The sequence below is a fragment of the Herpailurus yagouaroundi genome, unplaced genomic scaffold (genome assembly GCF_014898765.1).
Source record: "Herpailurus yagouaroundi ecotype Mexico unplaced genomic scaffold, PumYag 483, whole genome shotgun sequence".
NCBI lineage: Eukaryota > Metazoa > Chordata > Mammalia > Carnivora > Felidae > Herpailurus > Herpailurus yagouaroundi.
Window position 1 is genome coordinate 1,996,648 of NW_024412700.1, and position 71,903 is coordinate 2,068,550.

Genomic DNA, 71,903 nt, shown 5'->3' on the forward strand with positions numbered 1-71,903 from the left:
GGGAAACTGTGAAGCAGGGCAAGTTTGGTGCCAGGGCCCCTGTTTCCATTTTCATGTTTCTTTCACCCTTGCTGGAAACCATCTTTCCACCCAGTACTCACAGCCCCAGGCTGCTCTGTGACTGTGTGGGTCACACACACACACACACACACACACACACACACCCCACCTCTCTTGCTGTGTTCCAGACTCTAGTTACTTCCTTCTCTTTCAAAAGCACAACTTGGGAGTGAAGTAGAAAGCACTCCATCAAATGTCTTCACTTAAGGCTATTCCTGTATTTTACAAGGATATTTATAAGCTTAAGTGATTGATAAATGCAAATTTGAGGGGCAGCAGGTGGGACGCTGGTGGTCTGAGAAGTCCCAGGTCTCTGGCAAGACTTGGAGACCCACAGTGGGGTGGGTGTGGCTGTGTTCTCAGGGTTTGTGTTATTTCTGGACTGAATTGGGATCACAAGGCATCAACCTCACTGCAAAGTGTACCATGGCAGAAAGATCTGGGGGCTCTTAGAAACCTGAAGATAGAAGTTATTTTAAGAGCTTGCAGGACAGATACTTTGATGGGACATACCTGGCATCAGAGGGATCTGTCTCGCTGAATTCCAAGGCTTCCACTCTGCGTGCTATTAGTCCTGGATTGGAGGGAAGAGCAGGATACCACTGGATTCAGACTTGTGGCTCTGTATAATACCGATTCTTTGGTGTTTACTAAGGTTTGCTTCTTTGTATTTTAGTACATGATCAATTAAACATTTTTTTAAATTTTTTTTTTCAAACGTTTATTTATTTTTGGGACAGAGAGAGACAGAGCATGAACGGGGGAGGGGCAGAGAGAGAGGGAGACACAGAATCGGAAACAGGCTCCAGGCTCTGAGCCATCAGCCCAGAGCCTGACGCGGGGCTCGAATTCACGGACCGCAAGATCGTGACCTGGCTGAAGTCGGACGCTTAACCGACTGCGCCACCCAGGCGCCCCAAACATTTTTTAATATTTATTTATTTTTGAGACAGAGAGAGAGAGAGGCAGACAGAGCGTGAGCAGGGGAGGGACAGAGAGAGAGAGAGACACAGAATCCGAAGCAGGCTCCAGGCTCCGAGGTGTCAGCACAGAGCCCAATGTGGGGCTCGAACCCATGGACTGCGAGATCATGGCCTGAGCCAAAGTCAGATGCTTAACTGACTGAGGCCCCCTGCCCCTGGCACCCCTCAGTACGTGATCAATTTTATAGCTGTTCAATGGGTGCCCAGAAAGAAATTTTAGGATGCTGCATTCTCTGCATGGCCTTTAGAACAAGCTGGCAATTTTGTCGTTCAGGTTGTCTGTGTCCTCAATATGTTAAACTTTCTTGGCTGCTTAGTCATTGAAAGAGGTAGGAAAATCACTATTATTTTAGATGCATCACATTTTCCATGTTACTCATTCCATTTGTAATGTATTCAGCTTGAAGCTAGATTAGGTTCCTACCAGTTCCCAGTTGTTCTGGTGTCCTGGGGATCGGTCTCTGTTTCTGCTCTGTAGTTTGTATGCGCTATGTCAAGGACACTGCCTGGTACTAGTCAGGAGCCCTCAACTTTCTCTTGGTTACTGTTTGTCTTACACTATTTTTTTTTCGATCTCACATTTTAGAAATGTCTCTTGGCAGCTTCACATAGCTCAGTGTTATTTGTTTCATATCAGATGAAAACGTATCTTTTACCTGGGAGTTTTAATCTAATTGTATTACTTGTGTATGTTTGTTTATATGGGCCTGAATCTATAACCTTATTTTGTGCCTTCTGTTTACTCGACTTTTGCTTGTTTTGTTCTCTGTGCCTCTTCACTATCTTGAAAATCAATTGGGTTTTTGTAGGTCCTATTTTCCCTCTACTGGTTTTTGGTTTGGTTTTTTGTTTTTTTTTTTTTTGCTTTTGTTTATGTTTTCGTTTTGTTTTTTGAGAGAGAGAGAGTACACGTGGGTATGTGTGCACTCATGTGCCCAAGTGGAAGAAGGGCAGAGGGGAAGAAGAGAGAGAGAATCTTAAGCAGACTTCTCACTCAGCACAGAGCCTGACGTGGGGTTCGATCTCACAAACCACGAAATCATGATCTGAGCTGAAATCAAGAGTCTGATGCTCAACCGGCTGAGCCACCCAAGTCCCGTCCTCCCCACCCAATGGTTTAGACGTTAGCCATTTCATTCCTGTCCTTTGTAGTGGTTAAGCTTAATTTTGAATTAAAACATTTTCTTAATCTCACACTTTCTGAAAAGTCGCAGTTACAGTAGAAAAAACACTGTTGCAACATCACTATCTAATAATGTGTGTTTCCTACAAAGACAGCCTCTCCATGATGGCAATACAGTCATGAAAATCTCGAAGGCACTATTGCTGCATTGCTGCCGTCCGATGCAAAGACCTCATTCTGATTTCACTCAATGTTCCGGTGATGTCCTTTATAGCAAAAGGATCCAATTCAGAATCACATGTTACTTAAGTTGTCATATTCCTTTAATTTGGAAGAGTTCTTCATTCTTTCCTTGACTTTTATATCTTTGGTACTTGTGAAGATTTTAGGCCAGTTATCTCATAGAATACTCCTGACTTTGGGTCTGTCCAATATTTCCTAATTCCTGTCAAAGATGCATGCCCTGAATGTAATCATATCTCAGTAATGCCATATGTTCCTTTCATTGTATTCCAGCAGGTGATGCAGAATTCTAACTTGTACTTTTGTGAATTATGTCCACTCTGATCATTTAAGATGGTACTTAATGCCAGGTTTCTCCACTGTGATGTTGTTCTTTTTCTTTTCTTTTTTTTCTTTTTTCTTTTTTAAAATTTACATCCAAATTAGTTAGCATATAGTGAAACAATGATTTCAGGAGTAGATTCCTTAGTGCCCCTTACCCATTTAGCCCGTCCCCCCTCCCATACCCCCTCCAGTAACCCTCTGTTCTCCATATTTATGAGTCTCTTCTGTTTTGTGCCCCTCCCTGTTTTTATATTATTTTTGTTTCCCTTCCCTTATGTTCTCTGTTTTGTATCTTAAATTCCACATATGAGTGAAGTCATACGATATTTGTCTTTCTCTAATTTTGCTTAGCATAATATACCCTAGTTCCATCCACATAGTTGCAAATGGCAAGATTTCATTCTTTTTGATTGCCGAGTGATACTCCATTGTATATATATACCACATCTTCTTTATTCATTCATCCATTGATGGACATTTGAGCTCTTTCCATACTTTGGCTCTTGTCGATAGTGCTGCTATAATCATGGGGGTGCATGTGTCCCTTCGAAACAGCACACCTGTATCCCGTGGATAAATGCCTAGTAGTGCAATTGCTGGGTCGTAGGGTAGTTCTACTTTTAATTTTTTGAGGAACCTCCCTACTGTTTTCCAGAGTGGCTGCACCAGCTGCATTGCCACCAACAATGCAAAAGAGATCCTTTTTCTCTGCATCCTCGCCAGCATCAGTTGTTGCCTGAGTTGTTAACATTAGTCATTCTGACAGGTGTGAGGCAGTATCTCATCGTGGTTTTGATTTGTCTTTCCCTGATGGTGAGTGGTGTTGAGCATTTTTTCATGTGTCGGTTGGCCATCTGGATGTCTTCCTTGGAGAGGTGTCTATTCATGTCTTTCGCTCTTTTTTTCACTGGATTATTTGTTTTTTAGGTGTTGAGTTTGATAAGTTCTTTATAGATTTTGGATACTAACCCTTTATCTGATATGCCATTTGCAAATATCTTCTCCCATTCTGTCAGTTGCCTTTTAGTTTTGCTGATGGTTTCCTCTGCTGTGCAGAAGCTTTTTATTTTGATGAGGTCCCAGTAGTTCATTTTGCTTTTGTTTCCCTTGCCTCCAGAGATGTGTTGTTTTTTAAATGTTTATTTATTTTTGAAAGAGAGAGAGAGAGACAGCGTGAGTGGTGGAGGGACAGAGAGAGAGGGAGACACAGAATCCAAAGCAGGCTCCAGGCTCAGAGCTGTTAGCACAGAGCCTGACATGGGGCTTGAACCCACGAAATGTGAGATCATGACCTGCGCCAAAGTCAGACATTTAACTGACTGAGCCACCCAGGCACCCCAGAATTTTGAGATTTTAAAAAAGACAAACATAAAACATATATGGGAGGGAATACAATTTTTGAAAAGTATTTTAGAATTGCAGAATTTTAGCAAATAGAGACGTCTGAAATAAGTTGTGATTCGCACAAGGTCCACACAAATAACTAGCTATTGAGTGGAGGTATGTGCTGGGTGTCCTGACCCCACCCAGGGCCCAAGCCAGCACCGTGGTCTCCAGCCTTGTCATCCTGGGCCCCTCCTAGGACCCCCACAGGGTCCCCCCATCAGACACCCCTTTTCCTCACACTGGTGGATGCCTCTGTTGTGAATACCCTCTTCATAACCACCTTTCTTGCTGGCTCTGATGACTTCTGTTTCTGTTTTTTTATCTGTCAGTTCCCTACATCAAATACCATATTCCTGATGATGCAGGTATGATGACACAATGCCAAGTGAGGGCCCCCATCAGAAGGGACAGCTGCCTCACTGACCGGGACAGAGGCCTACGCTCGGAGACCCCGTCTTCGTGTACATCAGGCCGTGTGGCTCGGGCTGCCTTTGCCTGGTCTTGGGTCACAGGTCAAAGTAGCATACAAAATATACACACTTCAGTGCAGACCAGGCAGGGCTTGAGCAAGGGGGTGGTGACAGTATCCTAAAGGCAGGAAGAGTGGGGTTTGGCCATGTCTCGGTCCACTTGGCTGCTGTCACAGAGAACCACAATTGGGGGGTTGGAACCACAGACGTGTACTCCTCACGGTTCTGGGGCCGCAAGTCCGACACGGAGGTCCTGGCCGACTCGGTGCCTGGTGAGGACCTGCTCCCGGGTTTGCCATGTCCTCACATAGTGGAGAAAGTGCTTGTCTTGTGTCTCTCCTTAGGAGGAGAATTTTTTAAAGTTCCGACTGAGCTGCTATCTGGTGGCCTTCAGAAACAGGAGAAGATCTCTCTCAGGACCACCGTCGTGTTTCACAGGAATGCAGGGCGTCAGCCCAACTAAATCTCACAAGCTACTTGAACATCATATAACCCAGGCTATTTTCAATCCTATAATCCCTATAATACGTATGCAGCCCCCCAACAGCAGTGTAGCATTTTACACGTCATAACCAGCCATGAGGACTCTTACCCGGAAAGGCCGAAGAGGGAAGCTTTTAATTTTTCCCTTTGGACTTTGATTTGAAACAAGCAACCTCTTCTCATGGTGTTGATCCCTTGGGACGCCAGCACGTCTCAGTTGACTCCATGAAGTCTCAAGATGGTGGCTCGTAGAGAAGCAGACGCCTGTCTAACGACACAATCCTCCTGGACACCGCACAGCCACGCAAGCTTCCAAGGACCACAGTGAGGCCCGGGTTACTTGGGGGTGGAGGTGGAGGAAGTCTCTTGAGGTCTATCTAGGTGCTTAGAAAAACCCAAGGGTAACTTTAGGAACAGTGAACAGAAAGCTGTACTTGTACTGGGGCTGTTTCTAACGAAACCCTAATTAGCCTGCACGGCATTCACACCATTCAGGAAAGTGGAACACGTCACCTGGGGACTGTGATAACTGTAGAGTGTGGGCATCAGGACATCTAACGGTGGGAGGTGCGATTGTTCTGGAAGATGGTTGGGACACACTTGTTAGTACCCCAGGACCATAAGCATTTAGCAACGGGAAGAGAAGCAGCCCCCAGATGGCTGGTGAGACTCAAGGCAAGGACTTTTTCCTCAAGGGGAAGCGGTGGGAGGAAGGCAGACCGCAGGAAGGCATGGGGTCTTGGGATCCTTAAGAAAAGAACTCAGTTAGGGAATGGGATGCAGCCCGGGCCCAGTTACCAGAGGTGGGATACTGTAGAGGGATGAGCTAGTGAGAAAGGCACACCAAGGTTCTGCCTAGGCTTTGGATTCCTTCCCTTGAATCCTGGCTCCACCTCCAAGGTCTCTCACTCTGACCTTGGGCAGATGGCTTGACTTCTTGTGCCTTGATTATCTCCTCCGTAAAACAGGGCTGTGAAACAACCATCCCGTAGGGTCACTGGGTGGATTATAGGAGATAACACATGCCGAGTGTCTAGAGCACGGACAAGCATTAACTGAGCCATAGATGTTTGCTATTTTTACTTAAGAACAAAGCACAAACCCAGTAGTTAGACTCGAGACCCAAGGTCAGGCCAATTTAGAGGCCAGTTTGACTTGCTCTTGTTACTTGAATATTCAACTTGCTTTCCATGAAATTGTCACCGACTTTGGATAAAGTTAGCCCAAGGTTGTGGGGAGAGGCTGGCAGGAAACAAGCAGAAGGGGGTGTCGATGCAGGGAGAAAATCTCGAGTCCAGAGTGTGCTTTAGACGAAGCCTTCTCTTGGGAGCAACATTGCTGGTGTGACGGGGTCTGCGGTGTGCAAGCTGCCTGGCAGGTGTCGGCCACCCCCTCGCCCCCACCGTGTGCAGCTTAAGGGCCTGATGCTTTCTGTCCGCAGAGTAGTGAAAGCAGCACAGATGTGGCCACTCAGAGCCACTTGCCAGAGCATCTCTCCCCGCCTCCCCTTCCAGAAGGCACTGGAGTGAAGGGAGAGAGAGTAAATTGAAAAGCAAACTCGTCTTTCTAGTCCATAAAAAAGATCAAATGGGAGGGGAGAAGGGGGAGGTGCGGTGTGGACCAGACATCCGTGCGGTAGAGAGACTGAAGTGGAATAACAAGATTGAGCCATAAAATGTTTATGGCGTCCTAGGAATAATTGAATATTTCCTGGTTTGTTGTGCCGAGGTTTTATGAGCCAAACAGGGGACCTTTAAAGCTTATTTTCTTTTGCTCTTCAATAGGTTTAATTAAGGTTGGACTTGGGGCTTTAAGTTGTTTGGAAACTTGAGATTTAAAACAAAACAACCCAAGAAATCTACATAACCACTGAAGCAGGTAAGGACTGGATCGGTTTATGTGGGCATCCCAAGTGGGCTAATAATTTGGCACCTTCTGAACGCAAATCCCTGAGAGCATGCCAAAATGAAAATCTGTATTAATGCGACTTGCATACCTCTTTCTTTATGTTCGTAACCCAGGCTGGCTGTGTGGTCCCCTCTCTTTCCTCTGAGGGGAGTTTCTGAGTGACCTGGTGGGTCCTTCTAAACCTCCCTTTGCCCCACTAGAAGCTTCTAGTCTGTTTAACTGAGCTAGAGGTTTAAAAGTGAACAGCTAGGATAAAAGCAGACACAGGGAGATTCTCATTTCCCCAAAGCAGGAATCAGCACCAGGAGACCCCATCTCTGGTTGATGGAGAGACACTCGGACTCAGTGAGCCGTGCGGCGGCCTCTGCCACGAGGATTTTTGTCTTTCTTCGTGGAATTTCCCCAAGAGGCCATGAAAAGTCAGGAACTGCACCACGGTTTACTGCCTTTTCTTCTCCACATCCGCTGCGTTTTATTGGTCCTCAGCTGTCCATCCGGATCCGATCTTGCCGCAGCATCTGTGGGTTGATTAACCTCCAGCGATCTTGTAGCCGCGTTACTTAGAGACGCTCGGGACACCATCCGTAAGAGTCATTCGGCATCGCTTCTTAGGAAAACCAACCAAAAGGTGTGAGAATTTTCCAGCGCGGTTCCTCATTTTACAGATGGGAAAAGTGAGGTCCCAGGGATCCAGTGACTCACGTAAAGCTACTCGGTTTCCCAGGACCAGGGATGGTCTGCAGTTCATTCCCGTCTGTGTCACATGCTTTTGTGTGTTTCATTGGACAGATACTTACAGCCCTGAGATCTGTGCGAGGTACCACTGCAGCCACTGTGAGCGCGGGTGAAGTCAGTCACCCCCATTTCACAGAGGAAGAGACCGAGAGAGGGTAGTAACTTGCCCACGGTCAGAGTTCGCAGGCGGCAGGTCTGACACCGGCTCTGTTGCAAATCCCAAATGAGAGAGAATGTCTCCGTCTGGAAATACCCGCATCAAATCAAGGTTGAACTATGTATCGGCTTGAAAGTTACTTCTAAGGAATAACTCTCTTCCAAAGTTTAAGATCCTTTGTGGGTCTCAAAAAACAGTCATTTCTCCGTACTCATCGGTGCCTAGTGGCCTCAAGAAATGTTAATGTATTTGTATCTCCCACGTCTTGATTACTCAAAGGGTTGTGGGAAGAGAGAACCAGGCTGCTTTCCCACGCAAATCTCAGCAAGGAGAGTTCTTTTTTCCCCTTTAATACAAAAAGCGAAGCAAGAAACATAATTCTTTAAAGATGACTTTTATCTCACCACACCTGCTAAGACTCCTGTGTTATGGGCAAGTAGTAGAGCCGCCAGGTGCTTGGGCTGTTTTTAGCTTTCTCGGTGATTTTGCGACAGAAGGGAGGGAAATGATACGAAGGGTCATCTTATTTGATGCTGGGGTGAAGGCAAGCGTCTCTCTTAAATCAGTAGGAAAAACCCTGTGCACACAGCCCAGATTCTAGGAAACGGGCTTGTTCTACATGCACGTGATTATGTTGCAGGGCTGAGGTAGGGTCCTCTGTGAGAGAGAGCAGTGGGGGTTGGGGGGTTGGGGAGAGGGTTGTAAGTGAGGAGGCGGGCTGGAATGGGGGGAGGCGGACTAGGTGGGGGGGGGAGGCAGACTGGGTGGGGAGCCGGGCTGGGGGGAGCACCCACGTGGCCAGCTAGGGGGGGTAGGGGGATGGTGGGCCTGGTGGTCTGGCATCAGCAGAGAGCTGGAGGGGGGAACAGGCCGTCATCTCAGCCCAGCGTCAGCCCCCGAGTCTGGGAGAGGAGAGTGCAAGTTGTTCATGGCTGGGACTTCGACCCTGAGAGTGGTTACTGACAGCAGTGAACAAAGCCAGTTAGCGATGTCCACTAGCCCATGAGAGAGGGCCCCTTATGAGAGGCTAGAGACCCACAGTGTGTGAGAAACTCCTCCAATTAGCTTAGTTTCGTTTAGTTTACCTTAATTTAATTGTATTCTATTTTATATTTATTTATTTATCTATTTTTGAGAGAGAGACAGAGAGAGAGAGCGGGTGTGCCCATAAGCAGGGGAGGGGCAGAGAGAGAGAGAGGGAGGGAGGGAGGGAGGGAGAGAGGGGATCCCAAGCAGGCTCCACGCTGTCAGCACAGAGCCTGACACGGGGCTCAGTCTCCCCAACGGTGAGATCATGACCTGAGCTGAAATCAAGAATTAGACGCATAACCGACTGAGCCACCCAGGCGCCCCTCCAATTATTTTAGGCAAGTATGGTGACGATTTGAAGTGTCCCATCACAACCGAACTAAACATCTCAGCCACAAACAGAGGGCCATGAGAGAGGCAAGTGGGAAGGGGCAGAAGAGCCTAGAGATGGAGACAGGAGTGGGGGAGGCAGGGAAAGGACGCTGGCAGAGGGAAGGTACGTGACGGGGAAGTTGTGTCCTCGGTGCACTGGACTCTTGACATGACTCCAGGGAAGGAAGCTCCCCCTCCCTGGGACAAGTCAGGAGGAGTTTACTGAGCAGGTCAAAGTGGAAATCGGGGCTTATTCTCTCCGGGAATGAACCCCCATCACTAGTCTGCTGGGGCTTGGACAACAGAATGGACTGTCTGGACTTCTGGAGGCCAGAGTCCTAGAAGGTGTCAGCATGCTGGTTCCTTCTGGGCCCCTCTCTCCTGGGCCTGCTCGTGGCCATCCCTGCTTGGTCTGCCCTCTGGGCACCCATCCCTGGGGTGTCTTCTGTGCGTCCAAATCCCTTCTCTCCGGACGCCCGTCAGATTGGATAAGGACCATCATTGAACCCAGCACCTTTTCCAAACCCAGTCACGTTCTGAGGTTCTGGGGTTAGGACTTCACCCTATGAATTTTGGGGAGGGGGACACAACTGAGTTCACAACACCTGGAAACAAGGGAGAACATGACCTGGTCACAAGACACTGTGACACAGCTCCAGTAAAGGGGGCAGGCTTCAGCCCCGTGCCGGGGGTGTGCAAATACAGTATCTGCGAGATACACGACACCGAACACGGAAGGGGCGGGGCAACCCTGCTCCCCGGTTGTGGCTAGACTCCCCACCGTGAAAACTCAGAAATACGCCAAATACTGACCACTCCCACCCCTCACTTCCCACTTAGCGTCAGCGGATGAAGCGTCCTTCCTCTGCGTGGCAGGTGGCCGTCTCATCCTCAAAGACTCGTGCCGTGACTACGTGTTGCCATCAGTGGGAGCCAGACCCGAATGACTGCATCTTGACTTAGCGCCGTGATGATATCTCAGTAGGCTGAGCCAGAAGTTCAACTGCCAGTGTTCTACAGAGAAAATATTCCTAACAGTCCCCCGCTGTCCGAGGACGTTCACGAGGGCACTGTCTGACCCCGGCCGCTGGGCCCCTGGCTTCCGCCAAGAGCCCCCACTGGGCACAGGCTTTCGCTGAGAAATGTGTGCCAACAGGCTCTCATTCGGGAAACTCGTCTGTCCATCTTGGGGACTGTGGGCTATGTCTGGAGAGACGGGGTGGAGGCTCGTCATGAGAAGCTCCCCTCTCCTCCCTTCAGCAGGACTCACCCGCTACAGGCAACTTGACCGTCTTACCCGAACCTGCCGTCCGGCTCTGTGCCTTGGACGGTCCTCAGCTGTCCCCAGTCTCCGTGACGCATGGCGGTTTGTTAGAAGGAGGCACAGCAGCGAGGGGCCTCGCCACACAGGGCTCCTGTGCATCTCTCTTCCTCAAACTTAGCTAAGGTAAATGCAGGTCCCTGGGCAGAAACAAGAGTTCCTGGCAACGGGTGTTTTGCAAATAATTGGAGCGTGGCAGTGACTGTCGGGAGAGAGATTGTCGGTGGAACCAAACTGCTCAACGTGTTACCGAGAAGGGGGTCCTTAATGATGAAAATCTCTGTTAACTGATAATTGGTAACTGACGATCTCTTAACTGATAATTGAGCCTCACACCCCAAGAAGACTTTGCGTCTTTCTAGACGTCCACGTTCTGCAACTCCACAAGTTAGAAGAATTATAATTAGCTCACAGCTCCTTGTTTCAGCCTCTCTGAAGCGCTCGGAGCCGTCAGCCACGGAATTATCTGTTACAAATAAGGCTGCTGCACCCCCACGAGCTTGTCTACGTCAGGGACAAAAAGAACCGCTTACTACTTTGGAACCCAGGTATTTGCACAAAACACGGCTCCTTGGCTCCGACACAAATCCTTGGCACCTCTTGAACAATGACCGGAGGTATCTGCCCTCCCATCCCTCGTACGCTTCACATCCCAGAATTGAGGGTCTACTGGCTCTCCAATGATTTCCCTTGTATTTGTTAGCCCCCCGCCCAGTTGGATGGAGTATATCTGGACAGCAGGCAGTTTCTCCTCCCGGCCAGTGTTAGAGGTATGTTGATTAGACCCCCGCTTGGTCCTGTTTCTAACATGGGTCGCTCTCTCGGTCCTCCATTTGACAAGACTCGTCAGCTCATGTGCTCAGGAAAGGAAGAAGCTGGGATCTCTCAAAAGTGCCCTTTGCTTTGGGAGACAGAGGTCAACGCATGAGCAGGATGGGCTCTGCCGCTTTTTCAAGACAGAGACTTATTTGCGAAGGGCAGCCAGCTTGCTGCTGGGATGGATCAGAGGGATGAGCCTCGGTGACACAGACACAGATCCGTGGCGTCTTTGTTATAATTGGACATTTATTTTAGAGGAGGGCGGAACCCACAGCTGCACCTGTCTCTGTGGCCGGCACAGAACACGGAGCTGAGCTGCAGGGTCATCCTGGTGGGGCAGAGCCCCCCGAAGCCCACCCTCGCATCAGAGCCTGGGGTCAGGGGGCCCTTCCTAGAGGCTCACTTCTTCCAACTCAGGCCCCTTCTTAATTTCAACTCCCTCGTTTCTGGGCCAGCTGAGAGCTCTCCTGTGTAATTTCAAAATCTCCTAGTTCTGTCTCCTTTATATTCTGTTCTCCCCCAACCACATCTGTCCCCCACATCCCAGTGTAGGGGGGGCTGGAGCCCACAGGGGCGAAGTGGTCCCTAGCTCAGGCTCACGGTGAAGCCGGCGGATGGCTCACTTTGGAGATGTGGATGGGAGAACTAAGTTCACGGAGGACACGGGAGCCCCATGTCCCACTGTCAGGAAGGTAGATGGGGGACTTGTGGCACTGAAGGTGTTGGTGTGACCCCTGAGAAGGCAGGGAAGCCATAAAGCCATGCCAGCAAGGAGTCCACCCAGTGCTAGAAGGAACCAGGCTCCTTGGGCAGGTGGCAGAGTCCGGGGCTGGGGCAGAAGAGGAGACCCAAGCATGTCACTGTGCCAGAAGACAAGAGCCTGCCCAGAGAGGGTGGTGAGGACTTGATGAACCACACAGAAGCCAGCCTGGAGGGGCCCCACCGGCCAAACCTGGGACAATATAATGAGGAAAATAAACATACACTGTAACAGATATAGCTCCACATATAAAGTGGGAAGAAACCCATACAGACACAAGTGAATAAGCGAATAAGTAAATGTGGAGAGAAGACGGTTGTCAGGGCAGAATGCCTCCTAATAGATGTAAACAGAACGAGGAGGTGGACAGCTATCAGGTATCGAACGGGGAAATGCGGGAAGGAGACCTGGGGCAGGGGAGCTCACCAGATGAGTAGGGGGGTGGCGGAGAGAGGCGGACCCTCCAAGGGGACAGAGAGGTGCGGGTGGAAGACGGATGGGGACATCCAGAGGCGGGGGAGAGGGAGGTACGGGGCGGGGGTCACTAAGCTGTACCCCGGAAGCTGAGCAGGGCTGGGGGAAGCATCGTTTCCCCACAGTAGAGCTGCAGTGGGGGAGCAGAGGGTCTGGGGTGTGGGGAGCAAGGGGCCAGATCAGAAAGGGCATCTACGAGACACTTTATATAAGGGCAGTGGTCAGTCATTCAAGGTTTTAAAGCTGGTGTCCACGCTTTTGAATTTCTGCATGGTTAAGAGACTTTCATCTTAAACATGTAGATTCTATGGTTTTCACTGAAGAATAACAATATATTTTGAATAATGCAATCAAGAGGCTTTAAAATATTTTCCTTTAATTGTTCTGGAAATAACACAGATATATTTGTATGTAGGCGTGTGTCCATGTACACATGTCACGGATGGCCGGCTTGCTGGGCTTGCACACGTGGAATACAGCCACATGTATCACCAGCGACCCCCCTCACGCAGCCTTGCGGAAACTACGTTCTCCAAAGATAACTGTCTTACTTCTAATAGGATAGGTTGTTTTATCCTTCTTTGTAATTTATATCGATGGTACCATATTTACGCCCTCTCTCATTGTTGGGAGTTTTGCTCAATATTAACTTCATGAGATTCCACCCTGCGATTCCTCGCGTTTGAAGACTGGATGTTCTTGTTGCTGTAGAGTATTCCATTTGGTGAGCATGGCATCATTTATTTGTACATCCTATAGCTGATAGGCATTTGGGTGGTTTCTAGTTCGGGGCTATTACGAATAATGCTGTTGTGTACCTTCTAGCATATGTTTTGGTTAACATATGCATGCATTTCCATTGGGTACATACCTGGGGGTAGTAGACGTGTGAGGTCATAAGGCATGAGTATGTTTGGTTTTAGTAGACAATGCTACTTTTCCAAGGTTGGCTGTAACAATTTATACTATAACCTGCAATATATGAGATTTTTGTTTGCTTTACATTTTTTTTTTCAACATTTATTTATTTTTGGGACAGAGACAGAGCATGAACGGGTGAGGGGCAGAGAGAGAGAGAGGGAGACACAGAATCGGAAACAGGCTCCAGGCTCTGAGCCATCAGCCCAGAGCCCGACGCGGGGCTCGAACTCGCGGACCGCGGGATCTGACCTGGCTGAAGTCGGACGCTTAACCGACTGCGCCACCCAGGCGCCCCTGCTTTACATTTTTAACTGCTATTTAGTGTTTTCAATACTTAAAATTTTAGCTCTAGCAAGAATGTCGTGATACTGAATTTTGCTGACTAGTGAAGTTGAGTACCTCTTTATATGTTTATTGGCTATTTGGATCTCTTCTTTTATAGAGTGTCTGCTCAAGTCATTTGCCCCCTTTAAAATTAGTTTCTCTTTTTTCTTAATGATTTGTAGGGGATCTTTATCTATTCTGGATATTAGTCCTCTGTTGAATATATTTTATTATGATTTTCTTCTTCCATTCTGTGGGTTGTATTTTCCCTCTCTTGATCATGTCTTTTGACGAATAGAAGTTCTTAATTTTAACATGACCCACTTTATGACTTTTTTCTTTTATGGCTATTTCTTCTTTTGCCCTTTTAAAGTAACCTTGCCTACTGCAAGGTCAAGATGTTCCCTGTTTCCTCTGAAAAGCTTTATGGCACACCATTTACATTTAGATATGCAATCCATCTGGTATTTATTTTTCCCCCTATTGTGTGATGAGGTCATTGTATTTTTCATATAAGTATAAAATTGTCCCAATACTGTTCATTGAAAACGTCATTCTTCGCCCACTGTGCTGCCATGTTACTTTTTCTCTTAAATCAGATAAACGTGTGTGTGTGTGTGTGTGTGTGTGTGTGTGTGTGGTTTAACTTATTACCCATGATTTTACTGTACAAACTTCAAAAACACATCTCTAATCACTGAGGACTTTGTTGCTATTGTTGCCAGTGTTCATATAGGAAAATATATATATTTATGACCCCCAAAACTCAACATACATTTTCGCAAAATGATGTACAGGAAAAGCTTCAAGAACATTCCAATGTAATTGGTAGGATGTCAGAATCACTTGTGGATGCCGTGAAGACCATGGTGTGGACAAAGGCATCACACATGTCTGATATTCCTGTGCTAACAACACCTTCACTGCATCAAAACTCTCTGTGAACAATCACATTAGTGATCCCAGTGCAGTATTTTTTGGTATCCTAACTTGACAGTTTATTACTTACGTGTTTGTGTTGTGCAGAGTTTTAGTTATCTTTTAGGAAGTTGGTAGGAGGTTTTCCATGTATGTGAATTGTGCTTTAAATGTAGTAGAACATAAGTTCCTGGTTTTTGTGCAGAACTTCACGGAGGGGCACCCTGAAGGCTGTCCCAAGAAGGGATGTCAAGCCGGAGATGCTAGCATTTGCTTATTCACCTACTGGTGCTGTGTAGACTTAAAGAAACCAATGCAGAATTTATCTGTGAGCGATGTAGGATTCAGAGTGTGGGATTATGCAAGTGTCCTTTTCAACCTCTTCATTTAAAACAGGATGTTTATGGGGGCCTGGGTGGCTCAGTCGGTTAAGTGTCTGACTTCGCTCAGGTTGTGATCTCCTGGTCCGTGGGTTCAAGCCCCACGTCAGGCTCTGTGCTGACAACTTGGAGCCTGGAGCCTGCTTCGGATTCAGTGTCTCCGGATCTCTCTGCCCCCCATCCCCCATCATACTCTGTCTCTCTCTCTGTCTCTCTCTCTCTCTCTGTCTCTAAAAAATAAAAATAAAAACAATTTTTTTAAACAGGATGTTCCAATTTTGGAAACATAGTGGTTAAACCTCTAAGTTCATGAAACCCTAAGCCTAAATTCTGGTGAGCCATCCTAGTTCTCTTGGGGCCATCTGAAGCCTACAGTGTTACCTTCAGTATAACTCTGACCTCACCCCTGAGGGTAGAATGGTTACATAAATGATTTAGAACATTCTTTTGCATGGGAGTTATCTCTTCTCTCCCACTATTTATTCAAATATTTATATCAGTATGGACCTATGGATGCTTATTTTGTACCTTGGGTTGTAACACACCGTTTACCTTGTTCAGAATTTCCCACCTTTGGCCCCTGGGGATTGTTTTAGTTGATTCTCGTGTCCCTTTGAAATACCCCTGTCAACGTGGATTTTTTTCTTTTTTTGAGCACTTTATTACTTTCTGGTACCACGGGATACTCCAGGCTCACCTTGTATATTTTCTGCCCCAATCCTAGAATTTGCGATTTCTCCATGGGGCTCTGGTTTCTTTTATTGAAGAATGTGTCAGAAACCAAGATCTGGGTGCTTGCTATGTTCCTTGCGACAGCAGTGTCCTTTCTTTAGGCCCTTTCATCCGACAGAGCAAAAAAACCCCACAAAAAACAGTGTTCGTGCCAACCTCTGAATGTACATGTATCTACAGACATTTCCACACGTAACTATCTGCATCCATACTAAGCGTGGGTTCATACTGATGTCTCCAGTTCTGATCCTTCGCCATGTGGATAGATTTACCATCTTCTCGTTATAACTGATCAGTACCTGCCTCTCCCAACTGATTCCCACCATCCACCGTCCGTTTCCTTAAGGGCCCCGTACCAGCACAGGTGGGTAGTGACATTGGAATTGGCCTGCAGCACTATGGGAAGGGCCTCGATCAGTGCTTACGTCTGTGCCATGTGGCCTTTAGTCTTATAGACTCCGGGCATTTATTTCCAGAGCTACCCAAGGCTACGTTTTCCCCCAGTTCCTCCATGAGATTGATTCAGACATTTGTAATACAGTTATGTTGCTTTGTCATATTCTTCATTCCATCCAGGGAAACCTCTTAAGAGATTTTTTTAAAAACTCTGTTTTGCCTGGGGGTTTTGACAATTGCATATTAAACCCACTGTTACAGCATCATCTAGGAGAGTTTCACCTTCCTAAAAAGCCCTCTGTGCCTCACTTTTTCAAGCCTCCCCTCTGAGCCCCTGACAGTCACCCGTCTACATTGTCAGTGTCTTTGTCTTTTCCAAAACGTCATATAGATGGAGCCCTTATACTATTTAGCCCTTTCAGACTGGCTTCTAATGCTTAGCGTGTGCGTTTAAATCTCATCCATGTATTTCACTAGCTTGCTAGCTCAGTTATCTTGAATAATGTCCCATAGTGTGGAGCTTGCTAGCTCAGTTATCAGCGAATAATGTCCCATAGTGTGGAGGTGCCAATGTTTGTTTATCAATTCGTGTATCGAAGGGTCTCTTGGCTGCTTCCAGTTTGGTAATTATGGCTAAACATCTACTACAAACATCACGCACGGGTTTTTGTGTGGACATAAGTTTTCAAGCCAGTTGGGTAAAAGCCTTGGAGAGCCACTGCCGAATCGCACAGCAAGACTATATTTAGCTGCATTTGCAGCTGCCAAATCATCTTCCAAAGTGGCTGCACAGCTTCGTATTCTCACCAGCAATGGAGAAGTTGCTTGCATTCTTGCTGCCTTTTTGTTTCTTTTGTTTTCTGTATTTCTTTCTGTTTTAAGTTGCATCGGGTTTTGCTCTTATAGTTATTATATTCCTTCCTTTGCTTTGGGTCTATTTTATTCTTCTTTTTCCAGCTTTTTGAAGTGAGGGGTTATGTTATTGACCTGAGACTTTATTTACCCTTTCCTGTTGGAGCTGTCTGTGCCAGGAATGGCCCCTGTGGCAGTGCTTTGGTTCCGGCCCACAGATTTTGATTTGTTCCATTTTCGTTAGAGAACTTTCTTGAGGCTTCCTTTCTACCCATGGATTATTTAGAAGTGTGTTGTGTAGTTTCCAAGTATTTGGAGATTTTCCTCTTAATTATCTGTTATCTTCCCTCTAGTTGATTTCATCGTGGTCAGAATATGCGCTCTATTATTTCACTTTTAATTTTGTTGAGATTTGTTTTATGGCTCAGGTTAAGGTCTGTTTTGGTGTTTGTTTCTCGTGGACACTTGAAAAAGAATGTGTATTCTACTGTTATTGGATGGATTGTTGATTAGATTTTGGTTGACGGTGTTAGTTCTATGTCCTTCCTGACTCTGTCTAGTTATGCCAATTGTTGAGACATGGGTCTTGGAGTCTTCAACTGCCCTTGTGGATTGGTCTCTTTCTCCTTTTAAGTTCTATCAGTTTTTGCTTCACATATTTTGCAGCTCTGTTGTTTGGTGCATACATATTTAGAATTGCTATGTCTTCTTGGTGGAGTGACCCTTTGCATAATGTCTTTCTCTTTCTATGTTAATTCTATTATCTCTTAAGTCTACCAATGTCTGATATTAATATGGCCACTCATGATTTCCTTTGATCAATGCTTGTGTAGTATATTTCCCCCCATCTTTTACTTACTTTTAAAAAATGTTTATTTATTTTTGAAAGAGAGACACACAGTGTGAATGGGGGAGGGAGAGAGGGAGAGGGGGAGAGAGAGAGAGAGAGAGAGAGAGAGAGAACCTGAAGCAGGCTTTAGGCTCTGAGCTGTCAGCACAGAGCCTGACACGGGGCTTGAACCCAAGAACCACTAGATTGTGACCTGAGCCAAAATTGGATGGCACTTAACTGACTGAGCCACCCAGGCGCCCCTGTTTTTCTTTTAAATTCCACATATAAGTGATATCATAAGATATTAGTCTTTCTCAATTGGACTTGCTTCACTGAGCATAATGCCCTCAAAAATCTCCCTAACTTCTTTCTTTTGATTGGTGTAGTTAGACTATTTACATTTAAATAATTATTAATGTTAAGGCTTAAGCTTGCCCTTTTGTTCTCTGTTCTCTTTTTCATTTATCTTTTTAACTTTCCTGTCTTCCTGTCGGTTACTTGAGTGCTTTTTAGAGTTTCATTTTGACTTCTTTGTAATGTTCTTGAATGTATCTGTTTGCACAGGTGTTTAGTGGCTGCTTTAGGCTTTGCCTTATATGTTAGAATCAGCTTTGTACCGGTTTGAATGTGTTTATCCTGGGTTGTGTTTTATGAGTTTCCAGGAACTGTGCTTTGGTGTCTATCATTAATTTTGGAAAGTTTTCTGCCATATTACATCAAGTATTTCTTCTTCTCACTTGTCTCTTCTGGTATTCCAATTACATTTGTGTTTTTGTTTTTTGTATTAAGTAAGGAAGAAGTCAGGAGGGAGTCGGAATGGGAAGAATTGCCCTCCACCTACTGGGGTAGAGCTTTAACAAAGTCTTTTCCCCTGGAGAGTAGGCTTTTGCTGTGGAAACTACTCTAGACATATTTTGTAGCGTTGACCCCCATGTCCCCGGTCAGAGCTATGAGAGCAACTTTCTCAGATCTTCCCCCTGAGAACCTGGTGATGTTCCTGGAGGCAGAGCCAGTGGAAATGTGGCTGCATCTCCCTCCGTACTGTAGCCCAGAGGAGTTTCTTACACTGATTAATAATACTCAGCCCTCAGTAATTCATCAAAATTACCCCTTGGTTGTTCCTGCTGGTTTATGGCTCCAGTGACTTCTGTTCCAGGCAGTGGACCTCAGCTGTGCCTCTCCGTGTGTACCTGTCTCTCCAGAATTGCTGGGAGGTGAGTTTTCCCTGCCATTCCAGTTCTCTATTGGGTCCAGTAAAAATCACTGGTTTTCAGTGGTGCAGTTTTCCCTTGTGGTAAGGACAAACACAGTGACTTCCAAGCTCTTTACATGGTGGAACTGAGTCTGGAAATTTTTCACGCCATGTTCTCCTTGTCATTTACTTATATTCATTGAAGGAAGAGACTACATCCTCAGGATCTAGGATGCTGACTAGAAAGATTCAATAATGATTGATTAAATAAATTAAATACACATTTGAAATGGCTGTTCGCCTTCCCCGTGTTAAAAATGGGAAAGCTCAAGTTCAGATGTTAAGCAATTTAGCTTCGTAATCAAAAGGGACCTTATCCCAGGATCTTGAATCCAAATTTCACGTGTATACAAAGTGCAATATAATGTAATTATATTTCATTTGCTAAGTGCTATGTACCTTGCTTGAAGGGAGGGAAAAACACTACGCACCGAAGTAATAATGACGAAACTTCTAGTTATTTATAGAATATATTGAACAAGGCTTCCAAAGAAGACTAGGGTCTATTTGATGGGATGGGAGAGACGCCAGGTGTTTCTAGGGAACAGAGTAAGCGAAGTGAGGTGTATCGTTTGAGGGTAATAAGCCATCACAGGAAATGAAGCTAGGCAGTAGATTGGGACTCAAATTCTCATTTGAAAGTAAAACGGTAATTCCGTCTCGTGCTTTACAATCCTAACAAGCAGCTCTTGGTTTCATGCAAGAGTGACCAGGTTGTTAATTCTTTCACATCCCACAATCACGGCGTTTAATATTTATGGTGTTATCCTGTCCTTTCTAAGTGACTTGCCTCCCCACCTCCCTCACACGCTGTGAGGTCCTGGGAAGTGGGGACCAAGCCTCACTCACATCGTTCTGTGTGACGGCACCACAGATGTCGCCCTCAGGATGGAGCACAGGGGAGGGTGTGTAAGACTGGGCGCAGGTTCCCCGGGGCGGCGGGTCCTCGTATCTCTCTGCTGCAGGTTTGTGCATCAGTAGCCAGAAACAGATTGGAATGAGCTACCATTCACATGTCAATTGAAATTATAGGTTGAGGAAGGATAATGCTAATGAAGAGAAACTTGATTCACCAAAACAGTTGCAGAAATTAATGACCCAGGATAATGATGCTAAGAGTCTCCCAGAGATACACGTTTAGTAAGACCACTCAAATCTTGGACTTGAACAGTCCCAGCCAGGAGACCTCCCCATCCTCTGGTCAAGGTGCTGGGGGCTGGAGAGGGACTTAATTTCCTGATCTATAATCCGATGCAAAAAACGTCTCTGAGACCCAGGGAGGAGAGGCTGCTTGCTTGAAGCTAGACATCTTGCTGGTTGCTTCCTTCAACTTCTCTGCTCTAAGCTTGGAGATGAGGGTGGTCTGTGCAATGTAGGGGAGGTCAGGAGGTCGCTTCTCCACATGGTATCCTCTGAGAGGTGAATAATTCCTTGCTCAGCTTGAAGAGTCATTATTTTTGTCTCAGACCACAGAATATTGTGGATATCATACTTCCTAAGCATAGCTATGCAGTAGATATACACATAGAATTTAAATCAAACCGTGGATTCCTAACAGACAATTAGGACCGTAGCATGAGAAGTAGACCATCTCTGGAGGTGTGCACGAGAAAGTGCCTTCCATTCTTGGAAGCTTTCTGAGACATCCCTGAAAGACAGCAGTTGGACCTCAACTTGAGTAGTTCCTGTTACAGGGAGTTCATGCCCCACAAGCTGCCTGGGCAACGTGGCGACCCAGCCGGAATGTTACAAGTTCACGGAGATCGATTTTGCCTCAACAAAAGAGAGGACTTGCCAACTTTTCTTAAAGGGAGCCGGGAATGGCGGAGGCCGAGGAATGATGTTGGTATTGTGGAATCTTATGGAATTAAAAGACGTCCTGTACAAATGGTCCCTTGTAGCCATGTTCAAGGATGCTGGAGAAGGCAGCCGTGGGCTCAGGACCAAGGTGATAAGGAATAACACCGAACTTGGAAAATAAAGGTTAACATAGGAACGGTGGGCAGGGCAAAGATAAGATTGTAAAAGTTCGGGTGAAGGCAGGGCAGAGCAGCCAAGCCGGCTAGCACTGGGGGGCCAGGGACTCTGCGGTGCCTCAACCACTGGGGCATTTTCCTGGCCTAATTATGCGGCCGTGTCACTGTGAGCTTAAGGTAATAAAGAAGATTTACCCTTTTAGGCGAGCCATCTGGCAGATGGAAAAGAGATTCATTACTCCCAGAAATGCATAATCTTGCTTCTGTCGACCTGAAGACAGTGAAATGTTTTCTCCTGGAAACGTTTTTCTCCTAGTCATGGTGGCTTCTCCTTCACACTTTTAGACCTCCACTTTCTCCCGAAAGGAGGTTCTTCTCCTACATGGAGCTGTGGTGGGATCCACTAATCTGATACCATGTAGGTTGCTAGAACTAATATCTCTTTCTGCAATAACTAGATAGAAAATGTGAAACTTAATATGCTGGGTTTAGGAACACTGTTTTCCAGTCTTCTCCAGCTAATTGCACATTCTAACGTGTTAATCACAAGTGTACATCTAATGCCAAGGGATTCAGAAAAAAAAAAATGCAATGACTTTAAAAAGAAAGCTCAGAATCTGTTTGTGCCTGATTTTTGTGTGTTTTCTTCGTGTTCTTTCTTGTGATAGCTCCTTTCCAAGGTAAGTAAAAACTCCTCCAAGATGTCTACTTAGGTTTATAATGGATCCATAGATAAGGAACTGAGAGACATAGGGTAGATTAGGATTTTAGCCTAATTAAAAAAAAAACCATTTTAGGGGTGCCTGGGTGGCTCGGTCGGTTAAGCGTCCGACTTCGGCTCAGGTCATGATCTCGCGGTCCGTGGGTTCGAGCCCCGTGTCGGACTCTGTGCTGACGGCTCAGAGCCTGGAGCCTGTTTCAGATTCTGTGTCTCCCTCTCTCTCTGCCCCTCCCCTGCTCATGCTCTGTCTCTCTCTGTCTCAAAAATAAATAAACGTTAAAAAAAATTTTTTTTTTTTAAAACCATTTTACTTATTTTTGAGAGAGGGAGCGAGAATGAGTGGGGGAAGAGCCAAGAGAGAGGTGGGGGTGGGGGTGGGGACAAAGGATCCGAAGCAGGCTCTACGCTGATGACAGAGCCCTAGTCCGATGCGGGGCTCGAACTCATGAACCATGAGCTTGTGACCTGATCCGAAGTCAGACGCTCAACCACCTGGGCCACCCATGTGCCCCCAGCCTAGTTTTTATCTCTTTGACATATAACCAACTGGAGGAAATGGCAGGGCATCTCTTCTTCTTCTGTTGTTTTTTTTTTTTTCCATATACTCTACATACATTCTCATTATGTTTACACATCATCAGGGAGCTACAAATTCCTGAAGCAATTGTCAAGCATGGCGCGGGCTCAGTGCCTGCTAGAGCTGCAGCTCCCCCCATGTCCTCATCCCCAAGATCACGAAGGCTCAGAGCTGGAGTAGCAGTAAGGCCAGGAGGGGAGGAGGTGATACTGATGGGCTGCAAGGGCAGAAACTCGGTCTCGGTCATGACTTTATTCCTCCACCCTTAGTGGTAAGTGTCCAGGCAAACAGTACAGATGACAGACACATCTTACTTTCCGTAACTCATTCCACAAATGTTCACCAAGCTCCTGCTGTGCTGGGCGCCGCGCTCGATCTGCTGCAGGAGAAACATGCAAACAGGACCCTCACCGATGCGGGGAGGAACAACAGTAGGTCACGGAACAGGACTCGAGGTGCCGAGCGCTTGACTGCAGGACAGGGGATCCTGCGCCCAGGTCTTCCCGGCCCCGGAGGCAGGGCTGGAGCCTCTCCGGTGACGGGTAGCGCAGTGGGCTGGACTGTGCTCCAGCAGCAAGGTCGCCAGCTCTGGACACCAGAACTACGGGGGCTTCTCCGGCTGTCCCTTCAGAGCGGCTCTCGCTGTTGACTGCGGTCATAACAAACCATCGGTTAACCTGGCTTGAGGTTAGCTCTCCCTTTCTGTTTCTCCTCAGTTTTCTCCTCTTCCAGTGTTCCCTCCTTTTCCTAAGCAAGGGCTCAAGAAAGGAAGAAATCGACAGAGAGAAATGACACGCGTTGGTGAGGGGTTTTCTGTAAATTACGTTCGTTAAAGCCCAGCCTTTCCGTAGCCTATTTAATGAATTCCGCTGAGGTCATTTTCAGTCTTCAAGTTCCTTCCCATTTCTTGTATTTCAAAAAGTGAGAGGTTAATTTCTTTCTTTTTAAAAATTAATAGCAACTAATTGGATCTACGATAAAGGCAAAATGGAGCCAATATTCTTACGAATTGTTGGCGTGGATCTCTTCTGGGGAAAATGTGCAGAAGAACTAGGACAATGAGGTATGTTTTTTAACCCCGCTTTTTGTCATGGGTTCTCACTGCACAAAATTTACATACGGGCATGTAGCTGTGACCAGAGAATATGTGGCCAAACAACAAAGGAGCTTGATTTTTTTAATGTCTATTTATTTATTTATTTATTTATTTAATTATTTTGAGAGAGAGAGAGAGAGAGAGAGAGCAAGTGGGGGAGGAGCAGAGAGAGAGGGAGAGAATATGCATGCATATGTATGTATGTATATAATTTTTTTTAAAAAAATTTTTTTTTTCAACGTTTATTTATTTTTGGGACAGAGAGACACAGAGCATGAACGGGGGAGGGGCAGAGAGAGAGGGAGACACAGAATCGGAAACAGGCTCCAGGCTCCGAGCCATCAGCCCAGAGCCCGACGTGGGGCTTGAACTCCCGGACCGCGAGATCGTGACCTGGCTGAAGTCGGACGCTTAACCGACTGCGCCACCCAGGCGCCCCTATGTATATAATTAATACATGTTTTTTTAAAATTTTTAAAAATGTTTTTTTTACTTTTGAGACAGAGAGAGACAGAGCATAAGCAGGGAAGGGGCAGAGAGAGAGGGAGACACAGAATCCGAAGTGGGCTCCAAGCTCCGAGCTGTCAGCACAGAGCCCAACGCGGGGCTTGAACCCGCAGACCGCGAGATCACGACCTGAGCCAAAGTCAGACGCCCAACCGACTGAGCCAGCCAGGCACCCCAATATATGTTTTTATCTATTTATTTATATATTTAATTTTAAAATTTTTATTTATTTTCCCCAGCCTTATTGAGTTATAGTTGACTCATCACATTGCACAGTTTAGGGCATTGATTTGATACATTTATATTTTGCAAAATGATTATCACCACAGCGCAGCTAACACCTCCATCATGTCACATAATTAGCATTTATTTTTCACGGTGAGGACCTTTGAAATGTACTCTCTTAGCAACATAAGAGCATATGATGCAGTATTATCAGCTGGAATCACCCTGCTGTCCATCAGGTCTTCAGAATCTGTTAATCTTGTCAGTGCAAGTTTGTCTGCATATATTTTCGATGTCGGCTTAAAATCTTGCTGAGACCATATTATTAAAGGTAAAACATTCATCTCAAAAACTAGGTTTGAGAGCTAAGTTATGGGATACATAGGAAATAGCTTTGCTTTTGAGCTGGCCTGCATATTTCCTTAGTTAAATCCTGGCGAGTCTCCCTTGCCCAGTGGTTATGAGTTCAGCCTTTGATACCAGGCAGCCTGGATTCTCAGTCTTTATTCCCTTCTCAGCAGGCATGGTCTTAAGTTTCCTTACCTGCAAGCCACTTGCAGATTTACGGGACAATAAACGAGAGCCTGAAGCATGTAGCTCAACCCCTGGCATTAAGAATGATTTGGTAGCTGCCTTTGTTACTGGTTTCATTTCTTTATCATTATTATCCTTATGTATCTCAGCATCTCTCACTCCTTCAGCAAGTTTTTCCTGCCCTCAGAATTCTTAACAGCAGGGTGACCCCGTGTTTCTCTTGGGTTCCACCTTTTTTTGAATTAAATATTTATTTATTTATTTATTTATTTATTTATTTTGAAAGAGAGAGAGAGCAAGTGCGAGCAGGGGGAGGAACAGAGAGAGAGAGAGGGAGAGAGAGAATCCCAAGCAGGCTCCGTGCTGTCAGCACAGAGCCCCACGTGGGGCTCGATCCTACGAGCCGCGAGATCATGAACTGAGCCAAATTCAAGAGTCGATGCTTAACTGACCGAGCCCGCCAGGCGTCCCATGGAGTTCCATCTTCAAGGAACAGCTCAAAACAGAGACACTGAGAGGATTCCCGGTGCTGCTATCTGTAAAACTCAGACACCTCCTTATGGGGCGGCTCTGTTACTGTGCGTGTGTGTATCCTCACAGGAGTGTTGTAGGAGTGAAAAGTGTTGGTTGTAACATGACTGCTCAGATAGAGCTCGGGCCCCCCGTGGCTCTCCTCCCACCCACAAGTTCCTTCGCCTGGGAATTTCCATCTTCTGGCAATATACTTTTGAGATGTAGCATCACAGAAGCACATCGCCAGTATTTTATCCCGAAATAACCCTGTCTGAACTTGAAGCCAACAGCCCCATTCCCAATCGCCTTCTCCTCCTGAGTTCACAATGGAGCCCGTTTCATCCACCTTTCCCCAGTGGCGGGTTTCTAGAATTCTCCCCACTTTGATTTTCTAATTAGTCTTTACTGCAGAATTGGCCTAAGTGAAACAGAGGGCATGACCTTTTCTCACGACTCAGGAATGATGTATCTACGACTGTATTCCAAGATGGCATCAACTTCTGAGGAGCGTTGCCGACCTTACTGCCAAAGAATGTGGGGGCGTTAGTCGGCACTAACCATTGTCAACACATATCCTCTATTGTGACCTGCAGTTGATTTTTGGAACTTAATGCAGGCGCTTCAGTCAATGAGCAAGATGCTTTCTTGACCTGTGACATTTTTACTGGTCCCGATTCCACTTATTTATAACAACATCACCCTTCCGGTCATTCGCACCACTCCGTGCTGACCTGATACTGAACCTAGAAACCCAAATAACCCCTCAAAGTAATGTCAGTGCCTTCGAACATTCCAGGACAATGCTTCCCACATGAAAAATAAGTAAAAATGTACTGCCATACAACCAGCATATGAAAGCCTGTGCAAAAAGTGAGGCGTTATTCATGGTGTAGAAGAATTCACTTTAGGAAAAAAAAAAACAACACCTCATTTTGACATTTTATCAAAAGCAGGTTTGAGTACATTCGTATGATTTGATGGATGTAAGAACATTACATTAGCACTCAACTTTCATGAGTATTTCCCTCCAACTAAATGAGAACCTTTCTGGGGCGCCTGGCTGGCTCAGTCTGTCGAGCATCCAACTCCTGATTTCAGCTCAGGTCATGATCTCGTGGTTTGTGGGATCGAGCCCTGTGTTGGGCTCTGTGCTGACCAGCCTGCTTGGGATTCTTTCACTTCCTCGCTCTCTCTGCCCCTGCCCTGCTCTCTCTCTCTCTCTCTCTCTCTCTCACAATAGTTTAAAAGTTTAAAAATTTAAATGGGAACCTTCCTCATTTCGGTCCTCAATGAGTCAGTACATCACTGGAGTAAATCGCCAGCCCCACACCAGGACCTCCAACGACAGTGGAGCAGGGCACAGACTTGCTCTCCCCACCTCGCTGGCATCTGCCACTTTGTTCCCTTCGCTTGACTGCGGCCACAGTGTTTTCTCTGTCTCTTGAACACAGCACATGCATTTCCTTCTGCCGCCCCTGCACTTGTGATGTGCAGAATCACTCTTCTCCGTTCTTTGCAGGGACGTGTTCTCAGCATTCTGATCCAGCAGCAAATGCCAGCCCTTCCTCGGGGCTCTCCCTGTGCCTCTAATGTTAACTCCCGGCCCATTTAAACTCTGCCCCGTTTAATCACAATTCCGAGCCATAACCTTGACTTATTTTCTTCATGGAACTTTTCACTGAGATATAACCATACATCTTGTTTATTCCCAGACAGTGCCTGTTAGTGTCTGCTTTCCCTGTGAAATTAATTATTCTCAAAAGTGTTCTGGTTTAAGTACTAAATTATACAGAGATCATATTTATCACTTCTAGAAATGTTTATGTATTTTTCCATATTATTCCTGGGTGTCTCTTCACTAGAATGTATGAACAGGGACTTTGTGCCAGGCAATTATCTAGGCTCTGGCAAGACAACAGTGAATAAAAAAAAATCATAAGGACGCCATAAATATTTTTTTTGGTAGAACCAATTAAATGAATGAATTGCAAGCTTTCATATAATGTGCTTGTGCACGGACACATAAATGGCCTTAAGTAGAAATTCTGGTTCAGGTTTTAAGCCATAGTTATTCAAACTTACACTGCAAATAATATATAAGAAGGGAGAAAGTCACCCTCATTTGGAGGAGTGAGATTGCAAAGTAATTGTCAGAAAGTTTATTGAGAAAGAACTTTCTTTGGAAACGTTTCTCCTACTACACAGCACGAAGCTTCCTGAAGAGGCAGTGGCTTATCTATTAGGAGCTGAGGTCCCCTCAGCACCGTTGCCAACTTTTTCTTTTCGATATCTCGCTTTGGTCTATGACAAGTTATTCTAGAGAACCCAGGCAGCATTCTTGCAAAAAGCAATAATGCCCACTCTGTGGATGAGATATGCATCACAATCCCGAAAATCAGCAGAAAATTTCATCCTCCACGAAAAGATAAATATTAACATCGAGTGAAAAGGGGTCCAGTTTTTTGTTTTTTTGTTTTCAAAATTATGCCAGGGCCCCTCCAGGCATTTTCCACCTTGATTTTGATTTGGGGGAACCTCAGTCACTTGAGAAGGGCAGTCTACATTGGCTCAGGATCTGGCCCGATAAAGGTGGAGGGCACGGTCGTTAATTTGCACCCCACAGTTTATATTCCTTTTATTACTAAACGGACACGGCGGGCAAGAGAAGTGTGGTGCATGTTTATTATTTGGGGGCATAGTTTGTTCAGCACAGAGGACAGTAATATGGGGGGGGGACCCCAAGGCTAGCTTTTGTAAGTGGAGCGTTTGTGTGAATTAAGAACAGATTCTCCTCTGAGAAGATAAACTGGGAAAAAAAGCTGAAGCTGTGTTTCAACCTCCATTTTTCCCCTTGGCTCAGAAACTTAGGGCAGGGTACCATCTACTGTCCTTCATGTGGAGGCCCTTAGAAATGGGCACGCATTAGATAGCGGAGAATTTCAAGTTCAGTGGTGCGTAAAACTGATTGAAATCAAAATCTGCCCTGGTAACAGCTTAGATCTGCACTTAGTTCTTTCCTACCGCAGGGACGACCATTCCCATCCGTGTCCCAGACAAAGCATCATCAGTCCGGAGGTAGGAACTTGCAGGAGACCATTGCTCCCAGTCTTAGGGTGAGAACCGGTCAGGTAAGTCACGTGATCATAGGTATTTTTAAAAGCAACGTAGGCCTGAGAACAGGGGAAAGCTAAGTGATCTGAATCCCAGTAAGAGACAAGCCCTTCCTAGAAAAGAAAAGAAGCTCTGATTACTTTTATCCTTGGCACAGTTCTCTCTACCTCAGAAATAGTAGGATGTTTTACCCAAACGTCTTTCAGCTTTTCATCACAGGATGGAATCCGGGGGATTCCTGGTCACAGTGCGAATCCACCCCCACCCCCACCTCTTTCTCACGGGCCCTTCACTGAGGGCCCACAGTAGCAGCACCAAGGGCCCCAGCCCCGTAGGCTGCACAGAACCTTTCCTGAGTACGTGGCAGGGCCCTACTGAAGGCTTCGGGTGGCGCGGACCGAGAGAGATTCCCAAGGCATCACAGGCCTTTGCCGAAGGCAAGGCAGGAAGCAGCCAAAGCCTGATCGTAGCTGGATGAAAAATACGTCTCCATCTCCCGAGGGTCAGGAAGCTGGCTGCTGGCTGGTAAATCCTAGAGAGATGCTCAGATTCTTACCAGTTCTCAGACCCTAAGGCTTGCTGAAGGGGAAGCCTCTACCCCGCTCTCCAAGTATTGGAAGCCAGGGGGAACTGAATCCAGTTAAAGCTGCCACAAAGCCCACACGCAACCCCATTACAGATGTCGGATTCAGCTTCTAAGCCTTTTCCGAAGGGCAGATATTACGTATTAACTTCTCAGTTATTCTTCCACCTAGAATGTCCAGCATGAAACGGTAACAACTAAAGAGGCAAACGAGGAGGCAAGAGAGTGCGATCCATCATCAGGAGGAAAAAACTCGTCATAGAATCAGACCCAGAGACATCGATTACGGAATTAGCAGGCATGGGCTGTAAAGTAATCCCAGTAACGGTGTTCGAGGATTTGAGGGGGAAAGATGCTTCAAAGAGCATGCGATGAACACGGGCAGAAGCTGGTCTGTGCCGGAGAACAGAGAAATCTAAAAACCCATGATCAGAGTAAGAGCTTCTCGGCGCGCCTCTGGGTAACCGAAGAGAGCACAGGTCATATAGATCTAGGGGCTTTGGACATACACGTGAACCAACTTGACCTGACCCACCCCAACACGGCACACAAGCTACGAGTGTATCCAGAAACGCTTACCGCCACCAACCACGTGCTGGGCCATCAAATCAGTCTCGCTTAGTTTTAAAAGAGTGACATCACAGGAAGTGCCTTTGCTTGAGACCCTCAGGGACCCGGGGAACAAGCGCCAGGCGAGAAACCCTGTGCACCTGGGGCGCTTCCCACTGGCTGTTACTGCTAAACCGCCTGTGTCGCAGAGTAGAACCAGGAGGCGGCCGAGATGTGACCCCTTATGGGAGCCCCACTTAAAACAGGACCCGGCTCCCAAGAGTGCCAGTGAGCTGCCTGGGTTGCCTGCCGATATCGGCCAATCAGGAGGAGGTGCTCTTTTTCCTCTTCCCTCATTAGCATATTGGACGGGAGTGGGAACCTGAGGGAAACCCTTTCTGTATAAGCAGGGCCCCCCTCTGCCCCCAGAGGCCAGCCTGACTGATCCGTGTTGGTGCTGGGGCTTCCTTGGGCTCTGCTGCAGCCCCAGTAAAGCGTGGCCCGTGCCTTTGATTTTCAGGTCCTGCGACACTCCGACGGCAAATATTAAAAATCATCGATGATATGATGTCTAGAAGAGCTCAAGTGGGAAATTATGCAACAGCAACAACAACAAATCTGTGATTCAAAGGGATATTACAAAGGATGTTAGAGAATATTTAGAGCCTGCTTGACAATGAAAACAACATATCAAAATGCATATGCAGCCTGAGGCAGTGTGAGAAAGGAAGTTTATGGTCCTGTGCACGCAGATCATTGATTTCTTGCTTCTTCCCTTTTCCTACAAACATCCGTGTCCAGAAGGTACAGATAATTAGGGTAAGAGCAGAGATCAATGAAATAAAGACTGGACAAATGATAGAATCAACAAGAACAAAAAGGAGGATACGCTGAAAAGACCTACAAAACCGAGGAATCCCAAGCTAGATTAATCAATAAAAAAAAGAAGGTGCAAATAATCAGTATGAGAAAACTTTTTTGTGTGTTTTTTCATGTTTATGTATTTTTGAGAGAGAGAGAGAGAGACGGGGTGTGAGCGGGGGAGGGGCAGAGAGAGAAGGAGACACAGAATCTGAAGCAGGCTCCACGCTCCGAGCTGTCAGCACAGAGCCCGACGCGGGCTCGAACCCACAAACTGTGAGAACATGACCTGAGCCGAAGTCAGATGCCCAACCGACTGAGCTGAACGTGCCCAAAACGTGTGCATTTTATTACATGAAAATCATACTTCAATAAACACAAAATGAAGCAATTATGGAAAGGGTATCTCCGACCATGGGAACTGCTTCCTGAGCACATGGCTGGCACTTAGCAATCCTGTGTGTATGCCGCTTTCTTAACCACTGCCACATTAATGGTGACAAGAAACACTTCACGTTTGGGATAGGATTCGCAAACTCTGAGAGAGTAAACAGCGTACTCCAGGCTTTAGAAAGCGCGTGGCAACATCAGGACTGAAACTCAAGTTTTTTCGCCTCTTAGTTTCTGCTTTTCCCAACAAGAATACTTTGCTATCCTTACCTTAGGAAAGCCCTGACGTAATGTTGCTTGTTTCGTCCTGAACCTCTGAACTTCACTGGCTCGTAATTGGAATGATTATAATTTTATAGCAATGCATGCATTTGGAATTCTGACTTAATTAAGAGTCACCCGATGATCTGAATTAGAACATTTTCCTTGCCTTCAGTCTCGGGCTTTGGAGCACCACTATCTGGGTGGATGCTTCCATATGCCCCCATAGCAACGTAAGCTTCCCTCCGCCGCGATGTCCAGTCCATGGCCCCCGCTTTTCTGTTTCTACGTCTGCCTCTGTCCATCATTAGTCTCAGAGCTTTCCTGTGTGTGGGTAGAGGAGAAATTATTTCTTATTCATCTTGTATCCCAGGCTTATTATAGTGTGTGGCACTCAAATACTTAATGAATAAACACGTAGGGCAAATGCCTCAGGGGAAGCTGGCACCTCCTGGTCCGCCTTGTGTCACCACAACTGCATCGATACATTGATTAATAGCTTGTCTGGAAGTGGCACCTGGGTGGCTCAGTCAATAAGCGTTGGACTCTTCAGCTCGGGTCATGATCTCACAGTTCGTGAGTTTGAGCCCCGAGTCGGGCTCTGCACTGACAGTGTGGAGCCTGCTTGGGATCCTCTCTCTGTCCCTCCCCCACTTATATGCTCTCTCTTTCTCAAAATAAATAAATAAACTGAAAAAAATTAATTTGTCTGGAAGGAAAGGTCCTTTATGATGCAGTTGATGATATTAAAAGTAATATTTTCATTGTGCTATTAAATGTAGCATTGTTCAGTTTGCTTGCTTATTGGCCAGTATCCGCATGGGGCAGAGAGTGTATGGAGATAAACATCTGTAGTGGCTGGAACAGTCTTGAACGTATTATAGTAGCTGCTTAGTTTGTGAAATGAACAAATGTGTGTTTACGCTTCTGTAACACGAGTACAATTCTGCAAACTTCCCTGTCTTTCTCTGAATTGATCCTGCTTTCTGTATCTTGTTAATGCTCCCTTCTTTACCCAAGGCATTGTCTTCCATTTTGGAGTAAGATTTTAGGGTGTGCTTTTTACATATGGTCCTCATTACACAATTATTCTTATTTATAGTATAACATAGATATTAGCCTTTTTGTATATGCATAATCAGCTTTCCCGGCACTATTTATTCAATAGCTTAGCATTTCTTTGATTTGTAGTGTCATTTACCAATGTTCTGTATATTAGCAGACAATTGTGTGTTCTTTATTCTTTCCTGTTAGCTATGTTGGCATTGACATCATAGTGTTTGAATCACTGTTTAAAATTTTTTTTTTACATTTATTTATTTTTGAGAGACAGAGAGAGACAGAGCACGAGTGGGGGAGGGGCAGAGAGAGGGAGAGAATCCGAAGCAGGCTCCAGGCTCCGAGCTGTCAGCACAGAGCCCGACGCGGGGCTCGAACCCACAAACTGTGAGATCATGACCTGAGCTGACGTCGGACACCCAGCTGACTAAGCCACCCAGGCACCCCAAATCACTGATGTTTTATAATGTTTGATACCTAGTAAGACATTTTTTCCCTAAATATTTTTAAATATTTATTTATTTATTTCCTTGCGGCAGAGAGAGAGAGAGAGAGAGAGAGAAAGAGAGAGAGAAGGAGCAGGAGCAGGGGAGGGGAAGAGAGAGAAGGAAAGAGAGAATCTTAAGCAAGTTCCATGCTCACCAGGGAGCCCTAAGTGGGGCTAAATCTCACAACTGTGAGATCATGACCTGAGCTGAAATCAAGAGTCAGATGAACGTTTAAATGCCTGAGCCACCCAGGTGTCCCAAGCAAATTTTTGTTTTGTTGAAACTCATTTGTCCTCTTTTTCCATTTTACTAATTTATTATCTAATACATCTGCCCTATTTTTATTTTTATTTTTATTTTGTCAAGTTTATTTATATTTTGAGAGAGACAGAGGCAGTGCGAGTGGAGGAGGGGCAGAGAGAGAGGGAGAGAGAAAGAATCCCAAGCAGGCTCCCTGCCACCAGCACAAAGTCTGACATGGAGCTCGAACCCACGAGTTGTGAGATCATGACCTGAGCCAAAATCAAGAGTCGGATGCTTAACCGACTGAGCCACCCAGGCGCCCCTGCCCTAGTTTTCAAAGCTTATTTTAAGTTTGTAATGTCTCAAGACATTTACTTTTAGTGTTTTTTCTTAACGCCCGGATTCCCCCTTTCCGGCCCTACTTCGGAGGACCGTGATAAGGTACTCTTCACGTCATTCAGTTCCTAATATTTCATAGTTTCCTGTGTGGGTAACTTACCAACTCATGAGTGGTTTAACAGGGCTCACTTTCAAGTTTATGTGTGTTGCTGATTTCTGATTACTTGAAGTTTGGCTCTGAGATTCTGATCTGAATGCATATCACTTACAATCCCTGCAGGAGATGAACACCACCTTCAGGCGAGTAACTGAGGACAGTTTAATGAGAAGGCTGTACACACATGTGTGAGCAGGGTTTTAGGAAACCAGGAGGGGAGAGTGGAAACACTAAATTTAGCACCAACGGGAAGCCATTACCACTCTCAGAACTGAAGGTTTGGGAGAGGAAAAGCTGACCAGAACAGAGAGAGGGGCTCCTGTAGGAGCTGTTGTCTTGGGGGAGAAACTTCTTCAACCTACAGCAACCCATCACTGAGGAATCCAGAGAATAAGTCTTCCTTTTTCACTCTGTTTCCCCATCCAGTCTCCTGCCAATACTTCCCATCAGTTCGAAACCAACCAGAGCCCGATGGCAAGGGAACCACAGAGGAGGCCCCTGTAGCACTACCCTCCTACCCCCTAGGTTCCCTGCACATGGAAGAAAGTCAGAGAATGGAGTTGGATGGTGTAACGGAAGTGTCCAGGTCTCCTTGGGACCTTCTCTTACCTTCCTCTCATTCAAGTAAAAATAACTATGTTCCCAACATAGGGAACAACAAAGTTCCATGAGCCGTGCTATCATTAAGGAGTGATGTCAATACCAGAAGACTAAAATATTAGCCAAGCCACCACCTGTCTTCTTAATAAAGTCAATGGGGGGTAAAGATGGAGAAAAATGAATGAATAACAAAAGCCATAGCTAATCGATCTCTGGTTTTGGATTTGTCAGGATGCCTAAGTTGATAATTATAACTGTCATTTTTCACTATGAATTTCATGTTCCCTTTATGCCCTTTCAGTACCTTAGCTGGATCGGCTTCTTTGCCTGTGAAGTCTTTCAAACTTTCCTTCCTTTATGTTCCAAATCTCTAGTGTTCCCGGCTTTACGGGGCTGTTGCAGTGTTCCATTGACCAGGACTATTGGCAAAGGAGACCGTGTCACTCAGTGGCTTCCCTGAGTTCAGACATTGTCTTCCTTGTTTCCGTGTGCAGCAATAAATTGATCTTCCCTTGGTTTGGCTGGGCAGTCCTTTTATGGCTATTGACTCGGCAGTGCAAGGGGACCGCTCTGGGCAGGCATCGGCTTGCAATTCATCACCATCCTCTCTCTCTCCCTTGGACACTGGGGCCAATCCATCCTCAAGTTGGGAGGACCAAACAATGTCTTTTGTGGGTTATTTGTGGTAATAATGATGAGTCCACTTTCTTCTCCACCTATTTGTTCGAGACTCGTGCGTTCTAGCTATGGGGAAATGGCACTACATGTCACCTACTAAGATTAGGGTTTTCAGTAGGGCATGCTACCTTTTTATTAAGCCACCTGCGTCTGGGTGCTGGACACATGGTGTAGGGTCTGTGAATTTGATGGGCATGAGCTCATTGCTGCACTTTCTTTGGTGTGATGAGAATCCCTGGCTAGAGGCAATGTTGTGTGGGATACCATGGCAATAAGTAAGGCATTTGGTGAGCTCACAAGTGAGGGTGGTGCAGAAGTATGGTGGGTAGCAAAGGCAGACTCATATCCAGAGTAGGAGTCTTCCCTTGTGATGATGAACAGCCACACCCTCTGTATGGAAAGACTTGAATATAATCGGCTTGACACCAGGTACCAACTGGTCTCCGTGGAAAGTAGGACCAGATCAGAGGCTCAACACTGACCTCTGCTCTCAGAAGCGTGGACACTTAGCAGGGGGCATGCTTGGTGAGGAGAAGTCCATGGTTGTCAAAACTTCTTTATACACATCCTCAAGGGCAATCAACAGTGTGGGTCCAGAAAGAAACACTGATTGTTGCAAGATGCTTCATCTTCTCTACGTGATGATTGAGAGCCGACGTGTTGGATGGTCTCTGGTGGGGCGTTTCAGTGGGAAACCAGAGCCTTCCTAACGATGCCCATTCCAAGAGGTTTACCTGTATACCCTTCTTTCAGACTTCCTTGTCACACATCTTTTGAACTTGTTATTTCCAAGTTTTTGAGTGGTCTCTTCCCGTAAATTAGGGGTGTTCTCTCTAACCCAGGCTGTCTCCCATTACACATAAATGCACTATCACATTGACTTCCTGGATTCTGCCCACTGGGAGGATTTTCCTTCCCTGCTGTATTTTGTAGCCATTCCTGTTCGGGCCTATAGAACTTTTGGCTGGTTATGTGTCTATTATGCAAACCCATCTGTAAACCAGGGCTACCCTTTTTACCTTTTCATAGGGAACCCCCATGAGGCCACAGTTGTGTGTTAAGGGCAAAGCATTACAGACAGCAATAGGTTTATGTACCGGGTGAGTGAACAACCTGGCTAGTTATGCAGTTATTTTGTGCCTGTTCTGATATATACCATTTCCAAATGGATAATTGAAGATCACTATTAATCTCCAATGTTATGATTTGGTAGATCAGAAAAACACAGTTATGATGGACAGTTTGGGTTTCACAATTAATTGGTGCCTTATGGTTAAGCATTAAGTTTCTACCAGGGTCAACAGGCGACCAGAAACTGCTTACCAAATTGAGGATAGCTGTTGGCAAGACGGCATGGCTCCCTTCGAAGCTCAGGGGACTACGTGGTGATTCTTGCATTGGGATTTGTCAGAATCTCTATAAAATACGTCATCTGTCCGTCCCACAGGAATTACCACCGCATATGTCGGCACACAGCCCCAAGTGACAATGCCACCAGAACCCGTTGCCTGGACCTGATACAGTGGTCTAGGCTGTAGACTTTCTTGCTCTTTACTCTCCGCCCTGAACCAGCCTTCTTAAAGTTTACTCAATAATTATATTTAGGAGCATGCCTACGTGGCCTAGATGCAGCCTGCAAAAAGTCCATCGAGAGCTGTGTCAGCATCTTTGAAGTGGGGCCACAAAATGAGGCGACACCTCTCTCACTTTAGGGGCCATTCTGACATAGCTCAGCTACTGCCTCTAGAAACCTTGCCAGTGTGGTAAGTCTTTAAACTTGCGTGAGATTTATCTCTCACCTTCCCTTAGGCTTGCTGCTTCCCATCAGTCCGGTGCTATCTGGGTAACATGATACTTGACGAGATGTTAAGACATTCAAGTTCCTTCTGGTCTGTCTTACGAAAAAGCAGGAGGGGTCGGCACAGCCATGAGGTAGGGTCACGACGATGTGCTGATGCTTGATCCACATGAGACACCTTGTTTCCGATCACCTTTGCTGATAGGAATGCCAGGCCAACATTCTGGGGTGTGGGACTGTGTTGGCTTCCTTTGGTGAAGATGCCACATTTAGAACCACAGCCACAGTGGACGTCGTCACCTGATTAGGGGTGCAGTGACCACGGTCATTCCATAGGACTCATCCGGTGTTCTCACCATTCAAACAGGAAAGGCAGGAGGAGACGTGGAGTTCTCCTTACCCTGCGGGCTCTGGTAGCATTGATGCCTAAGGCGTGTGGTGTTGCTGTTGGTTTACAATTTTGGCGAAGGAACGGCAGCTCCCAGAGCTTTCTGTTGCCTTTTTCTACTATAGTCTTCCTCATCTCACAGGTCAGGGAATCAGTGTGGGGATTCTGCCAGTGATGAGGCATCCTTACTCTCAATATGTATCCCAGGGCTGGGGGAGTAGACACAGAATGTGTCCATTGTTCCACTGGACTCCTTGTGGTAAAGAGTCCGACTGAGACCATCTGTTGCTGGACTTTCATAAACCCTCCTGGGGGAAACATTCATTAGCTTACCTGACAATTAGCATCGGTCCAGAGCCAGATGCTAATAACCTCCAGAGGCTTCTTTGTCTTGCCTTTTGGCCAGTAAGTATCCATCATTGTGAAATGGCTTCCAGGCTCACCTGTGAGGTTTAGAGATCGTTTCCTGTATGTTCTCGTGACCACACACGTGTAGGAGGCCAGGAGAGGCACCAGAGAGAGTTCGGGGTATACTGGAGTGGGGGCGACCTTGATGGAGCGTCCCTGGTAGGAGACCATTACCGGGCTTGCCTCTCGCTGGCCCATCCAGGCGGTCTGACATTTCAGGGGGGCTCATGCCCCTCCCCACACCACACGGAGTGTCAGCCAGGCGGGCAGGTGCTTTGGGCATTTGTGAGCACAGGTGAAGGAAGAGACAGATGGACAGGACTGGAGCTGAAGGAGAAAGAAAGGACCTAGAGCGCGGGGCTCTGTCCACAACGAAGCACTGAGAGATGGGAACGGCAGGGGCAGCAAAGAGGAGCCAGAAAGAGTAGAGCCGGAGGGGAAGTCGTTTTGTTTGTTTGAGAACATGCGCTGAATGATGAGGGAGAATTTGGGAGGAGATAAAAAGGGACACGACAGGCGTTATTAGGGTGTAGAAGCTAGATTACCCCTAATGACCTTTGAGAGTTGCCAGGAAGGACTGAAGTGAATTTTAACTAATTTACCTCCTGTTTGTACTATATGATAATAATAATAATGATAAACATTAATTAATAATAATTTATCAAACATTATTATCATTATTATATATGTGATAGAGTCCTTCTGGTGTGAACCACAGGGGTCATGGCTTCAATAGCCACAAGCGACTATTTCTAGGTCCCCGCCTGGTTCTAGGTCCTCCCTGAGAGCAGGTTTCCCTCCGGGGGAGAGGAGACCCCACGGGGGAGGGGGGGACGTGACCGCGTCACCACAAGCAGGATGCTGGACACCGGAGCCAAGCTCTGCAGACGTCCCAGTTAGGCGCACAGGTTGTCCTTCCTTCCCCCCTCCACCTTCATTTGCCAAAAACTCTGAGTTGGTGAAAGGGGTGGCTCTGACCGGCTCGCCCCGCTGTGGAGCCTAGAACTGGCCACCAGGAGGCAGTGTTGCCTCTTCTCAGATGCAGGGTGAGCCGGTCCCAAGTGGGAGGAAGAGCCAGGAAGGCTGGATCCCAGATTAGTACAGATAATAGAGGGAAAGAAGAGACAAGGGAGCAGGGATGCGAGGTAAGTGCTTGCATGGAGTGTGGGGGGAGGTGAGGCCAGAGAAAGATGGAGGCCAATTCAGGCTTTGGTTAAGCCTTCTGATTTAATGAGTCCTGATCTCCTCTGTGACACACCCACCCCCCACCCCCATAGGCGGGTATTTAGCTGGTTTACCAGAAAACGTCTGGTGTGGAGTGGTTTAGCGGAGCGAGTTCCACGAAGGCAGGCCTGCGGTCTCCCCGTCTTTCTCTCAGTGTCCAGAGCGTGTCTGACTTGTAACAAGTCGTACAGAGAGTGCCTTAACAAGGTATCTGACCCTTGCTGGGTGCTGCCTGTGGAGGCACAGGTGTTCGGACCAACCGTGCACCCTGAGCTGGGAGCCCTCCACCAAGCGCCCCAGCTCCCCGTGCGCGAGGCCTCCCTCACAGATGTGGGACCCGGTTCTCCCGAAGGCCGGGCTGCAGTCACGGGCACACATGAATGAAAGCAAGAAATGGCCATAACTGAGAAATACAAGTCTTCTTTCAGTAGGTGAGACCTCACAGGTAAAGGACGTGTCCTTTGTGAAGGCTCCTGGAGACTTGCCTGATGGACCTCAAGGCTGGATACAAACTTGCCGTGTAACCCGTGGTCTAGACAGCCGCCTTCACGCTTAGTGAGGACGCACGCCAGCCGGCCTTCAGAGGCTCGGTTCACGTTGGGCCTCCCCAAGTCCCCCTGACAGCCCTCAGGCGACCAGATTTCTAGATGGTACGATTTTTGTGTGTTTCATCCGTCCAGGCTGAGCCTTGTTCAGTCTCCTCTACAAGCTCCTGGCTTTCTTGGAGTCTGCAGAGTTGTTACCATGGTAACCTTCCCATACTCCATAAAATCCGATAAAATCTTAGGTCTGTACCTTCCGTTCTTCTCAGTCTGGTCCTTTTCTATTTATTTATTTGTTTGTTTATTTATTTATTTATTTAGAGAGATACATGTGCAAGTGAGCAGGGGAGGGGCAGAGAGAGGGAGAGAGAATCCCAAGCAGGCTCCATGCTGTCAGCGCAGAGCCTGATGCGGGCCTCAGTCCCATGCATCATGAGGTCATGACCTGAGCTGAAACCAAGAGTCGGACGCTTAACCAACCGAGCCACCCAGGTGCCCCCAGTTCTCTTCTTCTGTCCCCACCCTCTCTCCCCATCAGCCACCATCCATCTGGCCATCCGATCCATGCCAGAAACACCACCAGGTGCCACTGGCCACTCTCAGCTCCACTGCATTTTCCATCCCATTGTCTGCTTCACTGCCTTACTGACGTCATAGCTTCTTTTTTGCTTTTCTTTTCAGACATCCGTGATGTCTGAAATACTGGAATAGCTTATAACCAGCCTCTGTTTGTACGTTTCTAGCTCCTTCAACATTCTCTGCTCACCAAGGGCAGGAGAGATCTTCACATGCATAGTGTCTTTCATTGTTTGGCCACACAGAACGCTCCAATAGACATGAAATCGCTCCCTAGAGGAACGGCCCATAAGCTCTGCACTGGGAATAAGACTGGAACCCATGAAGACTAACTCGTCCAGGGATGTTTCTGTTTTGCTCTCTGGAGGACACATACAAATACCTACTTTAGGGAAAGCAGCTGTTTTCAGAGGCACATGCTTCCATAAAATCATCTCTTAAATACATGTAACATTTTAATATATGTAATCTCAGTCACATGAGGCAGGCAGAGCATATATTACTTTCTTAAGGTTTTAGCTATAAGATGAGAAGATTGAGTCCCAGAGGGGTTAAGTGATTGCCAAGGTCACGTAGCTAACACGTGGTAGCACTTGGCAGGAAATAGGGCTTTTCATTTTTCCCTGCATTGTCCTTTCTTCATTGTACCTCGCATCCCTTGACTTGTGGAGTGGATGATGGATCGATGTCTGCTCGTGGAGGCTGATAATGTGTATCTCTGACCCCAGCTTCAATAACTGACGGGGCCGAATCTTTTGAATTTGGGCTTAAGAAAGAAGACGCTAACTGGGGTGAAATTAGGTGGTTTAAAATGCATTTTGAGATACTTCACCTGGAGACACAGTACTGACAGGTAAATAGAACGAATGCAGAGAAACCTCTTCTCTGCCGATGAATAACACATTGCTTTTGGGCAAGTAGGTAAATTCAAGGAGATTGTCTTTCCCACCAGCTACACTTAAAAAGTTTAGTGCATGAATAATTGAGCAACTTCCTGGCACACTCAGTATTTATTTGTAAGCCTGCTCTGGGCAGAAAAAGAGAAAAAAAATATTTTGAAAACAAGTTTTGCATTAGCTAGGAGTTTATTTGTTTGCCAGAAGATTACATAATTACATTTGCAAAGGAACATATCGCTGTGTCTCCTTGTTTTCTTGTTGATGCACCAAGGGGAGGCATATGAGGCAAATCAGGAGGGAGAGGGTAAAAATCTGAGTCGGCGGGTGCACGCGTCCGCTGCTGGAGATCAGAAGAGAACCTCCGGAAATCTGTTTGCATGTCGACTACGATCCTCATGAGAGTCCTACAATACCGTCATGTTAAGATCGTCTTTGCACCTGTCTTTTCTCTCCAGTTAGGCCAGTGGCCGGTCCACCAGGGGCAACACAGCTTTACAGGAGGTGGTTGCTCAGTCATGGTTGAGTGAATATTTCCTATTCCACGACCCTCACAACGTCATCTTTTTTAAACTTAAGTTCAGGCACGTAAGGAGAGAGCGTTATATGTGTTCTCGGTCCAGTGATGGGGAAACGCCATCCAGAGAAAGCTGCTTGGGTCTGAGGAAGAGCTGAGGTTGAACTTGTGTGAGGGAGGAGAGCGGCCGCCGGGAACAAACCAAAAGATAGATTCTAGGGACATCAGCACCGGGGATCTGGGAAGTGGACGCATATTGTAAGCAAGGTGTCTGGTTTAGACCTGGAAGTCTCGCTGATCTTGCGTTCATTTCTTCCTTCACTGAATTAATGATTTCTCAACTCCTATGTGCTGGCAGTGTTGTGGCTGTGGGCATATGGCGGGGAGGGGAAGAGACACCCACATCTGCCCCAGGGGGGCTCGCACTCTGGGGCAAGGCGGATGGGAAACACAAGCAGGAGCGTGTGACGTAGTGTGACCGGAGACTGGATGGAGATTCCCAATGCCTGGGAACACGTGTGACCCAGGATCCCGCAGTTACCTTTCTGGGGCCAGGGATTGAACTTGACCTCCTGGGACTACATTCCTCCCAGAAGAAACCATCGGAATCTCTGCCTTTATTTAACATCGATTCGAAAAAAAACCCCAAACTGCTTCATTTAAATAGCTTTAAGCAAATACGGCTTAGCGTTTCTTCATAGGAGGGCATTAAAATCCAGACCTGGTGCTAACTCGGGACTTTGCCAAGCAAAGTGCAGCTGAGGGGGGGCAGACAGGAGAAAGCGGATGCTTATAATGTGCTTGGTCACCACACACGCTCTCTTCCTCTCGTCCTCTCACTCTCTTTCTCTCTCTCTCTCCACCTTGCATGCTGGCTCATACACTTCCATTGAAAAAGTCAGTGCTTGGCTCTATTTTCTTGGTACAGGCATTTCCTGCAATTAGACGTTGGCACGTTTGAGATTTTCCTTTACTCTGAATTCAGGTTTCCGCTAAGAATGGCAGATACAGAGGGGCGCCTGGGTGGGGCAGTCGGTTAAGCGTCCGACTTCAGCCAGGTCACGATCTCTCGGTCCGTGAGTTCGAGCCCCGCGTCGGGCTCTGGGCTGATGGCTCAGAGCCTGGAGCCGGTTTCCGATTCTGTGTCTCCCTCTCTCTCTGCCCCTCCCCCGTTCATGCTCTGTCTTTCTCTCTGTCCCAAAAATAAATAAACGTTGAAAAAAAAAAAAAAAAAAGAATGGCAGATACAGAGATGGAGTAGAAGGCAAGTACAAGGCTTTCCTCTCCATTGTACTTCCTGAAAGAAATATTTGTGATTATTCTTCCTTCCTGCCACCCTCCTCCATTTTTTCTTTACCTTTTGGGTCTTCTCTGTACGCATGTACAGTTGTGTGTGCCCTGCCCTGAAGCTGTACCCTTGGTTCAGACACGGGCGTGGCTGGGAGAGACAGATGGGGCTTTGCTGTCCTGTTCCCCCAGCCTTTGGCTCCCGGTTCTGCCAGTGGCTCTTCTACCAGTTCAGCTGTGTCGGATGGCCCCTCGCTCTGCCAGGATGCCCTGTTTCTTCTTCTTGGCCCTTTGGGTCCAGGAAATGGTAACGCCTCCTTTGCTGCTGGTCCCTGGGTGTTTCAACTTTCTCTGGGAAGAGGAGGAGGAGGGGCGTGTGTGAGAAATTGTGCGTGTCTTCTTTGTAATGACCTCCACCCTCCACGACTGGAGAGGAGGCACGAGCTTGGAGCATTTGGGGAGCGGTGTGGTGTGGTGAAATTGGGGCAGGGGTGGGGGTGCGGGGCAGGGCAGCCCCAGGGAACAGGAGGTCACCCCTATGTCGCCTGAACTCACAGCCTGCTCTTAAGGCAATTTTCCAAAAGTTCTAGTTCCGTCTTGGAGAATGCCATTCACTCCGCTTTCTACTTAGTGAACAGAAGCAGAGAATGTCCTCCACCTGCCCGGGCGGAAGCCTGTTACTAAGAAAAGAATCGTCTGAAGGAAACGATGCTCACTTTTCTGATTGAAAAAAGCATCAAGGTTCAATTTAGGCATCCACAATTCTATACTTACACTTTTCAAGAAAGAGAGCGAAATAAGTCAGTCAGAGAAAGAGAAATATCCTATGATTTCACTCATAAGTGGAACTTAGGAAACACAACAGATGAACAGAGGGGGAGGGAAGGAAAAATAAGACAAAAACAGAGAGGGAGGCAAACCCTAAGAGACTCTTAAATACAGAAGACAAACTGAGGGTTGCTGAAGGGAGGTGGGGTAACGGGAATTGAGGAGGGCACGTGTCGGGATGAGCACTGGGGGTCGCACGTAAGGGATGAATCCCTGGCTTTCACTGAAACCAATCCCTACACTGTATGTTAAGTAACTTGGATTTAAATAAAAATAAAAAAAACACAAATTAAAAAATTAAAAACAATTTTAAAAAGTATCGTAACCTCTAAACAGTTTTTATTTATTAATTTTTTTTAACTTTTTTTTCAACGTTTTTTATTTTATTTTTTGGGACAGAGAAAGACAGAGCATGAACGGGGGAGGGGCAGAGAGAGAGGGAGACACAGAATCGGAAACCGGCTCCAGGCTCTGAGCCATCAGCCCAGAGCCCGACGCGGGGCTCGAACTCACGGACCGCGAGATCGTGACCTGGCTGAAGTCGGACGCTCAACCAACTGCGCCACCCAGGCGCCCCTAAACAGTTTTTAAAGAGAGAGAAATCTTGCCCTTGTTTTTATGCTTTACCTTCTAAAATGTGGACTTTGAGTTAATCGTCAGATTTGTAGGACTATGGCACTAACTCCCGCCAGTAAGGTGAGCTCCTACTTTTGCTTCCCAGTGACGTTCTGAGCATCTCCTGGCTTTTAGAGGGTGAGAATAGAGTCGGGGAAGAACACTGGGAAGCATGAGGGTGATTTCATTGCCACCTCTACTCTCCTTCTGGAGCTCCCAGCCCCTGACGGTTCTCACGGTGTCCCAATGGCACTGACGGTGGGAAGGGTGGCTGGGAAGGCAGGAGTGGCGGTGGGGAGGGGCGGGGCACCAACTGTGTGAAGCGGGGATATTCAGGGTTGACCCTGAGCTGTTAAGCCTCAGAGTGGAGGTGACTTTGGCAGGGAAGGGGGTAAGAAGGGCGCAAGCAGGAGCGACGCAGGAGGACAAGAAGGCCGTTTGCGGGGAGCAGCATTACTCTGAGGTCAGACAGAGTGGTTTTACCCAATTGGATTTCACGTCCGCCTGAAAGAGTTTCGTCACATCTTGAGCGGGCTCGGGGTACAGGCGTGCGTTCATGCAGGCTGCTGCAGAACTTTGTCGAGTGCATGTTCATCAGCCACACGGCCCTGTGTGGTGGGAGTGGGGATGGCCTCGAGGATCCAGCCGCTGCGTGACAGAAGACGGTGGGGAGTTGACGGGACTTGGGTCGCAGAAATTATCCTAGAAAACTGACATGCACTTAAGCTCTTACCTGAGACTATGTGAGTTGTATTATGTGCCCCATTTTGCGGAGGAGGAAACTGAGGCTCATAAGTAACTTGGCCTAAGTCTCTCGGTTAGCAAGGGTCACAGTGAGAATTTGAATGCCAGCCTGGCTGATTCATGAGTCCCGGCTGTGTTCAGAGCCTCTAGGGGGGCCCTGAGCCTTGGCCCCGGGCAGGGGTGGGAGGGAGGCTGTCACATCATGCCCCCTGCTCCCCACCTCCCCATCCTCTGCCGGCCTCCCCCCTCCGCTATAGATTGGGAACTACCAATGAGTGATGTGAAATAGCCTGGTGACTCACTTCAGACAAGCTGGGTGTGGCCACAGAGAAAAGGGGGCCCCTTTCTTTAGTGAGATGAGTGAGGTGAGCTCTGGTTCTCTGCAGTGGGGTCAAGGATCCGCCCGTGCTTATCAGTGGAAGATGAGCCCAGGGCAAAGAGGGTGGGGGCGTGGCCCCCTCCACAAGGGCTGCCCAGCAGGGGCACCGGTCGGTCGATGGGACCCTAAGACCCAGCTGTGGTGGTTGCGGTAAAAATAGCTGCACCTTGGACGCCCAAGGAAACAGAACTAAAACGGGAGATGCCCGTGGGGCTTGGACAGGAAGTCCTCCAGATGACAGAGGGCTCCCGCTGGGGGTGGGGGCTGCTTCCCATGCCTCCTCCCAGGAAACAACTTCAGCTCAGGTCATGATCCCGTGGTTCGTGGGTTCGAGCCCCGCATGGGGCTCTGTGCTGACAGCTCGGAGCCTGGAGCTGCTTCAGATTCTGTGTCTCCCTCTCTCTCTGCCCCTCCTCTGCTCGTGCTCTGTGTCTCTGAAATAAACATTAAAGAAATTAAGAAAAAGAAAACATCCGATGATTTGGGTTGGAAGGGCTTTTCTGGTCTATTTATCTTCATGAAGTAGGTACTATTTCCCCCCCTTTTGACAAATGTAGAAATAGATGTAGAATTATTACATGGGTTTTTTGTTTGTTTGTTTTTAAAGAGAAATAGCAAAACAGAAACCAGATCTCCGGTGTCCTGGTTCTTAGCCAGCCTCCGTGTACTGTCATCATCCTGATGTTGCAAAGGAGTGTTCTCAGGAAGGCTGTCGTACTGCACTGAGTGAAAAAGGGCCTCTCTCCCCCAGCAGGTGCAGGGTTTGAGAGGAGGGGGACGGGGCAGGGCGAGGGGAGGAGAGAGAGCCAGAGGGGAACGTGGCCCCAGGCCATGGCTGGTCTGCTGTTGAAGTTCAGTCCCTAGAGGAGAGACACCCGGTCAGAGGTCAGCACCGCTGCCCTCGGGGGAATGGCCATCAGCAGCCGAGCCCCGGCCCCTGTGGACCTTAGGATACAAACCAGGCGGTTTAAGACCCTGGTAAATGTCCTGGAGAAAATAAATTGTGGCGATAGACCATGGAGATGGGGCGGGTGGGTTTCACAGGACGGTTTGGGAAGGACTTTCTGAGGAGGTGACTTTTGAATCGAGACCAACATGAGGTTGGGGTTGAGGCTGGACAGGTGGGTGGGTAGGGTATCTTCAGGGAAGCGCAGGCACCAGGCCTGGTGGGAGAGGGACCCACCCGAGCTCAGGGACAGAGAGAAGTGTGGCTGGAGCCTCAGAAACGTGGGGCCGCAGGATGTGGGGGTGCAGGTGCACATACATGGGGCAAAGGATGTGTTCTCGCTAACGGGGTCCCGAGACCCCCCAATACCAGTCCTCCCCAGCTCCTCCCACCGCCACACTCCTAACACAGGGGGTCCCATTTCCCCTTTAGAGAGAAGGTGAAGCTACATGCTGTTTGCTATTACTCAGAAGGGTCCCTTGCCACACTGTACCTCCTGCCACGGTGTGGCCTCCTCTCCTTTCTTCAAGTCCAGAGCAGGCCATCGACACAGGACCAGGTGCATTATAGGTGTCTGTTGTATCGTGTGCCCGTGTGTCGGCGATTTCACTTGAATGGAGCGTTTGAAAACAAAACAAAACGAAACTCAAGGATAATAACCACGATGGCTCTATTTTGGGGCTCCAGGAGACTGCCCCCTGAGCGGGGTCATTCTCTTTCAGCCAGGAGTCAGGAAAACACAGAAAAGTAGAAAAGGCAACTACCATTAATTAGTTAACTTTACATTTACTTTAAAAAAAAAAGAAGGAGAAGAAGAAGAAGAAGCCTGGAGAAATATTGGGAAAGAAATGCATGAAAATATTAAAGCATGGCAAAAATTATTTTACCCATCGTTTCATGGCTGCATGATAGTCCATAGAATTGATGAATCATGGTTTATAAAACACGCACCCTACTGTTGAATTTTTAAATTATCTCCAAGTCTTCCATTATTAAAAAAATAAGTTTAGTAATTACCCAGCTCTGCGCAACCCCACCCCCGACAGGATTCTCAGAGTCCCAGGAGGGTTTTGCAGGAAACAACGCTACTCAGTGAGAAAGTATAAATGTTTTCAAAGCTATTGATGCTTATTGCCAAAACGTGAGCCATTTACGCAAGAGCTGCTGGCCGATTTGTTAGTGGCCCCTGCCCGCCCCCCACCCCCGGCTGCGGCCAGGGCAGGTGTCCGTGAGCAGGACGGTGGCCCTGCCCCGGCAGAGGTGAAGCAGGGGGGTGGGGTCGAGGCCTGGAGGGGAGCAGGAAGTCCCCGTGGACCCCGGGACCCCTAGCCACAGGCTCTGGGAGGCCAGGTCCTTCAGTCTGAGACGGTGCCCCGGGAAGCGTCTGGACAAGAGACGCTGCCCGCAGAGCTGAGTGAAGGTCACACGGTGTCTTGGAGGTGCATGGAAGAGTGTGTACCTGTCCACGGGAACCTCTTGTCCCCACTGCCCGGGCGGGCGTCTCCCAGGAGAATGAAACAAGCATCCAGCCACACATTGCGCAGCGGCCGTGACCTCTTAATGAAAACTCAACCAGACAGTCAGGAATTGTTGACTGGGACCATTTCCTTCATCTGAAGAACGATGGTTTGATCATTTTCCTTTCCCATGAGGGTGGGGCGGAGGCACCGTCCCATTGGGGGATCGGTTCCTGTTCCAGAGACGGTAAAACCCATTCGCGCTCACCCTGAAAACTCAGACTCCGGATGGCAGGACACCACACGCGCCGACATTCTACCATTAAGGGAACATTGGTGTCACATGTATCAGCCCTTGTGAAGCGAGGCTCTGGGTTACTTACCTAAAGCCGTGGAAGTGGAAGGGGGACGCTGAGCGCCACTGTCCCCGCCCCCGACTCATCTGAATTTATCACATGAGCCCATTGGCCAAATTTGTAGAAGCTTCTGTTCATGCGGACAGAGTATTCATAATGGGTGCTCCTGCCCCCCTCCAACTCCTATGTCAGCCCCTACCCCCCAGTGTGATGGAATCTGGCCTCTCAGAGGCAGTTAGGGCTAGATGAGCCCCCCATGATGGGATGAGTGCCTTCACGTGAAGAGGAGGACAAGAGGCTCTCTCTCTCCCTCCCGCTCTCCGTGCCCCCCACCCCCGTCTCTCTCTGTCTTTCCCTTCCTCTCTCTCCCCCGCCTGCTTCCCTGGGAGGAGACGAGCCAGAAAGCCAGCCCTCACCAGACACTGGATCTGGCGGCACCTTGATCTTGAGGACCCAGCCTCCAGAACTGGTACATGGTGCACGTCTGTGACTTCTGCTGTGGAGCTGAGCAGACAGAGACGGCATCGCCTTTCACTGCTGCTCCGTCGGCGAGGCGCCCTCTGTCGTCCCCCAGCAGCACCTCGCACCTGCCTGCTGGGAGACCCCTCGAATCTGCAGTCCCAGAGGCCACCACAGAGCCTGGGGGACGCCCAGCGGCTTGAGGGTGGGGTCTGTGGCTTATTTTCACTTGTGTGTTTGCTGTGCCTTCCGCGGCGCTCCTGCAATCTTGAATGCGTGACTGGGTGCAACTTGTCCTCACAGACCAGGGAGTCCCCAACCCCTACAGGTGCCACTGCCCTGTCATTTGCTCTTTCTGCTCTGTCCAGCGTGGGTGCTCGAAGGTGTGAGTGTGTGTGTGTGTGTGTTCCTGCACAATCGCATCCTTGCTTGAGCATGGGAAGTAGACCCTGTCCCTCTGTCACTGGATTGTGTCCTTGTGCTAAGTCGCAACCCCCTAGCATCCCTGACAGGTAACGCTGACGAGGGGTCTTTTGACCTCGAAGCGCTGTTGAAATGCTCCTTATATTCCTACCCTGAATTGTGCCTCTTCTGCCCACACCCTGCCCCTGCACCTGCATCTCCTGGGGCTCAGTGGGGCTTCCTCACCCAGCGGGGCAGGGGCAGGGCGGGAGCACAGGAGGAAGCCGGCCGCGGGGAGGCTTCGTCCTGTGGGCCCGCGCTCCGGTGTCAGCGGAGGCCGGTCACCGGGTGGGTCCCCAACACGCACCAATGAGTGCGTGGCTCTGGGCCGGCCCACGGGCTTACAGCACAGGGGCCCCAGGGGCCTCACTGACGCGGGGCTCCAGGCCACTGGTTACCCCTCCCCCCCGCTGTCATCTCCATCTCCGCAGCAGCCGGGCTCCCGCCCCCGACGGCACACCAGCTGGCTGCAGAGAGGCCTTCCTGGCACTTTGTCCCGCGAAGTGTCCTGAACTTCCATCCCACGGGCTTCTCCCTGCAAAGAAAGGCCTTTCACCCTCTTTTTCCAAAAGACTTGGAAAACACTTTCAAACACAGGCAATGTGGGGCCTTTTATTTGGGCATTAAGCTGGGGGGAAGCGTGGGGCATACGATGCAGACTCAGTGCTTGAGAAAACCGCACAGATCACCTTTATTTTGTGGTCTTATTTCGTAAGTCAAGGCAGGGAAATGCCACGGGTGCTACGTCCACGTCCTGCCGGGTGGCATCGCCCTTGTCTGGCAGGGGTGACGTTAACCTGCATAGGGCCCGCTCCCGCCACCCACTGAGGTTAGAGATCTTCCAGAAAGGGGCCTCATCTTTCGAGACCCCCGGACAGAGTGCACTGCCTGTTGGAGGTCTGGGGTCGCTGAGCCCGCACCCAGCTGGCCGGTCCTAGAAGTGAATTTGAGCAGGATCGTGGAGGGGACTTTGGATGGGCACCACACGGAGACCTCGGCAGGTTCAAAGCCGACTGCAAAGTCGACGCTGTTGCTGAGGGGAAATCTGCCCGCTGCTTTCTGGAAAGAGCAGGAACGGTTCCTGAAACTGGGAAGGGTAATCCCCACCCTGCTCCCACCAGTGGGTGTCAGTTTACCCTCAAAGCCCTGACTGCCATGCTTTGGCCTTAGAATTGCGGATTGTGGGGCGCCTGGGGGGCTCAGTCAGTCGAGCATCCGACTTTGGCTCGGGTCATGATCTCGCGGTTCATGGGTTCGAGTCCCCCATCGGGCTCTGTGCTGACAGCTCGGAGCCTGGTGCCTGCTTCTGATTCTGTGTCTCCTTCTCCCTCTGCCTCTCCCTGCCTTGGGCTCTGTCTCTCTGTGTGTCTTTCTCTCAAAAATAAACATTAAAAAAAAAAAAAGAATTGTGGATTATGTGATTTGGGTTACAAGACTCACTCAATTATGTGAATTTGGGTTTTGTATCTCCATTGTTTTATCTGTAAAATGGAACTAATTCAAATCCCCAGGCTCCCAGGAAATCTGGGAAAATACCACTCTTTTTCTTGAACCGCCTCACTGGCTTTCCATTTTTTTTTTAACGTTTACCTTTGAGAGAGAGAGAGAGAGAGAGTGAGCTTGAGCAGGGGCAGAGAGAGAGGGAGACACAGAATCCAAAGCGGGCTCCAGGCTCCGAGCTGCCAGCACAGAGCCCGACACGGGGCTCGAAGCCCTGAACTGCGAGATCATAACCTGAGCCAAAGTCGGATGCTTAACCGACTGAGCCGTCCAGGCGCTCCTGGCTTTCTGTGTTATCCTGGAGGATAAAAGCCATGCTCCTTGGACAGTTCAGAGGGTTCCCGTGCCCTCCCTCGCCCCTCTCCCCCGCCCCACCCCGTGTGCTGTGCACACGGACTTCCTTCCAGATGGTGGAGCAGATCTGGAAGGCACCCGTGTTTGCCTCCCGCCCACACGAGTACCCACCACTCAGTTCCCGGGAGACTCCAGTGGGACAGACCTCTGCGCTTCCCAGCAGCCCGGGCCCCGTCACAGGTCACGACTTCTTATTCTAACACCTGTCTGGTGTCTGTGTTCCGTCTTCTCCCATAGGTACAGCCTCCAGTCTCAACCCCAATCCCACACTTTGAGCAGTGCCCAGCATGGGACACCTGCTCAGAGAGCACTAGAGTGAGGACCAGGCGATTTCGGGGGTGCTCCAGTTTTGGGGTCCGGCGATGTTCTCAGCGCCTCTTAGTCGAAGCCTCCCCAGATTCTTTCCCTGTGCCTTGATCGCTCGATTCTCCCTCTGCTTGAAGTTTCACTTGAGGCTCTCCCAGATTCTTCTTTGCCAAGTCTCTCGGTTCCTAGCTCATTGCCAGCAGGCCACACGGTAACACACGCACCTGGGCATCTGAACCACTGAATAAACCACCACGTACAGAGTTGGGTTCTTCAAATCGCAGGATGAGTGGTTCTCAGTGCTGCCTTTCTCTGCGTACCTGAAGGATAAGATTAGTTCCCAGAAGTGCCAGCACCTTCCTACAGCAGCAATTCTCAGGGAGACTGAAAATAACAAGCCCTTGAAAGGGACTTACCCGAATCAGGAAATTCTGAACGGATGCCTTCATCCTTTGAGAATTTCTGCTCAGAGTTGTTTTGTTTTGTTTTGTTTTTTTGGAACGGCATCTGCGTTCGGAGTAGATGTTGTATGTTTAGAAGCATCAAGAGGGGGTTAAGTGCCTTCATTTGCTTCGGATACAGGACCCCATATAATATGTGTTTGCAAGGGAGAAATATTCTTAATACAATAAAATAATGATATTTGTAATTTTTTAAAAAGTTTTTTAATGTTTTTATTTATTTTCGAGACAGAGAGAGACAGAGCATGAGTGGGTTAGGGGCAGAGAGAGAGGGAGACACAGAATCCGAAGCAGGCTCCAGGCTCCAAGCGGTCAGCCCAGAGACCGACGCGGGGCTCGAACTCACGAACCGTGAGATCATGACCTGAGCTGAAGTCGGACGCTCAACCGACTGAGCCACCCAGGCGCCCCTGATATTTGTAATTTTTATTTGTTGGTCAATAACTGAATTGTGTTGCCTTTTTTCTGGCAGGATTTAAAGTCTGATGCAGCGAAGATATTCTCCAGTCTCTTATGAAGCCTAGTGGCTTCTGCACACCCCCCTCCCTGCCAACATCCCCTCCCAACCTGCTGGCCAGGGGCAGGGTCCCCTCAGGGCTGTGCCCCTAGGACCAGCCTCACCCCGATACACTGGCTCACAACATGCTGGGGGCAACCTGTGTCACCCCAGGCTTTCTCTCCCCCTCGACTGGGAATTTCTCGTTCTTTAAGGTCACTTTTACTGAGGTGTCATATATGTGCATTAGACCTCATCACCTTGAACGTATAATTTGATGAATCCTGACAAGTGTGTACGATGGTATAATTACCACCACAATCATCATATGGAACGTGTTCATATTTCAGCCGAAATCGGACTGAGCCACCCAGGTGCCCCGGAGTTTGTTTTAAACACTGTTTATAATATTCCCTTACAGCCCTTTTAAAGAATGTAGGATGTATAATGACAACGTCTCCTTTATTCCTGAACAATTTGGCAATTTCTTTCTCCTTGCTTTTTCCCAAACAGTCTAACCAGAATTTTACCAATTTTATTTTTTTGTTGGAAAAAATTAGCTTTTAGTTTCATTGATTTTTCTCTACTCATTTTCCTGGATTTTTCTTCTTTGATGTTCATTCTCATGGCTAGTATTTCCTTCTTTTTGCTTAATTGGATTTATTTTGTCTTCTTTTAGTTTCTTAAGGTAGAATCAGTGATTTGAGATCATATCTTCTTTTCTAATATAAGCACTTAATGCCATAAATGAACTCTGAGTACTGTTTTATCTGTGTTCTACACATGGTTTCATTTTAAACCATTTCATTCAGTTTAAAATATTTTCTACTTTAGGGACAGTGTCCTTCAAGCCTTCTCTGTCCTCACTGGTTGTTTTTTCCTTATTGTTGTTCATGTTGAACATGCTGCTTCATGTTCGAGCAGTTCCTGAAGGCCGTGCTAAAATCTCCAATTATTGTGGGCGTATCCATTTCTGTCTTTGTTCTACGCCTATTTGCATAATATATTTCAGATCGGTTAGTAGGTTCCCATTAGATGCCTCCTCATTTAGGATTTTAAAAAAATGATGGGGCGCCTGGGTGGCGCAGTCAGTTAAGCGTCCGACTTCAGCCAGGTCACGATCTCGCGGTCCGTGAGTTTGAGCCCCGTGTCGGGCTCTGGGCTGATGGCTCAGAGCCTGGAGCCTGCTTCCGATTCTGTGTCTCCCTCTCTCTCTCTGCCCCTCCCCCGTTCATGCTCTGTCTCTCTCTGTCCCAAAAATAAAAAAATAAACGTTGAAAAAAAAAAATGAATAACCGCTTTGTCGCGAAATTTCCTTCTTCTTCCCAGTAAATATTCCTTGTTCTGAAATCTGTTTCATCTGACATGATTATAGCCAGTTCAGCTTTTTTTTTTATTAGGTTTTTATGACATTTATTTTTCCATCCTTTTACTTTTAATATAGCTGTAATTCAAAGTGAGCTTCTTGGAGCCAGCATTTGGTTAGTTCCACTTTAGAAATGCAAGCTGACGATCTTTGGCTTTACTTTGAGAGTTTAGTCGTGTACGTTCGATGTAGTCACTGATGTGGCTGGGTTTAATTGTACCATCGTTGCTATTTCTTTTTTGTCCCTTCTACTCTTTTTCCTTTTCCTCCTTTAGCTGCCTTCTAATTGATCACTTGAGCATTTTTATGGATCCATTTTTATCCCTGCGACTGATTTATTAGCAATATATTTTTAATTTAGTGCCTTCTCTAAGGTTTATAACATATGGCTTTAACTTATCACGGTCTGCCTTCACATAATATTGTACCGTTTCACACCCAGCATAAGACACAATCGCATACTTCCCTTTCCCAGCGCTGTCCTTTGTGCCGCTGCTGTTACGCATTTTCCTTTAACATGTGATAGTCCTAAAACGTATCCTCAAATTGTTGGAAGTCCTCCCCTCAGAAAGTGGCGTGTAAGCCACCTCCCTTGCGCGTGGCCTGGACTTAGCGACTTTATTCTAGAGATCCAGCGTGTGACTTCTGAGAGCAGCTCATAAAAGGCATTGTAGTCTCTGCTTTGCTTTCTCTCTTGGATTACACGCTCTGAGAGGGGCCAGCTGCCATATTGGACAGACCCTCAAGCTGTCCATGTGGAAGGGCCCAGGTGGAGGGGAACTGAAGCTTCCTGTGACCATCCAGGAGTCCTGAGGTGGCTGACCACAGCGGTGGAAGGCGCCATCTTGGACGCAGATCATCCAGTCCATCAAGCCTCCAGACGACAGCATCCTCTGTCATCTTGACCACAATTTCATGAGAGATTCTGAAGGAGAATCACTCAACTGAGCCACTCCCAAATTCCTGACGCTCCGTAATTGTGAGATAACAAACGTTTGTTATTTTAAGCCAAGTGTTTAGTGTATGATTTATGCATCAACGAATAACTAATATAAACTCACTTTCATTTTTATTGCTTTTGTTTTAAGCCACCAACTTGTAATGATATTATATCAATTATTTAATATTTAACCTTGTGTTTTCCATTTTTATTGCTCTCATTCATTTCTGCATATGAAAACTCCCATTGGACATCATTTTTATTCTACCTGAAGAAGTTCTTTTGATATTTCTTATAGTAAAAGTCTGGTGGTAATGAATTTGCTCAATATTTATTCCTCTAAAAGGCCTTTAATCTCTATTTTTTTAAAATATTATTTGGAAATAATTTTTTTCAGTTTATTTATTTGAGAGAGAGAGAGTTTGAGGAAGGGGCAGAGAGAGAGGGAGAGAGAAAGCTAGAGAGCGAGTGGGGGAGGGTGAGAGGGAGAGGAGGGGGAGAATCCCAAGCAGATTCCCCACTGCCGGTGAGGGGCCACACGAGGGGCTTGATCTCACACAGTGTGAGATCATGACCTGAGCTGAAATCAAGAGTCAGATGCTCAACTGACTAAGCTACCCAGGTGCCCCTATTTGGAAATAATTTTAAAATATTTTTTTAATGTTTATTTATTTTTGAGAGAGAGAGAGAGAGAGAGAGAGAGCGAGAGCGGGTGGCGGAGGGGCAGAGAGAGAGGGAGACACAGAATCCAAAGCAGGCTCCAGGCTCTAAACTGTCAGCACAGAGCCCGACGCGGGGCTTGAACCCATGAACCGTGAGATCATGACCTGAGCCGAAGTCGGCGCTTAACTGACTGCACCACCCAGACGTCCCTGGAAATAATTTTTAACTCACACAGGATTTTCACATTCACTACAGAGAGTTCGCATGCACCTTTTACCCCGCTTCTCGGATGACATCTTACATAACCACAGCACATTTATCAAAACCAAAAAAGCACCATTGTAACAACGCTATTAAGTAAACTACAGATTTTACAAGCATTTAACCAATTTTTACATGCACTCATGGGGGTGCACATAATTCCATGAAACTTTATCACATTTGTAGACCAGTGTCACCACCACCGTGGGGGCTCTCTGTCTAGTCCCCCTCCTGCGCTGTGACCTGGAAAATACTCCAGGCTGTCATCCAGGGTAACTGTCGGGCTCATATGTTTTCCCTTCTTTCAGGAATCATACTCTTGTGCTGTCACTGTCTAGTATCTGGAAATGATTCTTTTATATATGCTTGTCCAGTTTTCTAGTGAATTTTAGCAGGAAGGTAAGTTGGGTGTCCAATGCTCGTCATGGCTGGAAGTGCACGAATACTCCCTGGGAACATTTAGTTGCTCGCTTGACCTTCCAAAGCTCGAGTGATAGAGCTGACCAGCAGTCACACTGCTCTGTTGCGTCAGTGGGAGAGCAGCAGCTTGAACTTGGCACTTCCTGTTCTTCGCAGGAGCCCATGTTTACAGGACTATTACCTGCTTACAATGGCTTGCTGGTGTCTCCTGATTTTTTGTGTCAATATCTGTCCCCAAATTCAAATCCATGGTTGTCCTTCACCAGACATCTCCACATTCTACTCCCTTGCTTTCTGCTGGCTCTTTAATTCTGCCTTTTGATCGGTAGGCTATTTTTACAAACTCTTGCCTTCAGAACGGTTGCTTTTAACATGATCTCAGTCTTGGCTGTCTCGTTACATAAACTTTCTCTATCTAATGCCATTTGTCACCAGGCTCTTACAGAAACCAAATCCTTAGAGAATGTCAGAATTGATGAGACTAAATGTTACGAATGACAGTCATTTGGTTTTGTAGCCAGCAGAGGTAAGTGTTAAAGGTTATTAATTATACAAAAATGCTTCCAGAGAATAGTTAATGTCAAGGCAAACGACCCACTGTGGTGAGACAGTCAGGCTTGAGGACGGTCATGAGGGAAAGAGAGTCACCACGTTTCCCTCAATTTTAGCTGAAGTTGCTGATGAGCAGAATGAACAAATTATTAGAGATACATTTACTGTTTGTAAGCCTGGGTCTGTATGGCTCCGAGAAAGTCCTTTTTTCTTTGTGTTTGCTTTGCTGATGATAACTCAGGAATTGCCTAGGCTACAGGTTTATTGCGGTTGTGAGTATTGACGGAGTGGCTTGAAAAATACCTTGAAAAAAGAACAAAGGTTCCTACGGTGGAAGAAGGTAGTTATAAATACCAGCTGAAGCAGGTGTGAGCAAAATACCTTCATAGGAGCACCTAGATGGACAGTGTTCTCTTGAACAACAGAACTGTGGCTAAGTGGACATCAAAGGGCCAAGCAGTCCGATGCACCCCCTCATGAACTTGGCAGCAAACTCCTTAAGCCATAGTCAACCTCTCAAGAGAGATGACCACAAAGTTGTACTTCCGCCCGACATGATACAACTGTCTTGTGTACAACCAAAACAAGCTCACCCTTCCCCAGAAGAGGATGGAGAGTCCTTGGGTGAAGCCCACTCTACTCCCTTGATATCCCGTAAACACTATGATGTAAAGTTAACTCCTATGGATACATCTGATGTTAAATGATAAGAAAATAACAGAAGGAAACAAAGAAAATATTGGAATGACATATATACAAACATACTCATAGCAAGATAAGGAAGGCATTCTTTTTGCTAGTGCAGTCCTTGTGTCTGCCACTGGTTATCTGCAACTGGCTGTAGCTGGTACTTATAACTACCTCTCCCACTACCCATTCCATATTGCCTTTCACCTCAGCAAGCACTTCAGCTGGTCACGGTTCTTTGCCTAGTGAAGTGTTCTAAACCTTCAGCATCTGGCCTATGAACAGTCCACCCAGAATTGGATGGTTGTAGTTTTCCATTGACTTAAATCAAAGGACATGATAGTACTAAGTGAGGCACGTATTCCAGATGTACTCTTCTTTCCTTCTGTTGTGTGGTATCTACCACATTTCCCCTTGGTAATCAAGGTCATTGACCCCCAGTCAATATCATAACCTTCTTTGCTCATTGATTCAGAGGGTTGAGGAGCCCCAAGCGGCTGGGTGGCAATGTCTACACTTAGTTCAGTGGAATCATTGTCTTTTCCTTTTGATGGGAGCAATCTTTCATTTGGAATTAAGACCTCTAGATGAGCAGAACTTAAGGTCACAAGGACCGGAAGCAAAAATGTTGCTGGTGGATCACTGCCGTTAATGCGTGGAGCCACTCTTATTTTCCTGTCTTGATTCTAGGACGTGTGAATCCTGGTCATGGGAGAAACAGCACCGCATGTTAGACGAAGCTTCAGAATATATACAGTCTTTTGGAGAACCTTGCCTGCACCCTGCAAGGTACTGCCATCTGGCCGGTGCTTTAACTGAGTCTTCAAAAGTCCATCCCATTGTTCTATCAAGCCAGCTGCTTGAGGAGGGTGGGGAATATGGTAAGAGCAGTGGATGAGCATGAGCCCATTACCACACTTTATTTTCTGTGAAGTGAGTTCCTTGACCAGAAGTAATGCTGTGTGGAATACCATGACAATGGATACGGCATTCTGTAAGTCCATAGATGGTAGTTTTGGCAGAAGCATTACACACACAGAAGCAAATCTGTATCTAGAGTAAGTGCCTTTTCTAGTAAGAACAAAATGCTGCCTTCTCCAGGATGGAAGGGGTCCAGTGCAATCAAACTGCCACCAGGTAGCTGGCTGATCACCCAGGGAATGGTGCCATATTCGTGGCTCAGTGTTGGTCTCTGCTGCTGGCAGATGGGGCATGCAGTGATTATGATTATGGTATTTAATCACATCTACAAAATACTTTTACAAAAATACTTAGATTAAAGTTTGATTAACTAGGGACTGTCGTCCAACCAAAGTAATACATCAAAAGACCATCACAGTCTAAATCCAGATTCTTGGATATCGCCTCATATCTGCTAAATAAAGATTATTTTCCATGCTTGGCTTAAAACTCCAGTTTTAAAAATGCCCCCTCCCCCGCTAGTTTTCATGCAGGAATCCTGACAGAGGTCTGTGGCAGGGGTTTGAGATCTGCAAATGCAGAATGGGGAAAGAAGGACCTTTCCGGTCAGAAGAAACATCGTGTCCTTGCTTTAGCTTGTAGAACAGATATGATGGTCTTAAAAGTTTTCCATGGGTGTATACGTGTGTGTGTATTTTATTATTGGGAACAGGATAGACCGGACCCTGCCAACACTTTGTGGTGTGCTTTGGATCTTTTGGCCAGTGCTCAAGAACCTTAGGAGAGAAGAAATGAAGGATGATGTGTGGGTCAGGCAGGATCCATTAAGCCTGGAGCTTCAGAGCAATAAAGTATGTGGTTGGCATAAGCCGAGGAATGTGATACACCAGACAGAATGAGCGAAGGGCCCAAAGCCCAGTCAACATTTCCTTCAAATTAAAATACCCAAATGCACTTACTCAAGTGAACCAGTGTGATCTCATGATTTTTAGGGTTGTTTTCTGCTTTCTTTTCTCTCTTCCACTTAACTGGTGTAGGGATGGGGCCACACTGGGGAAAGGCGGAGGTTTTTGAAAGCTTGTGGTTGTTTTTGAGGACCTAGCCCCAAATCTACAACTCCTGCAAGTTCAATTCTAATCTTGCTTCCTCTGTGGAACCCTCCTTAGTAACTCAGCATTTTCCTTCTCTAAACTGTTGGGTCACAAGGTAGGGAGTATTATTTTCTTACTGCTGGTCTTGACATCAGGTCTGAAAGGACACTATATGGTTTTGAACATGTACTGTGTTCCTAATATTTGTTGAGAGGCTACTTGTCAGAAACAGGGACGGAGGGAAGTGGTTTTTGTTCTTTGGTGATAAATGAAATCATCGAATTGACGATGCATTTTCTGATGGTCACCCATGTATTAATGAGGACCATTTGAGAAATCTGTTCTCAGTGAGGCAGGCATTGATTCAGAATTGGAATCACGGGAGTGAGTTCAGGGTTTGGGTATGCAAAGTGAGTGTTCATTTCTGTGTTCTGGGAATACCGTAGAATAACTTCACGTGGAAAACTTTCACCGGAAATGCTGGTCACGTTTATCAGACATTTTCTAAAAAGTACGGGAAGTTGAGTCATTCAATACGTGTATTACTGTGTACCAAGCTGGGGAGGGAGTGAGGAACCACATATGGTTCTACATAAAGAAATATATGGAATAAATGAACACCAAAACCAGGGTGGTGGTTTCTTGGGGCATTGCCACGGTGAAGCAGAGTAAGGAAGAGTAATTTGAGAAGAGTCTCTATTTCTATAGCTGGGGGATAAGTTCACGGGTGTTTAATACATATTAGTATGTTGTTCATACGTTTTGTAAATTCAGGAATATGTAATGAGATCACATTCTTTACGGTCAACTGGATAGTTCTAGAAAGATGGGTATTTTTCTGACACACGGTATGTATATATGGATGTATGTATGTGTATGTATATTTACAGGGTTGAACATCACCTGTAGGAAAATGCAGGAGCCTGACCCTTTATTAAGCTGCTAATGTCCTACTGATGCTTGTTAGGGTCACCCCAAAAAGCTAAGGACAAGGAGTTTTATCTTCTGCTCCTTCCATCACTAGGGAAAAGGCAGTATTTTTTAAATTGAAAGGTGCCAGCCCAATTAATTTGATGGGTAACTGAAAGAGCTACTAGCTTTGAGTAGAGCCCAGGGCAAGTCTCCCAATTAGTCCCGGCCCCCGTGCAAGAAGCCCAGCCTTCACGTTACGACAGCAGATCCAATGGTACTTAAAGTGTCTGAAACATCCGGGGTGCTGTACAGAGCCCGCGGGAAGTCCCTGGGCACACGGAGGAAATCTCCGGCCTCTTTTGCAGGAGTGGCTTCTAGCTTCCTTCCAGGCTGACCGTGGACACCAGGTAACCCGACGTGCTCTTCAAGGACCCGTAGCAGGGCGTAGCCTGGGCTTTTTGACATTTGTGGCACCTGTGGGGGCAGGGTCAAAAGGTGGGAGCAGTTGACAAGAAAACCTCTCTCATAAACAGAGTGTCCGGTCCTGGCTCGCTGCTCCCACCCAGGAACATCCCCCCCTGGGAGAAGTCACTCACGGACTTTGGCCGCCCAGCGTGGGAGGGCTCTGCACGACACGCTGGCCTCAGCAAGCAGTGGCTGCTGTGGGCTTGTCACTCTCTGAAGAGCCGAGGAGGAGGGGGACTTGGCCTCTCCTATCATCCAAGGGCCTCCCATCTCATACTTACCATCAAATCCCAAACTGTTTGGTCTTTATCAAGGGCTTTTCTTTACAGCAAAAGAAGTGAGGTGCTGAGTGGGTGTTCATGGGGTCCCTGATCTTATGAAATGGCCTGTCACCCAGAAGCTGTTGACCTAACAGTAATAGATTGCCTGTTAGAAACTTAGATATGCCAAGGAGACGTTCCCCTGTAAGTTAGGTTCTGTCCCCCCAGAATGTCCCATAAACCCAGAGACAGTGACACAGGGAATAACTCATAGTAATGTTTTTCTATCACAGCCAGGATATACTGGTCTAGGAATCAAATGACAAACCTTAGGGGTGGATCCTGACAGTTACATCTGAGGACCCACTGGCAGTGAATTTTTATTTCCTGCTCCACCGACCAGGGACTTTGCTGAACTCGAGATTTTAGAAACTAAACGAGAAAGTAATGGTCCTTTTTCTTTGGAGGCTGAGACTAACACCTGGCAATTTGAGGTCCCTCATCTCTGGGTGAACGGGACACGCGGGAGATTTAATTCCAATGATAAAGGGAAGGGGGATGCCACTAAATAACGGAGGCAGGGAAGACTGGGGCTGAGACTCACCCTTCTGGGAAATGACCCCACGTCCCGATCAGCGATGCAAAACGGCAATGAAGTTTAGAGAGTTTGAAACGAGGGTGCTGGCGCTTTCTGTCTCATTTTCCCTTGGGCCCAGAATTTCTTGCCGCCTATTATATAGCAGATCAGGGGCGTGCGCACGGAGCTGACATGGAGAATAAAGATACCTTACATTCTTGAGTGGCTCATGAATAGACACAGGGCTGCACCACAAGGCCGCACCATGCCTGCATGGACCCCTCCCAGTGCCGCTCCCACTAGCCTGTTCAAAAGCAGCTCTTGGATTTACTACTGGAGCCGTGGAAGAGCTCCAGACTCCCTCATTTGTAAATGTGGCAAGTGCTGTTTACATCAGGAGACTGCCGGAAGGATTGATGGAGAACCTATGTTAAAATGCCTAGCATAAGTAGACCATCAATAATTATTCATTTCTCATTCCAAGACTTTTATTTCTTTCACTGCACCGTGATAAATTTACCTGGGCTGAAGAATTTCAAATAGTTGGGGAGTGTTTCCATAAAAATTTTTTCAACACTTACTCATTTTTGAGAGACAGAGGGTGAGTGGGGGAGGGGCAGAGAGGGAGGGGGAGACACAGAATCCAGAGCAGGCTCCAGGCCCCGAGCTGTCAGCACAGAGCAGCGCAGAGCCCGACACGGGGCTCAAACCCACGAACCGTGAGATCATGACCTGAGCCGAAGTCAGATGCTTAACCGACTGAGCCATCCAGGCAACCCCAGGAAGGGTTTCTATAAAGGAGGTAGAACAGAAAAGAGTATTTAAAGGTTTAATAACTGATTTGGTTGTGCTCACATTCTTCCCGTTTTAGAGAAAAGGGCCGGTCAGTCATCATTTCTTGCCAATTGCCCTTCACGCTACGCTGCGCCCGTGAACGCAGTTTGGGTAATTAATGCAGTAGAGCTGATCACATTGATGCCACAGAGTACAAGAAATAATTAAAACGTTAACAAAGCAATGACGGGGTCTTTGGCGAGTGTGGTGCTGAATCTCAGAAATAAGTCAAAACGCCATTACGTCATCACACTTTTCCCAGAAACGGGACTCAGAAAAATGAGAGATCAAAATGTTCCAGGGAATGGAAAAGAGAACGTCTTCCCTCTAGAGAATCACACACGGTGCGGGGAAGTAGATGACAGTGTCCCTGCTCTATCCTGTTAGGCTCTTGTACAAACTTGAACTCTCCTAGTTCAAACTTGGCAGCCTCTGGGTTGTCGGTAGATCAGTTGTGATCTGTGACCTTGGCTTCAATTCAGGGGTCAAAGAGGTCGTTACACTCCTTGCTCCAATGTCGGTGCCAAGCTCTGTTCTCCAAAGTACTTTGCCATCAGGGTAGCTACTATCAGATTTCCCATTTGGCTCAGTTGTTTGTATTTATATTTTAGCAGCCAGACCTCTGCAGGGGAAGAGGGAGGGGACTGGCAAATGGGAGGATCTGGGATCCAAATCCAATGTTCCCTCCAGCGTCCTGGAATATTACCGCCGGAAGGAATTGAGAGTCATTACATAATATTGATGAGAAAAATTAAGATCAGCTAGATGAATTAAATGACTCAAGGTCACTCAGCATGTCAATGCAAGAGACACAAGGAGGGCTCAGGATGTGGCCCAGCTTAATGGCCTTGTCCCTAAATCATGCTGCTATGACTCTGGACCATATGCTATTGTTCTGGTCTTTTCTCTGGATCAAAAATGTGCATGTTTTCCAACACTTTATTTGTCTCGTTTGCCAGGGGTAAGCATCCTGATTACTATCTTTTGATCATGCTCCCATTTGCTAATGCTCCTTAATCTTGTGGCCTTACAGAGAGGCCCTACCTCAGATGCACAGTTACCTAATGAGAGGAACCCAGGATGATTCTTCTTAGTCTGGTTGATATACTTCTACTGATACCATCTAAGGGCAGATTAGATTTTGTGGTTGTTGGTTAACATTCAGCTAAATGTCAACCAAATCCCACATGTCTACTTGTGCCTTTATAACTCTAGAGAAGCAGAGCAGTTCTCAACTTGAACATTGATGCTTGAAGTGATAACATTTTATCTTGATGTTAATAATAATGGAACGATAACAAAAGGCAATAATGATTCTCTACTATGTTCTCAGAACGTTAAACATCATGCTTTAGAAGTATTAACTCACTCCATCTTCACAATAATCTCTTGAGTTGGCAACCATTATTTTCCCTAAGTACAGATGACGGAACTGGGGCCAGGCAAGGCAAATGCGTGTTCAAGGTCACCCAACCTGGAAGGACCAGTTGCCCTGCTGCATGGCTCTGGGAAATGGTGGATCTACCTAAATTTTATTAATGAGGTGGGAATTGAACCACTGAGCAAGAACCCTGCAAGGTCACAAATGAAGGCTTATAATAATTGGTAATACAGAATCGAGGTTAGTGGATTCCAAGTCTGTCACCTCCATTGACTACATGGACAAGAAGGACTCGTAAGGTACCAGGCGGTGTGTTGAGTGCTGGGGACTGGAGTGCTGTCTCTCTCTTACCTCCCAGCCAGTGAGGGCACACGCTTGCACTGTTACCTTATGCTTTGGATGTGTTTCAAAGCAGCGTGTGTTACGTGAGTTTTGAGATGTTTTGGTGCACCATAGATATTAGCTCATTTGAAGACAGGCAGAAGAGAGAAAACAGGGTGGAGGGTTGTCAAAACAGGGCATCTTCTTCCTTACCCAGAGGAGCGAGTCAGGGAGAGTGCCTGTCTGTCTGAGGTGGACAGTAGAACAGAAAGAGGAAAAGTGTAGGAGAGCATTCTGTGCCCAAGCTTTGAATGCAGTGGCATCACCCATTTTCAAGTGTGGTCCATTAAGTGTCAGGTGGTGGCCAATCACACTGGCCACTCTTCCCTAGGAAGGCCAGGGTGAGGGGATGGAGAGAACAAGGCAGTGGGAAGGAGAGCAAATCTTCCCTTCTCAGAAGCTCACTCTGTAGCAACAGTAGAGGAAAGACAGCCGACCTGAGCTGAGCTCCCCACGGGCTCCTGCAGAAACCAGGAACGAGACTATAAGGCAGTCTGTTTGTCTACTCTCTCCTGGGGAGCCTGGACTATCTTCTAGACTTCTGGGGCCCTCCGTGGTCCGTGGAGGGGGCCTCAGTATTAGAAATATCTGTCAAGAATCCTTACATCAGGTTGTTGGATGTCAGTACCAATGCAGAGTCCAGCAGATCGTTCCCCACGCAGGGTTGGGCGAGGACTTCAGCTTTAGTTCCCTCAGCATGAAGCCCCTCGAGTGATCTGGAATCAAGGCGGCCAGTTTCCTGACTGAATATCATAAACGCTTTTCACTGTCTTCTTGCTCTGTGGTTACGGTCTCCATGGAGCTGTCTTGTGAGTGCCTGTTTCTATTGTCATAAAACCATAATTTACAATCGCCACCAAATTAGGTATTCCTGTGATTATTACTGGAATTGGTCACCCTTGAAATAATATGGAGAAAGTAGCCGGTGGTTAAAAAGCATGTTTCCTATTTATAATTTGAATAGCTTATTTGTCTTCCCCTAATTAGCCCTGGGACCCTCAGTTCTTGGACTCCAGGAAATATCTGGTTCACAGGGTTAAATAACAATTTTTTAGGGCCTTTATTAGCTTTCCTTTTTCCTTCTCCTCCTCTTCCTCCTCCTCCTCCTCCTTCGCCTTCCCCCCTCCCCTTCTCCTCCTCCTCTTCCTCCTCCTCCTCCTCCCCCTTCTTCTCCTACTCCTTCTCCTCCTCCTCCTCCTTCTTCTTCTTTAAATTTTGACAGGGAATAAAATGAACCTGCTAATTAGTTTTCTCTTCCTGACTTGCTTTATCTTATTGCTTTAATTTGTCTCCAATGAGACCAGCCAGAGGCGTCAAGCCCACATTACGTCTCGAGACCCAATATTCAAAAAACCTTTAAGATGATAAGCAGTTTAGGTGGCGTTTCGGCCAATGGCATAACCTGAGCCAGGTGGGTGGCCTTGCTCACCTCCTGTGCACAAGGACAAGATGGGGGTATTTATGTCTAGATTCCCTCCACCTACAGCTTCTAAGAACTGACTCTCCCAGACTTGCCTGGAACACCTGTTTACAAAATGGCCTAGAGAGTCCAAAGTAGAATCAGGGACGAGGCCTAGTTTCCATGTATTGCGATTAACAAGCACCACCAGGTGGCTCTTACCAGGGAAATTCTGGAAACCTTGATCCAGGAAGATGATTCGAGGCTAGGTGATGCTTTTGACAGTAGAGTTCAAGAACTACTGCCCGAGAAGAAAGTGGTAATAACTACAAGCCTATAGACAAGTCAGTTCTAGATCTAATCTACTATAATAAGATTTTTCACCATCACACACAACCTTTTTTTCTACCTGGAAGCATAAAATATTAGCCACTTATAGCTGGAAGACCATCTTCTAGGTCATTTAATCCATTCTCAATAATGTAGAAACTCTAAGCAAAAAAAAAAAAAAATCTCACCATGATCCTCTCCCCCAAGTAAAAGGTCCGCCATCTCCAGTTGAGAAAATCAGAGCTGGCTTAATGATCCCGAAATCATCAGACCAACTGAAGTAGTTTATATAAGATGTAGATGCTGGGGCCTCATCAGATACCCACTGAATCATGATATTCAAGGATGGGGCTTGGGGATCTGATTTTTAACACAGAAGAATGAGATAATCAGTCAACTTCAAGAACCACTGATCTCTTCCACTCTTGTTCAACAGATGAGTGAACTCAGCAATAGAGTCAAAGTGACTCACCAAATCAAATTTGTGGGAGGCCTTCAACTTGTCAGCTGAAGTCTGCTTTGTGTGAATCACATATAAATTCTCTTGCTTCTCAACAAGTCTGCTGGGGTGGTCCCATCACCCTGAGTATGAGAAAAAATTTGGAGGTTAGAGAAATTTACTTAGCAATGATTCAAATCATTCATCAACACTGCCATCCATCACCTCTCCCTATGTGTCAATCAAGATCAGTTCTCAGACAATGGATTGTAATCTCTAACCACAGGAAAAAGGCAAGGATTGGGGCAGGGGAGGACGAAGCGTAAGACTGGTTTAGTGGGTTAATAATGAAGTCCTCAGAACAAGTCAACAGGAAAATGCAGTGTGGGCAACTCATAAACCACTAACACCTAGGTTTGTCATTGTTTTCTTTTTCTACAAGTAGAGTAGCTAGCTTCCAAAATGATTCTAACAACTTCCATTTCCTGCTATCCATTCCCCCACCTGCCATATTGAATAGGAATGACCAGTAAACAAGAGGGTATTGTGGAGGTGATGGGTTGGGATTTCCAAGAGGGCATTGTGGCTTCTTCTTTGCTCTCTCTTGGATCACTGCTCTGGGGAAAGCCAGCCACAACATTGTGAGGACATTTAAGATGTCCTGTGGAGAGGTCCTCATTGTAAGAAACCTAGGCCTCCCACCAACAGTCACCATGGCTGGCCAGGGATGTGAGTGCACCATCTTGGAAGTGCCTTCACATGATTCAACTGACAGCAACTCGTGATGGTCCTTGTGCCACAAAGCCCCGGTGAACTGTGGGATAATAAACATTCATTGCTTTAAGTCTGAGCTTTAGGGTAGTTTGTTATGCAGTAATAGATAAATAACACAAGTCTATTGAGTGATTATCCCATGGATATGAGACAGTTGTTACATTTGCTAAGATAGCATCATGACTCGTTCATGTTGAAGAGCCAGGAGAAGCCCGGTCGAGGAGGGACACAGGCTGAAAAGTCAAGGCGAGGGAGGCACACTACCAACAGCGAGGAGACTTTCTTCATGGCATTTCATATCATCTTTTATGATTGTAAGGAGTGCATGAAATACCAATTTAAAAGGAAGAGTGCGAGTGAGAGCAAGAGAGAGTGTCCCTCTCCCTGGGGGAAGCAACTTTAAATTCATTTTCTTTCTTTCTCTGGTCTAAGCCACAAAACCCTCCGTTTTGTGAATCAAATGTGACCCTGCTATTACTGTAGGGTGGTAAGGAGAACCCTGTGCTATCTGAACAGACTGGAAAAGTGTGTTTTTCATCCAGCGGCAGAGAGCCCAGACATCAGACAGGATAACACCTTGCTAACAAGGAACAGAGTTCGGTCACTGCCCAGAGCTCACTTCTTCCAAGTCGCCAAAAAGTGACTTCAAATCCTTTGCCACATCTTGTTAACGTTTTTTTTTTTAACTATATTAATAGTAATTACTATTCTGTTTTGTAATTTTTATTATTATTACTATTGCTGCCATAAGGAGTTATCAAAGACTTGGTGGCTTAAACCAGCACAGACTTACTTTCTTATCATCCTGAAGCCCAGAGTCCTACATGGGTGTGTACAGTCCTGGGTTCCCTAGGGTGGGATCTGTTTCCTGGCCCTTTTTCAGCTCCTAGAGGCACCCACACTTCTTGGCTTGTGGCCCCTTCTTTCACCCTCAAAGCTCCAGTGTTGCATGTCTTGGACCACACTTGGGAACAAGTCTCTGCTTTTAAAGACTCTGGTGATTACATTGGGCCCACCTGGATAATTAATCCAGGTTACTCTCCCATCTCCAGACCCTTAACCGCATGTTATGGCATGTAAGACAACATCATCATAGGTTCCAGGGGTTAGACACTAGACATCTTGGGAGTAATCATTCTGCCCTCTACAGGTGTTTTTCTTTTAACTGGAAAACTGTTAATGATAGAGTATTAATCAAGCTATCTCCTTTGGGGACCATCTCCTTCCTCCAAAGGTAAATCCATGGTCTTATCTCAAGCTGTTCATTCTCCTGCTGGGGAGGGGAGGGGAGGTGTCATGACTGGCACTTGGAAGGGGGTGGCAGAAGGCAGCTGGGAGTTGACATGCAGCTGTCTTCTCTTCCCCCTTCACCCCCATCAATGGTGTCTGCTGTTCCCAGTGACTCCACTGCAGTTTCCCCCAAGGATCACCCTTCTGTGTCCCATGTATTTGAGGAAAGGTGTCCTGAGATCGAACTGTTCTTTGTACAGACCGCTCCACGGCCCCACCTTGTTTATCCTGAGATCCTTGCCCTCTCCTTTGGAGCAGCTCCAGGATTCCTTGCAGAAGCTGACCTGCTTCCTTTTGACTTTCCACTTAGCTTTCCTCTGTGTGGACACTTGGGTTTCCTCTGCCTTCATTCTTCTGCCCACTTTTTATTAGCCACAATTTTCTTATTGTGTTATTTATTTATTTTTTTTTTAATTTTTAAATGTTTATTTATTTTTGAGAGAGAGACAGGACACAAATGGGGAAGGGGCAGACACACACACACACACACACACACACACAGAATCTGAAGCAGGCTCCAGGCTCTGAGCTGTCAGCACAGAGCCCGGTGTGGGGCTTGAACCCACGAACCATGAGATCATGACCTGAGCCAAAGTTGGATGCTTAACCACCTGAGACACCCAGGTGCCCCTTATTTTGTTATTTATGATCTTATATTGTATTGTCTTTTATCTGTGGGTTTATGATGGCTTTATTGCTTTACTGACATTTTGGGGCAGAGTGAAATAAAGACATGCCAACCCAGCATGTCTACTTAGGAGTTTTGCCTGGAGTTTTGTGGACTCTTAAACTCATAAGCAGGGAGGTAATAGGCGAGGAACATGGGCTGTCAACAGACTGTGGTTCTCAGCCCAGCTCCTTCCTGCTTTGTCCTAAAACCCTGTGTAGGAATGATGTTGGCTGTCATATCTGCATCTAGCCTCACCTCCCTGGTGCCACTTAGCATCTCTGAGTTCATGTCTTCCCCTTGGACAAAACCCTTCTGGAGCTTCCCATCAGCCTTGTGCTAAAACCCCCATCTTTAATGTGGCCTTGGAGGCTCTACATGGCTTGGCTTCTGCCATCTCTCACTTCCTCTAGTGTGATCCACCCACTTGTGTGTTCTGTTCCTGCATCACGGGGTTTGTTTTGGCTCCTCCCAGGTCCCCCTCTTCCCGGACCCTTCCCTCTCGGCTTCTGGCCAACTCCTAGTTATCCTTCCTGCCCCTTTGCAATGCCCGTTCTGACCACCGAGTCCAAGTCAGGATCACCGACCATCATGCTTTATACAGGAAAATGGGAGTTTGCAAAGGGGTGTCAGAAAGCAGTCAGTGTCTGCCTCACCGGTACTCAGTGTGGCAGAGGCCATGGCTGATCCACTCACTCATGTGTGCACCCCAGCCCCTGGCACAGGATTTAGCACGTAGCGATCAATAAGTTGTATGTTCTGGGGGCGCCTGGGTGGCGCAGTCGGTTAAGCGTCCGACTTCAGCCAGGTCACGATCTCGCGGTCTGTGAGTTCGAGCCCCGCATCAGGCTCTGGGCTGATGGCTCAGAGCCTGGAGCCTGTTTCCGATTCTGTGTCTCCCTCTCTCTCTGCCCCTCCCCCGTTCATGCTCTGTCTCTCTCTGTCCCAAAAATAAATAAACGTTGAAAAAAAAAAATTAAAAAAAAAAAAATAATAAGTTGTATGTTCTGGACACGATTGGCCATTTCCTCACCTGTAAGTGGGTGGCTGTGGGGCTGAGTCAGAGGCAGATATAAAATGCTTTGGAGCATTACACGTGCAATAGCATGCGAAGCAATGTTCATAGTCTCAGGTGCTCAGGAATTCGGACCATGGAAATCTTCCTTGCTCCTTGTCTCCTGTTTCTCACCGATGTCCTCTGTGACTCTTCAGCAGAAAACAAAGGAGCAGAGGGCAAAAGAACAGAATATGTCACTTCACTTGTTCATCTCTCCAGAAGGCCCGGATATGTGGGACTATGGTTCTCTGAGAGTGAGAACCCAAATGCTGTTGCTCAGCCCAGAGCCAGACTTGGGAAGTTGGCCAATGGCATGAACAGCAATCCCCTTGCTGGCCTCCTGGCTTGAGGGAGAACATCATCTTCCATTTTTCCCCATTGTCGCAGGATCCAACAAGGTCCCTCACCATCTGCTATCTGAGCACACCACAGACTGAATTAGTGGTTTCTCCTCAGAAGGCTGCCTCAGCTCAGCCAGTGCTATAACTGGGAACCAGGGAAGTCCCTCAGACTGGATCATGTTCTGATTCTTGTCTTTTGGGAAGTAATTGAAGAGGAAACATTTGGCCTGAGTTCTAATTCACCCTACGTGAAGCCAGGGGCATGCATGAGGGATAGACAAGAGCCTCATACCATAGTTGGGTGCTGACCCACATGCAGGGATGATGAACTAAGCACAGGAAGCCATCCAGCCAATAAAACAGGGCCTTTCTCATTTTCCTTTGTAAAGACATTTGTTTGGACAGATGGTTTCTACCAGATAGCGTTAAGAAGTCCATTTAGTATGGGCTGCCTGATGCCATTAATTTATTAACTATTGCCATTTTTAAGTTTTTTTTTTAATCAGTGGAGTTTCCTTTCTTTCCTTCCTTTCCTTTCTTTTAATCAGTGGATTTCCTTTCTCTAACTCAGTGGAGTTAACTTTCTTCTAAAGTTATTCTGAAATAACTTTAGACCTACAGAGAATTCCAAAAATAATAGAGTTTCCATATACTTTACGTCCAGCTTCCCCTTCAGTCAATATCGTAGATAATCATAGAGCAGTTCTCAAAACTAAGAAACTAACAATGCCACTGAGTGGAACACAGAATTTACTTGGATTTCACCAGGTGTTTCCACTAGTGTCCTTTGTTCAGTCTCCTTACAGTCTGTGACGGCTCCTCAGTATCTCCTTGACTTCCCTGCCCTTGCTACTTTGGAAGAATACTGCTGAGGTATTTGAGTTTTTCTGAGGATTCTCACGATCAGACTGAGACTATGTCTCAGTAAGAATGATAGCACCGAGGCGACATGTCCTTCTCAGGAAACCTCATCAGATGGCACAATGTGTTGAGATATGTTACTGGCAATGTTAGACTTGGTCCCTTGGCCAAAGTGGTAACTGCCATGATTCTCTGCGATGAAGTCAGTCTTTTATCCCAAGTATTTTGGGGAAGATACTTTGGGATTCTGCAGATATCCAGTCTCAGCATGAACTTTCACTCGTGAATTTTTGCCTCTACCAGTGGATACTGCCTGTACCAATATTACTGTGTTGTTCTACTGGTGACTTCTTGTTTCTTTCTTTCTACGTTTATTAATTAGAGTTCCGCTGTAAGGAAGGACTTCCACTTCATTTATCTCTTTGTCCAGTCATTTTTTTATTAAAAAAATCTTTTTTTAACGTTTATTTATTTTTTGAGACAGAGAGAGACAGAGCATGACGGGGGAGGGTCAGAGAGAGGGAGACACAGAATCTGAATGAGGCTCCAGGCTCTGAGCCGTCAGCACAGAGCCCGACGCGGGGCTCGAACTCACGGAGTGTGAGATCGTGACCTGAGCCGAAGTCGGCCACTTAACCGACTGAGCCACCCAGGCGCCCCAAGTCATTTATTTCATCAGTGTGAATGCATGGGTATTCATTTTCTTCTTTGAGTTATACACCAGTACTGTTGTTATTTTTTTATTTTACTTATTTAACTTATTTATTTTACTTGTGTATGTGGTCAACTTTTTCTGGCTCTGGCCTTTGGGAGCTTTTCAGGCTGGTTCTGTCCCCTTACAGGATGTGCTTTTTGTTCATTGCTTCCCCATTTTGCAGCTCTGCGAGACGCTCCAGGCTCCTCTTGTATTTTCTTTGTTTCAGTCTTGGAATCAACCACTTCAGCCAAAGAGCCCTTGTTCCATTTTTGTTCTGGGTGTTTTTCATTTTTGTCTCTGTCTTTGTTCCTCGTGGGGGGTTGGGGTTGTTGTTGTTTTGTTTTGTTTTTGTTGGTTTTGTTTTGTTTTATTTTGTTTTGTTTGAGAATAGTATTTAGAAGCCAAGCCATGGGTGATAATTGTGCTCATTGACACTGGGGTGTCATTGCTGCTTCTAGCTGCCCTCAGTGGATATAGCTGAGAGTATATGTATTCATATAACACATGCATACACACATCTGTATTCATGTCCCCATCTATTTTTCAGTCCATGTATTAAAATAAAATTATAAGTCCACATTGACACCTTCAACTCCAATGCAGCACCACAGAACTT

General features: G+C 46.9%; 1 long non-coding RNA gene and 1 other non-coding gene across 2 annotated transcripts; one reads left to right on the forward strand and one right to left on the reverse strand.

Annotated features, from left to right (window-relative positions):
• The first annotated feature begins 23,245 nt into the window (after positions 1-23,245).
• On the forward strand, positions 23,246-29,871 carry LOC121022944 (uncharacterized). Its single transcript, XR_005787182.1, has 3 exons — positions 23,246-23,329; positions 23,487-23,591; positions 29,270-29,871. It is a non-coding gene; the product is annotated as an uncharacterized LOC121022944 (long non-coding RNA).
• TRNAQ-UUG (transfer RNA glutamine (anticodon UUG)) lies at positions 24,218-24,302 on the reverse strand. The gene has a single exon. It is a non-coding gene; the product is annotated as a tRNA-Gln (tRNA).
• Positions 29,872-71,903: the final 42,032 nt, after the last annotated feature.